A 72089-nucleotide genomic window follows, 5' to 3' on the forward strand; every position below is an offset into this window, starting at 1 on the left:
ATCAAGAGGCTAACTTGCATTACACAGAGAAATCCCTTTTCAGTGAATTACTCATGTATATGTAATATGATGGGCCAGTTTCACCTTTCTGGCAAGAAAGATGCAGCTGGCCAGCAATAAATAAGCACTTAGAAACACCAAGAGCCACTTGCTCTGCTTTTGACAGGCTAGCCACCATTGTGACTGTTGTACATGTTTCTTTGTTTGTGCATTAACTACATCTTGTGTATTGCAGACAAAAATATCTGCCAAAGAATCTCATGTCTAAATGGTGCTACTTGCATTACCTTGGGAAATGGTTTTTCCTGCGTATGCCAGAGAGGGTACAGTGGACGGCTTTGTGAAGTTGGTGTGTTATTTTCTTTCTCCCTTTGTCGTTTTGATTCTTCTCTCCTTCTTTATAACAATGCAAATGAATTAATGATCCTTACTTCAATGCTAGGCAAACACATGCCCTAAGGGCTTACGTCAATCCTGTGACTAAGAATACCGTATATAAACAGAGATGGGACAATCCCATAACAATAATTGGGAATGTGTAAGCCAAAAGGCATTTGTAACTAAGGTCGGTTAGCTTAGTTAATGCATGGGCTCCGCATCCCCAGCCTAGGTCTGGCTTAGTCCTAGCTAATATCGAATTAACCCTTACATTACCTCTAGTAAGCACTTACTGAAACTTTCTGGTAGAGTGAAGTGTTCATTTGTTAGAGTCCATGCTGCCCTGTATCCTAACAAAATGTGCAGGTCCTCCGGCATAAAAACAGCCCCAAAACATTAAAGAGCCACCACTATATTTAAGCAGGAGCATGAGCACCTTTCCATATGGCTACCTCTCTGTGTGGGCTAAACCCACCTCTGATGTTTATTACCAAAAAGCTCTGACCATAGAACCCAATCCCATTTGAAGTCCCAGCAGTGTCTGGCAAACTGAAGATTATTAAATTTTTTCAGATGAGAGTAGAGGCTTTTTTTTTTAAACCTTTCTGTGTTGATTAAGGTGTCGTCGGATTGTAGTTTGCGAAACTGATTACTTTTTTTGCTTTTATCATCGTGCTTTTATTTATGAATAGCTTCCCAAGAAGCATTCCTAATTTATTTTCTTGTGATTGTGATAGTGCTGGCAGAATAGTAGGATTGGTGAACCTATCCTAAGCCATCAACTATTATTCTTAAGTCTTCAAAGTAGATTTATTCCAGCAACTCAGCTTTATTTAATTGCTAACGTTCTTTGCTTTATTGGCCATATTATATGCTGCATGTTTCTTTTTCTTTTCTTAGATATCGATGACTGTGCTTGTAGTCCCTGTAAGAATGGAGGAATCTGCATTGATAACGTCAATAGCTTTTCCTGTCGATGTCAGAAGGGCTGGCATGGAACCAATTGTTCTGAGGGTAAGGATTATTTAACAGTGTTCAGTTATGAACATGTTAACTACTGAATAATTAATAGCTAGAAAGTGAAAAAACATTATCGGAGTAACTGTTTAACACTAAAGCAACAGATTTATCAGCATATGCTGTTATACCAAATCTTCATAGTACAAAGGACTTTTAAATGTGCAATATTGGCCAGGTATCCTAAGGTCTTGCTGTGAAGCTTTCAGTTATGTAATATATAAATCAAGGAAGCCTGACACATTTGCTGCCATCGAAGACTGCAGTCGAACAATGCTGCTTTAAACCATTGGGGCACATCTACATGTGAAATCTCAACAACTGCAGTTTTACAGATATCCCTCCATATGTTTAGTATGATAGCAAAAACTACTATGTTAAAATATTTGAATGTATAACACAACAGTTGAGTGGCAGGAGACCTCTTGTTACTGGTGGAGTACCTCAATGATGTGTATTGGGACACATACATTTTAATATTTTTATTAGCTATGTTACAAAAGACTTTAATGGCAAGGTATGCATTTTTTGCAGATACAAAATCTGCAACCGGGTACACATTCCTGGTGGAACAAGCCAAATGGAAAGTGATTTAAGTAAATTAGAAGAATGGTCGAGATTGTGGCAGCTGCAGTTTAAAGTTGAAAAATGTAAAACAATGCATTTGGGATGTAAAACTCCAAAGGCAGAATGCAACGATGAGGGCACTGTTCTGTCAGTGAGATGGACTTAGGAGTATTTATTTCTGAGATAAGCAGACAATGCAATAAATCATCACAAAAAGCAAGTAGGTTGCTGGGTTGTATAGCTAGAGGCATTAGTAGCAGGAATGGGGGGGGGTTCTGCCACTACACAGATCTCTGTCTGGTCAGACCTCACCTACAGTATTGACTACAGCTCTAGAGACCCACCTCTAGAAGCATATTGAGATTTTGAAGAAAGTTCAGAAGAGTGCTACCAAAATGGTTTGCAGGTTAAAAACGAATTATTTCCTATTTACCTATTGGGAATAAGATGGTACTATACTGTATAAATCAATAATCATAATAACCTGCATGTTTCTTTCTTTCTTCATTCCCTCTTTCTTTTTCTTTCTTTCTTTCTTTCTTTCTTTCTTTCTTTCTTTCTTTCTTTCTTTCTTTCTTTCTTTCTTTCTTTCTTTCTGTTTTATTTCTTATAGTGTTTTACATTGGCTGCATTAAAACATTTTAGTCTTTTATCCAGTTTAATTACTTATTAGTATCAGTTGTCATCTGTTTTTTTTCCTAGATGTGGATGAATGTTCCCAAAGTCGCACTAACTGTGACCCACATGCTGTATGTTTGAATACAATGGGTTCCTATAAATGCAGCTGTATGGAAGGTTATAAAGGAGATGGGTTTACTTGCAAAGGTAATAGTACAGTCACTAGACATAGGATTCATTTTTCAACTCATTACTGCAATAAGTTCAAAACTTAACCAGTATAATCAAACTGCATGCACTGTATTGTTGTCAGTTTACATATTGCTTTGTATTTACGTTTCAACATTTAAGTAAATGAACAAATTATTTTTGTAATTTTGAATTTGACTTCTATCCACTTAGAAATCCGTCTGTTCAATTATGGACCAGTGGCTGGAGACTTAAGAGCAACAAAGAGATCCAGAGATTTTGCTTCACCACTAATTAATATACCTATGGGATTCCCATTTGATTCTGTATTCTACAACAACCTCTATGTAAGTATGTGAATTAGGCTTTGTTTGTACATTAATTTAAAGGGATATCAATGGGAAAGAAAAAGTAATGTAAGGATTTTGTTAATGTTTAGTTTTATTTTTATGGTTGAAACTGTCTGGTGAGACATTAACAAATTAGAATATAATTTCCCAAACGTTAGTATATGAACACATAGCAGATTCTAAAAACAGATAAGTTAGTGCTCCATTTCAACCATTAGTGAACCTTAAACTTATGTTGGTTGTTATATTTTTTGTACAATTTAGAAATCACCATTAACATATTTTCATATATATATATATATATATATATATATATATATATATATATATATATATATATATATATATATATATATATATATATATATATATATATATATATATATATATATATATATATATATTAAGAACAGAGTGCTTTATCAAATTGAATATGATTTTAAAAATATTAAATTGAGAAACCGCCATTGCGGTAATCTGTTGTTAGTAGATATTTTGCACCTTTTATTTACTAGAACAGTATCCTTCCTATCTTCTATCCTCATCCACATGTCTGTGGACATAACCTGGCGGGAACTTAAGCCAAAATGACAGTGCTTCTGGTGACATCCTCTCCCCAATCTTCCCTTCCGGAGAGGGGACATCATGTTGCCTTAAGTTGAACGCGGGTATGGCGGCACTTCCAGTAAAGTTGTCTCCCTGGTCCTCCAATCGGGGAGAGAACGTCGGCGGAAGCGATGTCATATTGCCAGAGTTGAACTCTGCCCTCTCCCTCTGGGTTATGTCCACAGAGATGTGGACAAAGATAGAAGATTAAAGATAGCAGATTCATAAATAGATAGAAGAGAAGGGAGAAGATAAAAACTGGGGATGAAGAAGAAGATGCGGTAGCGGTCAGCGGAAGCGGTCACCAGAAGCGCAAGTGGTTGGCAAAGAAGGTAGGGAAACATCTAGGGAATGTGAGAAAGAGAGTGAATTAGAATGAGAGTGTGTGAGAGAGTGAGTGAGAGTGAATGTGGGAACCGGGTAATGAATTTTGAGTAACGAATGCCCCCAAATTTTTGGCCGAACGGAATGGGCAGGAAACATAATTTGTTGCCTGAAAATGTATGGGTCAAATTTGGCCCATTTGCCTGCGTCAGTTTTAAGGGACCACTACAGTCACCATGATCTCATTAGCAAGTTCAAACTAAAGAGTTTGCTAAGTTGCATTATAGATGATGATGTTTGTGTCTTTATTAATTAATTGACTGTATGACTGAAAAACTCATTTCTTTTCACTCTCTAGTTCACAGATAATGGTGTAATCATATTCCAGCGCAATTCATACGATCCAATCTATGTCCTTAGCTATCCATACAAAACATTCCAGAGTAATGACTCTGTCACACCACCGGTGATTGCACCTTTCTGGGCTGATGTGGACTTATCAGGAGATGTCGGAGAGTTATATTACCAGGTAACATCAGATACAAAATGTGAGGAAAATTCTGTTGTAACTTAAAAGTATTAGAGACATTCACTCTTTGCAAGGGTTAGTAACGTTAGGGAAATCTGTCACCAGACAGTGGGCATCCCCTCCTAACTCCTCTCCTATATCCAAGTAATGGTATAATTTGTATGATTAAGCAGAAATAAAATGAAAGTTTTGGTCACATTTGAATTATGTTTTTTTTTTTATTTTTTACATCCATAGGCTACATATTTCAATGTAACTAGCTGAATTCCATTTTGTTTCGTTAGGTTTATGATTTCCAGAGAACTGTATCAGACAAGGCATTTAAGGAGTCATTGGAGAAAGCCATTAACACCTATTTCAGTTCTTCTCTTGAACAACAATTTTCCGCTACCTGGGCTGTGAAGATAACATGGGATAATGTCCTCCCATTCAGTTTGTATAATGCAAATGCCAATAAGAGAACATACAGTAACTATGTAAGTAACTAGGATTAAAGCTGCTGTTTCACTCTCTATCATATTAAGCAAATAATACTCAGTAGATCTGTAATTGTATTCCCTCCTCTAATAGTGTACAACATTTTAATATTTGGTATGTATGTAAAAGGATTGATAATGAAAGTGTTGGAACGTTTCACAAGATAATCTGTATACAACTATTCCTATTTTGCTTATTTTGTACTATAAATATTAAATATTTTTTTAAAAAAGGTTAACGCATCCTTATTAAATATTAAATATAATGTTTCTGATTTCATGTTTAAACGTGCAAGGCCAGGTTAGAGCCCTTACTCACTTACGAAAACCAACCTTTTTTCATGTGCCCAATTACTTTTCCACATCAACACAAATATAACATAATAATAATAATAATAATAATAATAATAATAATAAAAATAATAATAATAATAACACCAGCACTATGGGGCCTGTGACCATACACATGTTCTAAGTAATATGAAGGAAAAAGGAAAGGGAGGGAGGTGAAACAAGGGAAGAACAAAGACTCTGAATAGCCAATCAGAGCACATTCTACCTGGGTGCAGATGGAAACTGGGTGAGAGGAGCTGGTTCTTCATTGGATTAATCAGGTAGTACACATACCTTCTCTAGAGCTGGTTCCTCTCTGCTAGTGTCTGAGGATATATGTATCTCAATATCTCAACAATATGCAAAACAAGCCTCACAGAGTGCTCAGACAAGAGTAGCTAACCTAAAAGCAAACATAGAATTGATCGTCACAAGAACATTGACACCCCTGAAGAATTGAGGCTGAATTCAAATCCGTATAAAAACAATTATAGTAAATTTATTGTCGTCCATTACAAAAACATAATAAAGAGAATCACGGAGGTAAGTCAATGTATATCTGTGCAGGCAAATCTTTATTTCTTTAGGAGTGTTCTTGTCATAGTTTCATTGAATATTGTGATCTCCATTGGTCAATCTTAGCTGAGAAATGTACTTTACATAAGTAAACAATAGCTACAAATCTTTCAAATTCTCCCAAACTTGTCTCCTAGACAAACACTTTTCAAGCAGTCCTGGCTACAAATGGTGTTTCCTCATTCTCCCTAACTCTGTTTGAAGATGGTGGAATGAGATGGAGACACAATGCTCTGCCATCACAGCATCAACCAAAAATGGGCTATTTCAGGTAGAGTCCCCCCTTCTTCCTACAGGGTTATGAAACAGAGTGAGTATGCAAGATGATAGTGGTGATTATGTGCAGGGAAACAGGAAGTAGATTGCATGGTGTTTGGAGGAAAATAAATGCTCTTCTGAGGCAGTCTGGCGGGGGGAGGGTTCTTCAAACAAGATCAATCTGACAGTCCACTTGCGGAGATGGGATCATAGTGGACGTGATGGGAATGAGTTGTTATGTTAGTGTGATGTGTGATAGGTGTGAGCAAGTGAGGTGTTAAGTCTGATTTGTGTGATGGTAGTTATGTGTGATGGGAATGATGTGTAATGTTATAGATGTGAGGGAGTGAGGTGTGTGTGATAGGTATGATGTGTGATAGTTGTGAGGGAATGAGGTGTTATGTGTGAGAGGTGTTATGAAAATGAAATCTGATGATAAAGTAAGGATGTTTTAGTGAGCGTCTTATAGTAAGTGTGTGTTTTAGTGTGTTTGTTAGGCAAGGTGCTGGGACCTTTATGTGCCCCAGGACCATAAGGTACCAACCCTTCCCTTGGTATGTTGAGCATGTGTAATTTATCAAACTTGTCTTTCTAGTGGTATTTCCTCACCAAGCAATACAAAAAACTTCCCAGCTTTTAATGATCCACAGACAGATCCAACTAGAAGCAAAGAGGAAATATATACTCCAGACCAATCTATAGGCTATAATACAGGTACGATATTGACACAGCAAAGTAGTACTACTGTTTTACTGCACATTTACTGCACTTTTTTTTTATATTGCAAACCTACAGTTGTACTTCAATGTACTGTAGCTTTATTGCATTTGTACTTCCGTACAAAAATAACTGCAGTAAAACTGCAGTACAGTGAAGTACAAATGCAGTAAAACTGCAGTAAATGTGCAGTAATTACCTCAGAAAAACTGCGGTAATTTTTTCGTAAGGGGTAGTCATCTACTCTCATCATTTGAAGTATAAACGTGTTTTATTGTTAAGTCATAAAATATGAGGTCATACCACCTTTTTTTAAATCTTGTAAAAGTTTTTCCCTTTCCATTAGGGAAGAAGGGTCGGTGGGCTTATCGTCTGGATAGTAATACCAAAGGAACTGTAAACTTTCGACTACAGTGTTTAAACTGGTATTATGAAGAACTTGGTCCAAGTTCACAATTACATACTCCTCCATGCCCATGCACATATAGACAGGCGACATTCGACTCATCCTTCACCAATGGACTAAACCTTTGGTATTATGACTTCGATTTAAAAAGTCTTTCAGGTAACATTTAATGGAAGAAGGTAATATATGTTATTATATCATTATATGTATATATTATTATACATATTGAAGAAAAAATAACCTTTTGATCTGTCTGGTCTGTTTGTCAAGTATTGTGAAGTATTAAATTGTTATTTATATTGGGCTGATGTATAACTTTCATTGGAGTTTTATATTTGTTTTTTCACTGGTAATCTTTTGTAGAACAGTACATGACTATGCAAAACATGTTCCCTACTGAAAATGGAGCTGGCACCAGGTGCTACTACAGCAGGTCTGGAGCACTGATCTATGGAGAGAAGGAACAGTACTTTCCAACACCATGGACATATTTTGACTTCTGGGGTTATATGTCAAATCCAAAGGCTTATGTTAATTATTTCTGGAATATGGTCCTTCCAACCCAAAGAAAAATTTACAGAGGTATTGTTTATGTCATCACAATACAAAGCTGGATACAGTATAGAATGAAAAAACCTGAAAATTATGCTTGGATAGTACTAGTCTTGTCATGATAGACATTAAGGGACATGAAGCTAGTATCCAATGCATGCTATCTCTGTAATATTTTTATAGTTAAGACTTTTTCGCATTAATTCCTAATAGTGTGATTTACTAATGTTTTAATGCCAACATAAACTTTATTTTGTTCTTGTACTTTGTTTACTATTTGTAGCTAAAGAAGTCGATCCCTACAATGCATGTTGTAGATATTCCGGATCCAATTATCTGTGTGGCCTCTACAGGGAGAAAAGGCCACTAGATCGCTGTGAACAATATGTCCCCCCTCAAATTGGTAAGGACACTCGGGACAACATGCTCCAATTAACAACTTAAGAATATTAGTGAGGTTAGATAGACTTCAGTAATTGGTATCACAATGTGTGGCATACTTAAAGCAATATTTTAAATTACAAAACAAATCCTTATAGGTGAAAATGTCACCATTATGTACTTAATTTAAGTATTTAGATCTGAAACAAAATACTAACTAATTAATACAGGTCGCAATATGCATGATCATTGATATCCATGGGTAGGGGAGTACATAAATAGAAATAAATAAATAAACATATGCTCTTTTATTTACATACAGGGTTTCTCTTTGGAGATCCTCACATCAGTACACTGGATGGTGTGACATACACTTTTAATGGTCTGGGTGAGTTCACCTTAGCCAATATCAAAGATGAGAACAATACTGTTGTCTTCAAACTCCAGGGACGCACTGCTATTGCTGGCAATGGAACAAGCAATGCTACTATCTTTGTGGGTTTGGCAGCCTATACTTCTGCTGGTGACCAGGTACTATAGAAAAGTTGACAAGTAGATTCAATTCTGCTTTTTGCTTGTCAAGGTTGGTTTAGATCAAATGCCCATGGCAAATAGCACAATCTATGCACCATTACTACCTTTACTTGGGTCACGTAAGATCTTAAGCATACCACTACATACATCAGGACGAAAAGAGCCCATAGCCCTAAACAATAACCCATTGACTTACCTATTAATATTTTGGACACTGCCAGTCTGCCACAAAAACCAGCCTTACTGCTTGTGTTACACTGACACTGTGTCCCATTCTTACAGGTTCAATGGACTCTACTAAATGATAACTCAACTCTTTTAAGTTACAATGGGACCACAGTTCCTCTCACAGGTATGACGCAATCTTAATTGGGTGCATGAAGAAGTTTAAATGGGGCATTGCAAAGATTGTTTGTCAATCTGCAATATGCATGGTTATTCAAGTTTGAATTAAATATGGATTTGGAACTCAAACCATCATATTGTCATGGTTAGTCTTGGGATATCATGCTCTTTTATGTACATTTATTATTAGTACTTCTAAGGGATACAAAGAAAAACAATATTTGAAACATTTAAGATTTTAAAGTGGCCATGGAAAAACATGAATGTTTGTTTGGAGGGTTGCCACTCTAAAACAATAATTGAGAGAAATTCTGAATACTGAATAATTCAGAGGGGTTTCATGATCACAGTATGAAGAAAAAATGAATGGCAAAATAATGCTATAAATAATGCTTTATAATATTATAATATTTTGAAACATAAAATGAATTTATTTACTTTCTCTTTATAGCAGTGCAGCTCTTTTGTGTGTTGCTATATGTATCCCAATACTTTTATATGTATACAAAAAAGACGTATGAATATTGATTCGTTTTTATTTGTTTTAGAAAATGTTACGTACATTGAGCACATGGCACTGGAGAGGACAGCAAAAGGTGAAGCCAAAGCTGCTTTTGACAGCGGGATTTCTGTCTCGGTTACCGCCAATATGGGCATATTGAATTTTGTAGTGACTTTGAATCCAAAATACCAAAACAGGACTGAGGGACTTCTTGGTAGGTGGACAAATACATTTAATTGCACAATCATGTTAAACTATGTTTCTTCCATTGAGCCATGTCTGTTAAATCAGTAGTATTTCATTCAGAAATTGTGTTAGGTTGCATGTTAACAATGCATTTCACTTTACATTGTTTTCCCTTTGTAATAATAAAGATTTTAAAGATGATCTTTTTCCCCCCCTTTATTTTAGGACTGTACAATGGAAATCCTTATGATGACTTTCTTTCTGCTGATGGAAATATATTACCATACAGTGGGCTTAAGAAGCTAAAAGAATCTGAGATCTTCACATTTGGCATGACATGTAAACACATTTTTTTTTCAAATACGCACAAACTAATTAAAAAAATAGCAATAACTGCAAGCTTTTAGAAGGACATGGGATTTATCCACAAAAGAGGGAGTCAGCAGGAGTGTTTCCAGGACAGTTGCCATTTCATTTCACTGATCTAAATTTAAATTATTAAGTGCCAAAACCAGTGAGCCTCTGCCTGAGGAATAACCATGTATAAGTCCCTGAAAATTACCTAATTGATTGAACTATGCATTATGCAGGGCCAGCTCAGCTATTCTTCTGGAGAAAATTATCAGGAATAGCCCTGTATACTTTACAATGAATGAATTAAAAAAGGCAAAACTGTCCTACCAATTTTTGCTTTAGTGAATAAACATCATGTTAAGTTGCTTATGGGAGAATAAGCCCTATAGTCATCCATTGAGCTTCATACAACACACTTTCCTGTTTCAGCTGCTGGTCCGCAGTGGCGTCACCAGGGTTGGTGTCACCCGGTGCGATGACACATGGTGTCACTGACGTTGATGGGCGGTCCCGCTGACATCGGGGGAGTTCCCGCTGATGTTGGTGGGCGGTCCCGCTGACGTCGGGGGAGTTCCCACTGACATCGGGGGCATTCCCGGTGACAGCAGCGGGAAACACCCCCATTTGAAGGGAAAAATGGGCGGGGAGCGGGACGTGTCAAGACCCCGCTCCCATGACCCGAAGGATTCGGGTCTAGACCCGGAGAACCGGAGGAGCAGCGTATGATGGTATGATGGTATTGTGATCCCAGGTTGATTACACTCTCATAGAGTTTCCTGCATGGTGTGGTGTCACCCCCTGTAAGGTGTCACCCGGGTGCGATCCGCACCCCCCGCACCCGGGTTGTGATGCCACTGCTGGTCCGTCTTTTCCATTTAAAGTTGAAGCAGAACTTTTCCTTCAATTGTTAGAAATCTGATCATAATTTAGTTACATAATAGCTTGTGTATCAGTTTCAAATTTTTTTTATTGTGATGGCTCCCAAGGTTAATCTTGTCCAACTGTATTTTTAATAGGGAAAACTACACCTGAAAATAGTGTCTTTACCTATAACGCAAGCAATGGAGAGACTTGGTTCACTTACAACAACAATACCTTTATACCAGTTTTCTTTGACGAACTGTTGTCAGCTAGTGACCCTGATATGTTACAGAAAGCTAATAACACATGTGCAGGAAACTCAAACTGTGTCTTCGACATTTTGAGTACTGGGAACTTTCCCTTGGGTATAAAAACAAAGGAACTTGATATTGCTTTCACAAGTCAAAGAATCATCATGGGTGAGTTGATTTTATATATACAGCCTATGTATATAAAACCTTGTGTTACATATATGAGAATAATGTATCAACAAGTTCCCAACTGTAATTGTTTGTAAATCAAATGTGAGTGTTGTATGTGTAAACAAATGTTTAGCATTGAACCACAACATGATATTAATTATGCCAATATTTTACAGGTCAATATAATCTATAACCTGTGTCAATGGGCGTTTGGAGGGGAAGGGGACACTTGCCATCTCCTGGAAATTCAAAGAGGTCTACTTGAGCAGTAGCAGGGGAGGGCAAAATAGTAGGCTGTTTATAGTAGGTTAACTAGGAAAATGAAAGCTTGTAGTCAGGGATGTGCAGCAAGAAAGCTTTTGTTTAATTCTGTACACCCATGCTGTCAAAGTGGTTTGGACTGAGCTTTTCCTCTCCCTCTACCTGGTCTCCTCCCCTTCACTTTGGCAGCTGCTCCTTCACAGGCACGGAGTCCCTTCCTGGGCAGAGACACAGTTTGCATACTGCTGAAACAAGGTTGTTTATTTCAAACATGTATTCTACCTGGAGTTAGTTAATACTCCAGCTGTTGAGACTATATTCCCTATGACTCTCAGCCAGTCTGTTATGTTAAGCATCATGGGAAAGTTAGTACTCAACAACTGGTGTGCCAAAGGTTAGCCTTATATCATTATGGTTGGTACTGCAGCCAGTGGTGTAACTACAGGGGTCTCATCTGTAGCTTTAGGGGGCCTTGACAACCCCTGGTTCCTGGCTCTTTGTACGGTTTAAAATTGTTTAGAAAGGGCCCTTCTTAACTGGACAAAATATATATTTAGGCAGCCATATTGCTAGCTAAATTTCATGGGAATTGTAGTTATAGACTGGGCTTGTGGTGGCCTATCGTACACATGACTTTTTTGTTGTTTACTGCCACTCCCTTGATATATAGTCAGCCATTACTGGCTGAACACCATAGGAATTGTAGACCGGGTTAATCTTTACTACCACAGCTATTGTAAACTAAAGTTCTCAAGCACAGGTACATTCCGTAGGAAGAAGATATCTCTTTTTTTAAAGGACATGGCATGGTCTGAAGTGCCAAAAGGATTGACCTTCAGTTCAGTGGCTGCTGGTGCAAATTTACTTTGTGTATATTTTATGAAATGCCAGATGTGGCTCAATTGTTTTAACCAAAGAGAATTATTGTGACATTTGAACATATACAATTATCATTCTGTATTTAAACAAACTAAGTAAACAGTGAGTAGACCAGAATGTGGCTCTAGAAATCATTGGTTAGTGCTTGAGATATACCCCTCTCTTCTATGATGCTTTGTTCTTTACTCGGTGTGAAGTCCAGAGGCCATACAAGCAGCCGTTCACAGGGTTGTTTCCATGGTTCCCTGAAATATTGGCAATTTGTTATTTTTAGTAGGCCTATATTCATAGAGCAAGGTATTAGATAATACGTTTTAAGACTTCTTTAGATGAAATGGGAGGTGAAATTGAGGTGAAATGTGATTTAAATACTGTTTTTTTTAGAGAAGTAAAACAGCCGAATAGAGTCACAGTCTCCTTCTCTTCTGGCATTATCTATTTTAAACATTAAATGCTTTTGTGGGTGTTGAAACACAACATGATATTAATTCTGCCAGCGTATTTAAAAGTAAATACAATCTATGACCTATATACGCACGCTTTTTTTTCCTTTGTCCATAGAGAGTTTTCCACCAAACATCTCTGGTCCTTCTACCATAATGACATCTCTGAGAGCCCAAGTTATGGTGGATTACACTGTTTCATTTGGTCAACTCAACCTAGAAACAACTTCCAGTGATCTAGTAATAACAGGTAGGCAAAAAAGTAATGAATACCTTTGGCACCAAAGTCTAAAGGACTGAGGGATATATTTTTAAAAACAAGATGAATGTCTGGCTTGTTACTGGTGTTTAAGGCATCATTTGATATATCATACTTGACATTATGCATGTTTATCGATGCAGGAAATGGAACTCTGATCTGGCTGCCCAAATCTTCAGCACCGGTGTTTGCAGTGATTCGAGCCAATAACTCAGTTGCTACTGCAGAGTTAGGACTTACACTGATTCTCTGTAACTGTAGCAATGATGGGGTTTGTGACTACAATAATGCCATCCTGAGAAGCCAGAAAGATAATTCCAAGTTTATGGTAATGGTAAAACCACTGCTTTCTATACATCTTTCACTTCTCTGCTCCCCTCTTGGTTTACTCTCACTGATTTAACTGTGGAGTGTTCATTCACGGACCAACGTAGAAAACAAAATAATAAAGAATCCATGGCATTTTTGTTATTCCACAGAAGACCATCACAAACAAAGGCTCTTAAGCACATCTAACTCATAGGTTAGATTTAAATCCCTTGCCACCTAGTTACACTACTGAACATAGACCCCATTGGGATGGACACAGCTCTCCATAACATAATTATTCACAAGTGTTCCGTTTGGCTTAATGTTTAAAGAACTTTCTGGGCGCTTACTGCAGGATCCTGTAAAGTTGCATTACATAGCCCCGTTTAGCTGCCGTCTAGACAAGAGGGCCAGTCCTAGTCCGGGAGACAATTGAGACATTGAATTTTAATTTATGTGTGTATAGATACACTGAAATAGTAACCTTCTCATATATTCAAAGTTAGCTGTCCAGATAAAACCAAGCAAACAATGTTGCTTTCGTGAGAGGCTTTTTAAAGGGACTTGATTCTTTTTAGGAAAATATATAGAGTGGTCTCTAAGTATTCAACACACTTTTCACGGAGGTGTGTAAGCTATTACTATATTCAGTTTTAACATTTTTTTCAGTTAGTTATATAATGTGCAATGGTCACTCATGTAGATTACTTTCAATAGTTTTTTATTCAATATTACAAATGGGTCACGACAGGGGTGCCCTCTTTCCCCTTTAATTTATATCTTATCCATGGAGCCACTGGCTCAGGCCCTTCGACTAGATGACAGAATTTCTGGGTTGAGTATTAATGGTAGAGATCATCTCATCTCTCTATATGCGGATGATGTCATCCTTTCCCTCACCCTGCCAGAAACATCTTTACCTGCAGTTATGGAAAACATCAACACATACGGTCAGCTGTCATATTATCATTTAAATAACTCTAAAACACAGGCTCTCCCTCTGAACCTTCCCCCTCAGCAATTAACATCCTTGAAGTCCCAATACCGGTTTGACTGGCAGGTAGCTAGTCTAAAATACTTGGGAGTAGAATTGTCATACCCCTTCTCTTCCCTATTCACTAACAACTACATCCCCCTCCTTGCAACTATTGAGTCAGACTCTGCGGAATATGCTAAGCATGAAGTCTCGTGGTTGGGCAGAATAGCTACTTTAAAAATGTTCACTCATGTAGATTAAACATTGATCCAAGGAGAAATCCGATTGCCTCTTGGAGTCAAGAAGGAATTTTTTTCCCCTGATGGCAGAATTCGAAGTAGCTTAATTAGGTTTTTTTTTTGCCTTCTTTTGGATCAAGAATAGAAAGGTTAGGTAGAAGGGTTGAACTTGAAGGACTTAGGTATTTTTTCAACCTTATGAACTATGTAACTATGTATAACATGATGTGAATTACACCTTGACGCCAATCATGGGAGGTTATCAAACATATTCTTTGAATGTATGCCTTTTCAACTTGTCTTTCACAAAATGTTATATAGACCATGCTGGCTGATAACAGAATTAATGTATAAAAAGTATATTTGGTGCAAAATCTTCTCACCATATGAACTAACAGTATAACTAATGTGTTCTATCATTTCACATCAGGTAAGTTCTTGTGGTTTTGAATACAATTACAAACATTCCTAAATAAACTGGTCAGACAAACTAGTAACAAATATTGACATTTTTCAATATTTTTCCATCTCTAACATTTTTATTTCAGACCGCTGTCTGCAAGTGTTCAGATGCATGGGAAGGTGAATTCTGCACTGAAGATTTCAATGCTTGCTTGCAAAACATTTGTTTTAATACATCTTCTTGTGTAGATAACCTGGCTCCATTAGAAGGTTGTCAGTGTTCACCCTGTCCCAAAGGGTTGATTGGAGATGGCGTTAAGTGCTCCGGTGAGTAAACTTTTAAGATTTTTGAATGGATGACAGTAATGTAAATGTTTTACTGGTGACGTTGCAGTATTTCATTCTGTGATCCCCTTTTCTCAACAGATATTGATGAGTGTTATGAAAACACATCAGACTGCAATCAGATTTGCATCAATACATTTGCAGGATACGAGTGCTCCTGTAACGCAGGCTACAGATCTTCCCAACAAAATTCCTCACACTGTGACGGTAAGGAATCTGAAAAGAATGTATGTCAATTACCATAAATATTTTACACATATTGTGTATCGTTATATCTAGAATAAGCTGAGGAATACATATATAGCATATATATTTTGTATAGTTTGTGTATAGTATATTCATTAAATTACCGTATTTGCTCGATTATAAGGCAAGGGTTTTTTTTTCAGAGAAAATGCTCTGAAAAATAATTATCATCTTATATTCAAGGTCATCTTCTAATCAGACCTCAAATAGAGGTCTGACTACAAGACTAAGATCCAGGTCCCCCGCAGCGCTGCAGGAAACCTGGATCCTCCTCTCCGGTAGCCGGTGGAGGTCTGTATTCATAGATGCCCTGGCGGAAGTGCCGGCACCAGCAGCGGAGGTTGTCTGCGCGCATTACTCAGACCTTCACCGGCTGCCACCACTACACACTAAAGAATCTAAAGCATGAGAAGTCTAGGGAAGCACTGGTAAGTAGGGGGAGGATAAGAGTGGCATATGGGGGTGTAAGGGCTTTCTGGAGGCAGAGTGGCACATAGGGGGTTAAAAAAATATCAAGGAGGCAGAGTGGCATATAGGGGATTAAAAGGAATATCAGGGAGGCAGAGTGGCCTATAGGGGGTTAAAAGGAATATCAGGGAGGCAGAGTGGCATATAGGGGGTTAAAAGGAATATGAGGGAGGCAGAGTGGCATATATGGGGGGGGTAAAAGGAATACCAGGGAGGTAGAGTGGCATATAGGGGGTTAAAAGGAATATGAGGGTGGCAGAGTGGAATATAGGGGTATAAGGCATATCTGGCGGCAGAGTGGCATATCTGGGGGGCAGATGTGCATAACTGGGGGCAGGTTGGCAAATAAAAGACAAAAACTGCATTTTTCATTTTTATTAAATATGAAAAAATAGTTCACATGTGAATTAATATTTACTAGTAAAAAATAAAATTCTTATAGGTTAGTCTTATATTCAGGCTTTTTCTTTTTTTCCTAAATTAATATCCAAATTTTGGGGGGTCATCTTATAATCAGGGTCATCTTATAATCAAGCAAATAAGATATATGTTTATTTTCTTTATTATCACTATTTCACTTTTTTATGTTTTTCAAGACATTGATGAATGTGTAGGATCCTCTCCATGTGGGGAAAATGCTATGTGTTCCAACTTACCTGGAAACTTTTCCTGTGTGTGTATGAATGGCTATCATGGTGATCCTTATCTTCTCTGTACAGGTATGTACAAAACAAAAAATAAGTAAGGCTGAAACTGTCACCTTGTGTCATCTCTCATGCAAGTCCTCCAATTGATTACTATAAATGCATACACAGAAACATTAAGTTGAATATATAGATACTGTGAATATGAAGCAGACAGGTGGAACAGCCGCCTAGCAGAAATGGTACAGTGAATAAGTTAAATGAATCTCAGACTGATTAAGATTTAAATAAAATACTGTATAGGTGAGAGGCATTACTTCAACAAACTCTCTCTCTCTATATATATATAAATTGTTTATATCTGCTGTCTAATTCTATATGTCTGCATGCTCCTATTGAGTAGATTATTCAATTTTACAGAGAAAGTCTTTTTTAATAATAATAGTATAGATGATGCTATGTGTTTGCCTTTAAAATGTGTAATACAAAGGGTGTATGTTAAATATTTGTGAGAATTATTACAGTCTATGTGTTATTTTCCTTAGATATCAATGAATGCGCCAGTGGATCTTCCAGTTTGTGTTCGGACACCTCTGTCTGCATTAACACATTAAATGGTTCATATTACTGTGACTGCCTCCCAGGATACACTGGTGTTAACTGCTCTGGTTAGTAGACTATATGCATTTATATTGATTATTCTTCACTCATATCTACTTGGCTAACAAACCTATTCTTAATGCATAGACTGGTCACGGTATACTAATATGATAAATAATAATCAAATAACTTAATGCATGAAATCCCATGCATTTTTCATGCAAGTTAAGGGGACATAAAAATCATAGAGTCTATCCAGTTGGACATCAATGGCATATTTATGGTCACACAGTATAAAGCTCATATTTGTAAAGATTGGCTCTTGGCAATCAATCCATTAAAAAAAATCAATCCATAGCTCCAGAAGGTAGAACTGTACAATATCAATACTATATTTTTCTCATATTTCTACTAGATTTTTCACCAACAACCACACGTCTGGGTCTAAGCACTTGGATAATTAATTCAACAATAAAAACTATACAAATGTCATATCCAAGCACAACTGAAGCCACTGAGAAATCAAGCCCCCATTATTCAACCTTCAAGTTAATTTCTACTAATGGTACAAAAGGTACAAACACTAAAAATGAATTAAAAATAAACAGTTGCTTGTTATAACTAAATACAAGACAAAACCAATGGATACTGTTGTTGTCACCAACACCGCTAAGTACCACATAGTTGGTTATCAGTACCATTGCTATTTAAATACCAACCGTGGCCACAACGATTATGACATTATACATAAACAAATTCAACAGGGTTATTTATTGTATTATACCCAAAGCGCCGTTGTTAGCATGAGCTTGTAACCTTATTCTGTTGGAATAGCTTGTCTTCAACTCTACTTTAACAGCATTCCCATCAGGCCACAGCTGATACTTCAACTAGAAGCTCCACATGATCATCATAGTTTGTAAAGCAGGCCCTGAATTATCTGAAAATTTAATTAGCACAGTCATATTTCAACAATATTTATTATAAAAAATGACAGTAGGAATGGCTGATGCACGAACACATTTTTCATTAAAAACTCTTCTGTAATAACAACTAAAAAATTTACGTCTCCAATTACATTTTCTGTTTCCACAACAGGTCCAACATCCACAACTTTGACTCATATAACATATTCACAATTGGCTACGGAAAAACAAACTTTACCAACGATTACTAGAACTTCACAAACCTCAGCAGCAATGATGCCATCAAGTCGAATGACCACAAAGTCATCTGTATCTGTTTCACTGAACATTTCCACTGCCACTGCCAATTCTACATGGTACAGACCATCCACATTATCCTCATCTACGTTTTCAAGTAAGACAAGCGTTTATAAAATGCCCTTTGTTTTTTCTCAGATTTAGATGCCATGTCATTTTATTTCTTCATTCAGACAAAAGGCACAGCTGAGCATGATTAACCATTGTTGTTTACAGGACAGCTACAAACAAACATCACATCCACAGCTTCAGCCTGCAGCTTGGTGTCTTGCCCCACAGCATACTGTAGCAATGGGGGAGTATGCAGCATTAATATGGCGACTTGTATCCTGAGCTGTAAATGTCCTGTCCCATATACAGACAATAGATGCATTTTGGCTGGGAATGACTTTATGCCAGAACCATCCAAAGGTAAGTAGGACAGCAAAATGTTAAATAACAAGAATATCTGATTTAGGAGGCATAAGTTGAGCTAGGACATCTAAAACACTAAATATTGTAGTGTTCGGGGAAATTAGCCAAATGGGCCAACATGGATTCAGGTTTCTGCTTGCTTTGTGTCACTTGTATATTTGTCTATACAGCAGACCCACAGTACATGTTGTGCTGGACCCCATATTGGAGAGTATTTGGTCCATGCAGGCCTTTCCTAAAACAGAGGTATTTGTAGGGACACAGACAGGCTCCATTTCTAGAGTGTGATCAGTGATGGCATGGGGGCAGCTTCTAATGTCATATCATGTGCTGTCATGTGACAAAGTCATCCAGCTTTTTTGTAGTCACATGTCACAGTCAGTAAGAATGAAAACTGGATGGCTTTGAGAATTAATATGCCAGCAGTTACGGGAGCAGATCAGGTAGGAGCTTGGATCCATTAGTATGGTCAGTGTGTATGCATGTGGAGAACTCTTGGTATAAATGTGGTTGTGCCTCTTTAATTACTGCATATCTGTGAATGTCTGTATAATCCCTGTGGGTCTGTCTCTCTCTCTCTCTTTCTCTCTCTAGATACATAGATAGATACATAGACTAATACACAGATAGATACATAGAGAGATAGTATATGACCGACCTTATGTGGACACCCCTTCTACTTATTCAGTTTAGGTGTTTCACTCATTGCTAACAGGTATATAAATTCAAGCACATAGGCAGCAATCTGGCAGTAGAATGGATTGAACTGAAGAACTTAGTGACACCCTCACATGATGCTACATTTGCCACAATTCAGTTATATTGATATTTCTACACTGATAGACCTGCCCTGTTCCCCGTAAGTGCTATTATTGTTAAGTGAGTAAAAGCATCTAGGAGTAACAACAGTTCAGCCATGAAATAATAGTCCACGAGCATCACAGAGTGGGACTGCCAGGTGCTGAAGCGTGTAGCACATAAAAATCACCTTCTGTAGCATCACTCACTACAGCGCTATAAACTGAATCTGGAAGCAAAATGGTTTTCTTTGTTCTCTAGAGTGATGCAATTCATTATTTGGATTAAAATAGTTGTAAACCAATAATAGTAGTGAGAAATGAATGCATTCATATCCTGTATTGTTCTTGCAGGTATCCCCAAGAGAATAGTGGAAATACACCTCTGGTTAAAAGGAGAGGATGGCTCTGTTCTTAGTGATACATCCGCTGAAGAATACATGCTTCTTTATCAGTCTGTGAACAACACGGTAACTAGCAGGGGAGATAGCTGCATTGCATATTAACGAGGGGCACTTTAAAACACAGACACAATTAACTTTTAACAACTTAGTAAAACAGACAAACCTAAAATTGTATTTGGTGTAAATTTAGTTCGCTTTATTGAAATGTAGTTTCCTTGCTGATTTGTTGTATGTGAATAAAATTCAACTATCTGTGTCCCTACAATTCATGAGTTAAAAATAAGACATAATCGAACCAAAACCATATATTACAAATAGTTTTACAAGCTATCCATCTCTAAAAAAAGAGTGGATAAAGGAGTTTACTGTTTAGTAAAGTGCAATATATTGAAAGATGTCAACAAGATACTATGCAATTAAGTCTGTTGACTTCACTCATATAAGGATGAGTACTTGTAATCAGTTATAAGTAATGTGGTTTTCTTTTACAGGCAACGTTATACCTGAAATCTGTGTTGGCTTTTAACAGGAACAGCAAAGTACAACTGAAGTGCGTATTGAAATATAATTGCTTTGTGTGCAATGGACAGATTAAACTGTTTGTACTTAAGCAACATTAAGATGATGCACTTATTTAAGATTGTCTTTTCACACTGCTAATAAACCAATGTAAAAAGGGAATTGGGTTATTCCTGATGCTCACGATAGTTTCCAAATATCAAACCGCAGCTCATTGTGTGACAAGGATTGTTTTCGCCAAAAATGCTTTAACAGAAACATTAGGCCCGATTCAGTGCCCTCTCCATATTCATGGAGATGCCAGCATTGCAAGTATGATTTTTTAATCTGCAATTTTGTGTGAATATAATATGTGAATAAAAGGAGCAGTAAAGGTCAAACCTTCGTATCATCAGGTACTATAGAAACATTAAACTTGTGGACTATATTATTATATGTGACCACATTATACCAACCATTTTTTGAGGGACCCAAATCCAATCTACCTCTCTTTTCCATAAGCTTCTTGGGGGCAAAGACACTGAAGCTGTTAGGGGAAAAAGTGGCAGGCACACTTGTGACTTGTGCTCTGATTTCCTTTCCCTTTCATCGAATGTTTGATAAGAATAAGTGTATTGCAATGTAATAGTTGCTATAACTATTTTCCTCTTCCCCAGCTATGTGAATGGCAAAGCACAGGCTCGTATCACATCGGAATTCACATACATCAACAACAGAACTGTTATCACATACTTAAATGAACATCTCATACCCTCTATAGTCCATGAATTCAACAAGTACCTGATTGAAAATTGGAGAAGGAGGCAGATCAACCTAGTTTCCTTTGAGAAGATGTTTGCAGAGAACATTACCAGCATTGAAATATGTACGTTTTTTTTTTTAATCATTATCTAAGGTCTCGGGTAAGTGCCATTTTTGATGACAGTCTAGGTAAATTAAACGTTGTCCTTTCATAAAGTATAATTATTGTATATTGCCGTTGTGTGTGTACAAATTACATATGTAAAATTCAGGAAATGAGGAATCTGTGCATTTGAAAACAAAACTGTATTTTCCAACCAGGAATGTGGCCAGTCTTTAACCCCTTAATGACAAAGCCCGTATATGTACGGGCTCAAAATGCATTGTTTTCAATGGGTTTAGGGACCGCCCGTTGTCCTTAAGGGGATAAACATATAAATACAACAAGGTTCTGGCACAAGTTGTAAACACACTTTTTCATTGCATAGACTTAAAAGGTTAAAAAACGGCATTTTAATTATAAATGTGTCTTATTTTTGGAGGTAACGTGAGAGGTTAATTGTTGCATATGTAATTTTGATTATGGGATGAAACAGGTTTTGTTCTGCAGGCTCAAGTCAAGTGAATTTGAATGTGTCTGTGTTTTGCTCTTAGTGACTATACGTGAGTTGGAGCAGTACTTCCCCTGCAACAGCTCAAGAGTTCTTGGATATAGTTTGGTGTATTTGGAGAATGGATTCACCTGTATATCTCCCTGCACTCAAAATTACTGTCAAAACAATGCTGAGTGTCAGCACAGAGTAGAGGGTCCAACCTGCAGGTAATATAAAGCTGAGACCTATATAATAACATATTGGACATGTTGTCACTTCTGCTTGATTCCTTAAGATCTCATTCTTTGCTTTTAATAGGTGCATCCCATTCTCCATTTATTCTCCATTTGGTGACCACTGTGAAAACCTTGCAATTAATCTAAGGGCTTTCTTCGGTATATTGTTTGGTTCTCTGGCATTGGTTGTGGTGATCATAGCCATAACCATTCTAATCATTTACTGCTGCAGAAGGAGAAAGCGTTCCACGAACAGGTATATCTGATCTATTGAATTCGTTTTCATTATCATACTCTCTTTCAGTTTCGAAACATTTCTGACATTTAATTATACACTGACCTGCCTTTTTATTGCAGCCACTGGGCCAGGGGCATAACTAGAAACCACAGAGCCCTGGTGCAAAAAATTCCTCGCTCCCACACCTACCTCAACAAACATAAGCAACATGTTCCACAGTGCCACCTTTGCCCTAACAGCTTGAGTGTCTTTGCTCCCAAGAAGCTTATCAGTGCCATCCTAATCCCCAAACAGCCTCTCTTCTCCATCTTTGCCCTAATCTAGTTAGAACTAGACTTGGGCACCAGGGGGCTCTTCGTGTTCGTCTTCGTGCTCGTCTTCGGGGAAAAAAAATCTTCGTATTCCGCGAATATTCGCCCGTTCCTGTCTTCTCTTCGGGCGAATATTCGTTTTTTCTTCGTTTTTTCCGGTTAAGGGGTTAATACGGGGTTAACGCGGCTCTGGCGCCAGTACTTTAAATGTGTCTATCAGCAACTCCATTGGTCGCCAGCAGGGGGCCTCCTGCTGTCGACCAATGATCACAGTACCATATATAGCTAATATATTCTCGGGCAGAATATTCTGCTACTCAATGTAAAACCAACAGAGGGCAGCATTCTGTCCGATGATATATTAGCCATATGTGGCAGTGTGTTAATTTTCATTTATTAATTATTTAAATAAAATATATTTCCATGATCCGCTGGTCTCCCCACTGCAACAGTTAAATGTCCGCACTCGCGGACATTAATTTTGTCGAACTTCCAAACTCTTTTTTTCTATTTATTTTGGGTTTTTTTGTATTAAACTGTTAGACGAAAGGATCATGGGAATAAATGCAAATGAGCACACGGCCCCATATGGCTTATATATCTTTGGACAGAATGCTGCCCTCTGTTGGTTTTACATTAAGTAGCATATGTTTGAAATCCAAAGTTATTCTGCTACTCGACGTAAAACCAACAGAGGGCAGCATTCTGTCCAAAGATATATAAGCCATATGGGGCCGTGTGCTCATTTGCATTTATTCCCATGATCCTTTCGTCTAACAGTTTAATACAAAAAAACCCCAAAATAAATAGAAAAAAAGAGTTTGGAAGTTCGACAAAATTAATGTCCGCGAGTGCGGACATTTAACTGTTGCAGCGGGGAGACCAGCGGATCATGGAAATATATTTTATTTAAATAATTAATAAATGAAAATTAACACACTGCCACATATGGCTAATATATCTTCGGACAGAATGCTGCCCTCTGTTGGTTTTACGTTGAGTAGCAGAATAACTTTGGATTTCAAACATATGCTACTTAATGAAAAACCAACAGAGGGCAGCATTCTGTCCGAAGTTATAGTAAGCTATTTATACTAAGTTAAATGTCCGTACCGGCGACTTTGTTGGTCGCTGGCACTGACATTTAACTGACACAGTGGGGAGACCACTGGTGTCCCTGCTGTGTCAGTTAAATGTCCGTACCAGTGACTTTGTTGGTCACTGGCACGGACTTTTAAGTTAACTGGTGCAGCAGGGTCCCAGGTTGCTTTTTTTTTTTTCTGCCTAGCAACTAGTGGTAAGGGGCCGTGCGAGTGAGCCTATTGGTCGCTTGCACAGCCCTTTACCCTACAGATTTCTGCTCCCGTTATCCAACGCAGCATTGCAGGGGTTAACGAGAGCGGAAATCAGGAATTAAAAAGGCTGTGCAAGTGAGCCTATTGGTCACCTGCAGGGTCTTCCTCTGGCATCAACCAATTGTTTGATGCCAGAGGAAGACCCTGCAGGTGACCAATAGGCTCACTCACACTGCCCTGTAACCCCTGACGACGAACCTTCTGATTTCCACTTCAGTCAACTCCCGCGATGCTGTGAAGATAAGGTAAGTTAGATGGGGGAGGGACCGGGTAGATTAGTAGACGAAGGCGAAGATTCTTCGTGTGTCAGTCTTCGTCTTCGCCTACGTTTTACCTGCACTGTCTTCTCTTCTTCATGTCTTCGGAACGAACACGAAAACGCACTCTTCGTGTTCGTTTTCATGTTCGCCCGAAGACGAATGCACAAGTCTAGTTAGAACACCCAAAGAATGTATCATGCCCCCCATTCCAACATACACTCACACAAATGTAAACACACTATTACAACACAAATGACACATGTGTACTCACTACACATACATACATATACAAAACCCCACCTGCCCCGACTTACCTCTCACCACAGTAGTTTAGAAAGGACCAGAGGATACAGGAACAAGGGTTCGCATGGGTTGCCCTGGGCCTCCAGGCACAGTGCTTCAACCCCTGTAGTTATGATAAATGTTCTGCTTTGATCACAGACATGCTATATTGGCTGTATAGAAACTTTATTGCTGTCAGTATGTACCATGATGTTTTTGTACTGGACGTCTTTTATAATGTGCCTTTCATGAAAATAATACTGTTGTAGGGCCCATAATTGCAAGCATATGTATAGATGAAAATTTCTATTAACCAAATAAGTATGTAACTCTGTGTTTGCATATACAAACAGTAAGCATTATGCAGAGTACTTCAATAACTGCTGTGGGAAGATTGAAGAGTACGTTTCGGGATATTTGTTTATGATGTAAAAGCCTGGAGCAATTTTTACAATTGATTTTTTTTTTATTTCCTGTAGAAATATAACCTTTTACTGGGGATCCAAATCTATCACCCGTAAGTTAATAACGTGTTTGGAATTATACTTACAATTACAGTCTATATGTCACGCAATATCTAAAGAAATATCCCGAGATATCCTAATAATCTCCATTTTACAAAACAGATACCACTAATTGGCAGTGATAAATGGAATATTTTGTTGATAACAGAACTAATCTCTGAATGTAGATCTTGTAGCGTGAGCTGTTTCTGTACTAATCTCTGAATGTAGATCTTGTAGCGTGAGCTGTTTCCACTGAAATTATCTGCACAAAATATTGGAAAGAGGCATATTAGTCAATGATCCGCTATAATATCTGCCCCTACATTTTCTTAGCATCTTTCATTAAAATGTATATTGCAAATACATGAATGGTACATCTCTCAACTACCATTGTAAAAAATATACAGATGTCAATGTAATTATTTAACACTATATTTTTATGCATTATAATGGTTAAACAGTATACCGATTCCTGCATTTTCAAACAAAAATGAAGAAGAAGCTGTTTGGAATATACAGTTCATACAGAGTTCAGTTATTGGGTAGTTACTGAGTAGTCAATAGGTTCTACCGTAAATGGATTAAAATAGCATGATAGTTCTTCCAATCACTATTAACAAAATATTGGCTTTTAAAGATTTTAAGAGTCTTTACTAATTTATGCTTGCAGAATATTTTATTTATTATTAATATATATATATATATATATATATATATATATATATATATATATATATTTAATTTTTTTTCATGCAGCTTTTAACAAACTTCAAGAAACCAATTTGCCCAGTAACCCTCAACTGAAGAGCTGGACACCGCACCTTGAAAATGTACCAGTTGGACCACCGGTATATAATTAAGAAGGTTTTTCTTTACTATAAGGCATAATTATATATGCAGAGATTAAAGTATTAATTATATATACATTACATACACTATGTACATAATTGCTAGCTAAAATGGTGACTTGGTTTGATTTTCCAGTTGTTTTAAGCTCCATCGTGCTCTAGGCATGGATAAGTATGTTTTCAACCATTACTTGGAATAGTTAAGCTGTCCAACTGTAAAAATTACAAATTTAACAAATACAATGAAAGTGCCTTTTCCAACTACTAAATTATGTTAACTTTTTTTTTTTAGCTGAAAATTAAAAGACCAACACTACAGGAAAATTATAATGTGTGTCTGGAAACTACTAATGTTGAATCCCCATGCCCACTGTAGCGCTTCACAGTTTCAAATCTCAGGGTAGACAGTGAATCACAAAAGAATATATATATATATATGCGGCAAGAGTGCGTGATATGAAGATTTTTTACATTGATGTGAATATATTATAGCACTTTGTGGTGTATGCATGCGCAATTAAATATACTTATTTAAAGACAATATTTGTTTCAACTGTTTATTTTTTAGTCTATTGCGTTTATATGTCTTACCATCACAAAGCATTGTGCCAAAAATTCTGTACTGGTAATTTAGGTTTTTTTTTTACTTAAACTTTAAACATTTCTCCTAGCACCTACTGAATTGAAGACGCTGCTTAACTGGATAAACCCATTAAGCTCATTGAAAGACATTTCAATCTGCCTCTAAAACCCAACAATCCAGAGAACAGAATGCTAGAGAAAAGGAAAGATCATGACTAGTGCAGTATTAAGTCTCTCTCATAGCAAATTATTACATCTGAAATAAGAACTTCACCCAGCACTCTAACAATCAAACATAAATGCATTTCTAGTGAATAGTACAAACATTTGAGACCTCTGAGGATATGTTTTAGACTGCATCCACTGTCCGTAACACTGACAAAGTAGGGCATATACCACACAGGATACACACACTGACACACACTCATTGTAGCACACACTCACCCATTCTAACATACTCACTCTATACACTCACCCTAACACACACACTTTGACAGCAGCCTGTCTTTCTTATTACTGTAGTGCACATAAGGTTATGCCACATGACCCAAATGACCACAATGTAAGCAAACTAGCCTTGGGCCAAGCCCTGCTTAGAGAATTATGAACATCATGGGGGCAACTGTGCCCCACTCCCCTCAGGCCAACCTGTCCCTGGAAGTTTGAGCTCCACTTATTACTCAATTACATCAGCAGCAAAGTAAATGAAATAAAGACTTATTTTGATAAAATATATTCTTTTACTAAAATTGCCATTAATATAAATATGAAAATATATTTCACCAGTAGATTGTATTTTTTTCTTCTTCCAGATTTTTAACATTTTATAAATGAATAATCCTTTAAAAATTCAAGTTAGAGAACCTTGGATGAACCAGCTAGTTGTGTCTGGTCTGCGTCATCCTTCCCAGCTCTGTCATACTTATCACAAAAATAGAACTTTGATTTCAACCCAAGTATGGGTCAAGCTGTTTATGATCACTTATGGCAATTCACATTGTCTCTCAACTTTAATTTCATTTTTATATGGTACACAAGTAATATGACCACTTTGGCAATAGCCTCACTAATAAATAAAGTATTATTGTAAGGGCGCAGTCTTTTACATATTTAAGGCCATGCGCATATTTAAATGATTTACAAAGATATAAGTCAACAACTTCCAACATTCACAACCATTTGGAAATCCTGTTGGGCATTTAAATTCTCAGTTTAAGAATAACAGCTCAAACTTCATTGAATAATTTTGGTCTTTGTTTCTTTCAGTTTTTAAAATCTGGCCTTTTTATCTTCACCTAAAAAAGAAACAGACAATAGATTAATATCATTACAGTCAACACTCAATATTACATCGACATTTAGAATGCAAAAGTGCATAGTGGAAAGAACATGCTTGCTGCAATACATGGAGGGATTAGTGTATGGCAGATAGGAGGGCTACTAAAATTTGAAATGGTTTGCCATATAAAGATGATCCGAAAAGACTAAAGGATCTCAATATATATATATAGAGAGAGAGGGGAGATCACAGAAAAGAGTGAGCGTTGAATTCATAGTGGGAATGAGGTGTCAGTACATGTGCTATTATGAATCATAGATTGTAAGTTTGCAAGAGAATGGCCCTCTTCTTCTTTACCAGTATGTCTTAACATGTGTTAATCGTATTGTCAATGCGTATGTTGTTTGTTTTTATGTTTTTGTTAAGTTTCATTGGACCCCTATAGTAATAGTTTACAGAATTTGATATAATGTAACAAGGGATCATAGTCTCCTTACATATGGAGGGCTAGTACTCACACACAGTATATTGCAGCATATTAATGTACTGCTAGATACAACTGCATTATAAACTTTGTTTTCTGGGTATTGGTACAGTATATTAATACAGTATATAGTACCATGCAGCATTTCCATATTTTTATTTAAGGTAAATTATATCCTATAACACCTATAACTGATAGTTAAGGATTTGGTATTATTTTTTACTTATTAACAAAATGGTATAAACACATCCTTCATACATAATAGATAATCAGTGCACTGGTAAATAAATCGTACCTCTGCGAAACTATCGACTGACATCAGACGGGGAGCCCAGCTGACTAATTGTGGTGCTTTATCATCTTCATTTAATGTTGGTATTGAAGTTTCTTTGAGTTTGGTAAAGGCTGGAAAATGTAAAGTAAAGTGTAACATAAATATAGCACTTATTCTTTTTTAATGTAAAATTATTCAATCCCCCCATTAAACTACCATCCAGTTTTCCTTCTCCCCCTGGCAGCGAAACTGCTGGAATGATTAACTTATAACTAACTCACTTTCTTTTTTTACTATAATCTGGTTTCCATCTCTACTCTTCTCCATCTACACCCCTTCCCTTGGACACTTGGTATCTTCATTTGGCTTCCAGTATCACCTATACGTGGATGACACCCAAATCTCCTGACCTTTCAACCTCTAACTTGCCTCATAAACTGTCTTTCTAGAATTCCATCCTAGATGGCGTCCCCATTACCTGAATATCAATATTTCCATGATGGAGTTTATGGTTATTATGCTATCTCATCTGTGCACAATTCCTGGCATATCTATCACTGTTGACAACTTTACTATCTACTCAACAGACCAACTTCGTTGCCTTGGTGTCACACATGACTCTCCTTCATCCCGCACATTCAGTCACTCAAAAAAATCTTGCTTCCTTCACCTTAAACACATTTCCATAATCCGTCCATTCCTCACACAAGAAACAACCACAATATTAATCCACTCCACTGTGATATCCTGTCTGGATTATTGAAACTCCCTACTAACTGGTCTCCCACTGGTCACCACTCCAATCCATTCTGAATACTGCGACTAGACTAATCTTCCTTTGTCACCGTACTTCATCTGCTGCACACTGTGCCAATCTCCCCACTGGCTCCCCATACCCTCCAGAATCAAATTCAAACTTCTGACCTACAGAGCCCTTAACAACTTTACATCCCCATACAGCTCTACTTTCTTACCAAATACACACCTAACTGCCTTCCTCCCATGACTTGAGACTTTCTCCTACCATCGTTACCCACTTTCTTATTCAATATTTCACACATGCTTCTCTGCACTTCCCTACCCAGTTCTTTCCATCTTGCTCAAATTTCAAAAGCTCTCTAAAAAACATGTTTTCTGAGAAGTATACACCCTTTTCTCCTACCACTGCCAGCCAGCATCCTAATCAAGCCACCTGAACAACCTATACATATCATCCTGACCAAATAGTAAGCTCACAAGAGCAGGGCCCTCTTCTCCTTCTGTACCACTATGTGTTAATGTGTGATATTTAACATTTATTTTGACTACCTCCTATTGTAACAGCGCTACAGAATCTGACAATGTTATATAAATAAATGTAATGTACTACTTACTGGATATTGGGAATTTCTTGCACTTAAACTCCGTGTTAGGAACACTGAAACAAATGGAATATTATATATTAAGAGCATTAACAGAATAATTGCTTCACCTGCACCTCACTTGCATTTTAATAATTATAGAATATTCCAAATGAGTAGTTCTACACATAACTCACCTCTCAGTATCCACAGAATCCTCTTTCCTCTTGCAATAACAGTAGGTGCCAATCCCAATGCCCAACAGAAGAAGGAAGAGGAAAGCCAGAGCACCAAACAATATCCCAAAGAAAGCATTCAGGTTCATGGTGAGTGTTTCACACTTCGGCCCAGATGTTGTGTATATACTAAAGGGCTGACACCTAAGTAAGAACAAAAACAGCTGGAGTGAGGCTAAACGGAGTGGCATAGGTACAACGTGCTCACATTTCTACTTGGAGACCACACATCTACTCAGGCAATGATCAGTCTAGATAGACTGCCGTAGAAGCATTTAAAGTGATCATGTGGATAAGGCAGAATTTATTTATGATGATAGTAACCTGCTAGATAGATATGAGAACGTCCAATTGGAAGTATGCTAAAATACATCACCCATTACTGTAGCAAAATCATTCCTTTGGTTACCATGATGATTAATTTTGGCTCTAAATTTCCCTGGTTTTGCCATGGGTACAACACTTTTTAGTCTGGTATATCAATCTTCGCTTACGTTCAGAAACAAATGCAAGAATTTATGATTTTTTTTTTACATAATTATTCTCCACAAAATGAAAGGAAATGTATGTGCCACCCACTCACCGGCAGATAGTTTCGTTCTGGTACTGTTCGCATTTGGCATCATTCTTACAGTAATCGCCGCATTGTAATACACATTGAAAACTGTCTAGATCCAATGTGTATCCAGTGTAGTCAAATAAATAACAATTAAAATACTTGCTCAGATCCGCCTTACTTACTGTAAAAAAAATGTAATTAAGATCAGTATTTATAATCCATCTCACATGTAAAAGGAGGAGTCTATTATAAGCATTTTATTGTGATGTCAGTGGTAATAGGTTACAGCCAATAATGGAGAAACTACCAGGGCACTATTATATCAACGGTACTTTTTACATATTTCCAATCACACCGCAAAGATAAGGGAATAAAGGTGTCCTTAGCATTTAAATATGTGGATTTCTTTTACTAGGGGAAAATGTGTCTGTGTGCTGCATATTCCGCACCACATAAGTACTATACACCTAATAATAAAGACACTTACATTTAAAATCATCTTCAACATTTGTCACATTCAAGTCTGAAATTGAGCGTTGTTTCTGAGCAATCAGAGACTGGGCTCTTCGCAGTAACTGGTTATTCAGGAAATCAATCTCTGTTACATTTGCCACATATGTAAAATCAGCAGTAAGGTTTGTAGCGAAAATATTAAACTCATTTCTAGAAAAAAAGAAAGAGAAAATATGTCTGGATTAAAGTTGCTGAATCTTGTCCCCCACTCCTCCTAAGAATTCTTTATTCTTTTTTTATATATTGAATATGGCATTGTGTTAATATAGAACTAGTGTAGAGATTATAAATAGACATAATCAACCCATATTCTAACAATAATTTATACAAACATGACACAAAATAATAACAGTGGATACAGAATACATGTTTCCCCAGTTATTTCATTCTGCACAAGAAAATACAAACTCATTCACGTTAAGGTCCTGTGTAGATTGAGGAAAAATTAATTTGCTGATTTCTGAATTGTCCGTGAGACCCCATATGCCAATTAAATACTACCAAGCAGAACTAGTCATTTGCATATGGCGCCATATGGTGATTCCATTAAAAAAGGAAACAAGATTATAAATCCAAGATTCTTTGCTGCGATTTAAATGTCTCCTAGCAATTCTTTCAGTAAAATGTATGTTTTCTGTCCTCTACAGCAACTATGTAATGATTGTCAACTTTCAATTTTAAAGTTCAAGTAAATGCTCTGAAGGGGCTGGTTGTCCACCAACACCACCACCTGGTTCTTCGCTGTTGGCCAGGGAAAGTACAGTGTCAATTCCCTTGATTGCAAAATGAAGAAGGATGATGAAATAGACATTATATTTATTAGTCGTAAAACATGGTACTTACATTGGATTATTGAAGTTGCTTATGTTACTGAATAGTGTTGTGAAGCTCATAAAATATTTAACCTGTAAAGATAAATTATATGCATGTTTGGTAACTCAGGTGTTAATTATTGACAGCATAGTCAAAAAGAAAAGAAAGTGTTCTCTGCACACATACACGCAAAGGTACTTTAATAAACCAGAAACATACAAACCTTATTATATGCATCACTGAAATTAAAATTCAATCCTGATTTAAGTGTTAGACGTAAGGATCTCTTTCTTGTACCTACAGACAAAATGTTACAATGTATTTAGTCACAAGAAAAAAACCTGTTGATTTAGTTGCATAACAGTAGCTAGAAATTGATGAACTCAATCTAAAATCCTACAGTATACATTTTTTAAGTGTTTAATATAAATATATTACTATGTGCCATTGGTATGTTTTTGTTTGCTTTGAAGTAAGGTGTAAGAAACAGACAGCGATCATCAGACTGGTAATTTAAGATATTTTGCTGTATATTAGATATTTGGTTGATATTTTGGTGGATCTGCATCACGTTGAACAAGGCCCCAATTGATCACTAAAGATGCTTACACTGACATCAAATATTGTTTGAATTTTTGATTTACTTATATTGGAAAAGTCGAGATGAACACTTTCTAAATATGTAGTAAAGTTTTGTCTTCTGAAAGAAATTGGGATCAGAATACACTCATTGCCTCCAGATTACATTTCTTTGTTAAACAAAATATCCATAAAAAAGAAAAGTGTCCAAGAAACATAAGGGTTCCATAACGTTTGTATGAGAAAATGATACAATGCGATACAACAATGGAGACTCGCCTGGTGTCAGGTTTGCTGGGAAACTGTTACCAGCAAATAAGCAGCGTCTTCCCGGGAGGAATGCAGGATGGCATAAGCATTGTGGCGTGCACGATGATCCATTTTTGAAGCAGGTTCCACCATTGTAGCAGTAATTTTCTCCACATGGCCCACAACTACACAGAAATCCATCCCCTGCAAGCATGGAAAGGTGCAATGAATTCATGAACTCTGAAGCTTAAACAACATTAATATCACAGTCACCCCTTTCTCTTGGTGCTCTCGTTGTGTTCACCTCAATGCTACCTTTAAAATGATACCACCATGGGAATTTCAACCAGTTTTGAATCGACATCACTTCATTGAAGTAGCTCCTGGTTATAAATGATTGAGCCTACTTCCTGTGAGTACTGTAAACTATATATATATATATATATATATATATATATATATATCATATCCTTGCTATTCGCACGTTCTATATTCTCACAGGAGGTACAGTGTAACCAATATTTTGAAATTCATGTGCATCCCACGGGTATTCACAGGCATGTGTAGTGAGATACCTATTGTGCAGAATAGAAGATGGGGTCAGCGTTGCACATGGGAGAAAGGGGTCCAAGCATAGTGCATGTGTGTTGGCAAGTGTATCTACAAGCAAGAAGACTATGATGATCCTCAGCGATAAATGCTTTCAATGTTTTCCAGGGATTCTGTAATAATGGATTTGTGTGTGCTTGCGTGTGAATGAGTAGTGACAGTGTAAGTGAATGGGTGAGTTTTGGTATACCAAAAGATTGTACATACTATACTATGACAAACACAACAGTGTATAAAATACATTTATAAAATGCATTGTATAGTAAGTAAGCTGTATGTGTATGGTGACCAGGTTCCCATAGGATCAATGGTTCAGCGTTCACGTGGGGTCTTCAAGGAACCTAACCACCACAAATTATGAGGATTGCGTGTAATTACAAATAACAGGTAGTGTTCCAGCTCCTCTGCATTTCCCAGTATTCTAAAGGAAAAAATCTGTTATAAACTAATCTGACCCTTCTTCTTGTATCAAAATTTCCAAGTAAAGGTAAGATGGTTTGAATAATTCATAGTCTAGTGACCAACTGTGATTTGATTAATACAGCAGGAACATGGTCTATTTTTAATATTAATAAATAAATAGCTGGTTGAGGATTAAATAGACTTGAGTCCTAGCTCAATTCATAACAGATATCATTTAAATCAACACTGATTAGCATCCTAGTAGACTGGGATAAATAAATCTTGCTTAAAAAGGTACTCCGCAATTAGCTTTTTAGTCGCAAGATCTGCCTCCATGACATATTGTTTTATGAGTGTGAAGGTATTTATGGCAATACCTGTGAATCCATCTTTACAGGTACATGTGAAGCTTCCAACACTATTAGTGCAGATGGCATCGGATGAGCAGGGACTTTGTAGACATTCATTGATATCAACACAAGAGGTTCCATTGCCTATTTAAAAGACAAGTAACATTTCAGACAGCAAAATAAACTTAGCAACCTATTTAAATATAACAAGAGTATCACATAGAGCTATTTTATAGTTATTTACAACTCTTTTACGATGTCAGTATTGAAAGGCTTTTTTTTTTAAACGCTTTGGGCCAGGGGAGGGCTTGTACCTTCTGGCTCAGGAGCCATGTAGAGCTAAGTGACCCCCTGGCCTACCCACCATAACTAACAAACACAAATACCCACATATGCTCAGGATAACACACACACACATACTCCAATACACACATACACTTACTCAGCAGCTTGCACACAATGCAATGTTACACAGCCCTGCAATAGCACCACTAAGGGACACCATTAAGTCCCACCTGACCCATGACAACTGAATCTTCCAAATTAGCGAAAGCCCTTTTTTACTTTATATGGATATATTGTAATGAGTTGCTGAAAAAAAAAAACTTCCAATAAATCAGTTCCTCTTTTTAATGTATAAAAGGGTCCTTAGACTTGCTTAGACAAGTGTTGATTTTAAATTAAACACAGCTGCTAGGGGCGTAACTAGAAACCACATGTCCTACTGGGACCAACTTCACCAAGCTACATGTCCTGCAGTGCCACCTTTGTTCCCAAGCAGCTTGTCAGTGCCATCCTAACCCCTAAACAGCCTGTCTGTGCCATCTTTGCCCCAGCCTGTCATTGCTGATATGCTCCTGTCTCCCAGTGCCGGTTCAAACAAAGCTTAGAAAGGGCCCTTCCAACCAGAAGCTCTGCAGTCCAGGTCGGAAGGGCTCTTTCTAAACAATTAAACTTCGCTGCCCCCCCCCGGCGTCGGCGGGGGGGGCGGCGTTTTAAACTTCGCCCCAGGCGGCGTTAAGTCTTCGGCCGGCCCTGAATTTAACTATGCATTATGCAGGGTCAGCTCAGAACTTCTTGCTGGAGACGGTAATTGTGGTTGGTGCAGCTTAAGTAATAAATGTATAACATACTTTCTTTAAAAGTCACAATAAATCCTTTCTTTCAGTGGTTTACCTGTGTATCCTTTGTTACAGGTACACGTGTAGTTCCCCTCAGTGTTATTACAGAAGGCATTAGGTGAGCAGGGACTCTTTAGACACTCATTGATATCAACACAATAAGTTCCATTATCTAATGAAACAAAAATATATATATAAAATTAATTAAAAATAGAATAAAATTTGAAAAAAACAGGATACAGAACATAAACATTTGTAAAGAAATACAGCAAGTAAAAAAAATCCAATTACATTTGTTCAAAAATTCAATTACATTGGACTACAAAGAGGTATGTTATATTGACAACATCAATAATAGTCACTGTTTTTTAACTGGAATATATTTAGTTACCTTGGAACCCTGTTTGGCAGTTACATGTGTAGTTTCCTTCAGTGTTAGTGCAGACTGCATTATGCGAACACGGATTTGCCAAACACTCATTGATGTCAGTACAATTGGCGCCATTACCTAATTACACAAAACAAAGTACACATTTGTCACACAAATCCAGAATGATTTACTGAATATAGGTTAGTGGTAAATAATGTTTAAAGTTATACAAATATCTAATCTGGAGTTATAGGAACACATTATATAGAAAGTTACTTTAGATATCCGCATTACAATAAATCCTTTCTTTCAGTGGTTTACCTGTGTATCCTTTGTTACAGGTACAGGTGTAGTTCCCCTCAGTGTTATTACAGAAGGCATTAGGTGAGCAGGGACTCGTTAGACACTCATTGATATCAACACAATAAGTTCCATTATCTAATGAAACAAAAATATATAAAAAAAAATTAAAAATGAAATAAAATTTGGAAAAAAAACAGGATACAGAACATAAGCATATGTACAGACATACAGCAAGTAAAAAAAATCAGATTACATCTGTTCAAAAATCCAATTACATTGGACAACAAAGTAGTATGTTATATTGACAACATCAATAATAGTCACTGTTTTTTTAACTGGACTATATTTAGTTACCTTGGAACCCTCTTTGGCAGTTACATGTGTAGTTTCCTTCAGTGTTAGTGCAGACTGCATTGTGCGAACACGGATTTGCCAAACACTCATTGATGTCAGTACAATTGGCGCCATTACCTAATTAAACAAAACAAAGTACAAATTTGTCACGCAAAGACAGAATGGTTTAATGAATAAGGATTAGTGCTAACCAGTGTTTACAGTTATACAAATATCTAATCTGGAGGAACACGTTATATAGAAAGTTACTTTAGATATCCTCAATTATCTAGTTGTATAGGTTGTCTATGGTATAACCAATCTAAACACACCATTAAAATAGTAGACATATACTTTGTTTTCTCATTCTTTTGTAGGAATAAAATAAAAAAAATATTATTTCACTAGTGGCATAATGGTGGCATTGGAGTGCCATCTTCCAACATAACTACAATGTGTTACTCACCACTATAGCCTTTTCTGCAGGTGCAGGTGTAGCTCTGTAGGGAGTTTGTGCAAACAGCAAGTGGGGGGCATGTGCTATTTTGAGTACATTCATCTATATCTGTTGAAACAGTAAACCATCACTTTATTCACAAACAGTCATTAGATTAGTAGACACTAGCTCTGATGCAGCATACTGCTCGAACCTGCCCATAGGATTATGAAAGACTTTGAACCTCACGTGATCTACTAAGTTAGTACTAACGTAGAACTTTTATTACCAATGCATACACATACTAATACGTTGAACTCCTACAACAATTTCTAATTCAACTTTGTAGATACTCTAATTTGCATCTACACCTGTAGTTATGACCAAAGTACCTAGGTAATAAGATGTTTAAATGCAGTCTCTATTATAATGCTATTAAAAATCTTCTAGCCCTGGCAGCTAGCTGCATGTGTCCTGAGGGGAAAAAAAGAGACCTAAGATTATAAAGCCATCTGATCTCCAATTAGTTCTTGATTACTAATAAAGTTTACTGATTTTCATATGGGTTACCTGTGCAGTGAACCCCATTTCCAGTGAGCCCAACAGGACAGGCACCACATCCAGTTTTGTTGTCACAAGCTACTCCAGGGAAGCATCCTTGGAGACAGGGATCTGGAGCAGTCTTGCAGAAAGGTCCCGAGTAACTTTCAGAACAATTACAGCTTGCTACCTGTTTAACAAAAGTAAGAAAAATACCCATCAAACTACTAACATTTGAAAAGTTGAAAGGTGAACAGTGAGCTACTTGGCATGAATATGAAAACTATTTTTCTTAACCCCTTTCACTTTCATGAATAAAGGCTTCTTTCACAATATTTTGGAAACATGATTTGAATTAATATATGGAGAAACTAGTGTTAAAAGTGCCTGAGAAACAATTAGAGTTGAGAACATCGTAACTGTTAGTTGTAAATTAGCTTCCATAAACTCACATAAGCTGAAGTTTCATTGATTCTGGTCAACTTGGTATAGTCGCATTCACTACGCAGTCGACAATCACATATGATAAACTGAAGTTCCAAAGACGAGGAGAGGTTCTGGGAATCTGTGGCAATAAGCCGAAGGGTGAAGCCTTCTGTAGTTAATGGAATCCAGCGTAAAAGGCCATCAGCTACCCAGAAAGAAAAAAATGGAATACAAATTAAACTTTTTTGTTACATACCAAAAGCAAAACAATTTATTGTGGTTCTCAGACATCTGTGAGACAGCTCTGTTCCCATTGTGAAAATGGCATACAAAGATGTAATGTAAAAGGTATCAAGCCATGGGAGAAAGGGTAATATCTAAAAATCATAAAAGGTTGAAGTGATAATATGAAATACTTACCAGTGACATCAACGTCCTTGTAAGACACATCAGATCTGAAGGTTACTCCAGTTTGATTGGTACTGAATTGTGATTGGACTTTCTCTCCTATGTAAGACTGAATGGTCTTACTGCCATTAATAAATGGAGGGATGGAATCTAAAAAAAGGGTTTGTGTTAAATCTCACTAAATAAATTGGACTATTGACAATTAAGTATTATTTCACAGGACTGCTGGCTGTAGCTAACAGTAATAGGACAAATTTTTGCAACTTCACATAGAGTACAGCATAAACGAAGAGAGAAACTTGATAGTCAATGAAAGGCCGGGTAAAAGGCTGCTATAGCATAAAAAGTAGGATCCATAGCTAAGTCCATCAGTTAGCAAGAGAGGAATAATCTATTATAGACAAACAGATATGAGCCAATTTCTGTGTAAAGTACTCTGTGCACTTACTTAAAGTGATGTTGATTTGCTGGAAAGTCTGAGACAGAACTTTTGTTGACAGCCCTATGTTACTGTTGTTGGTAACTAGAGCATCATAGACACATTCGATACTGTTTTTGCACAAGACTAAAATATCATTATACTTTGCAGAATCCTGAGATTTCAGATCGCTGAGGAACACAGGTGTAAAAGTGCTACTGCTTCTAGCTGTTGTCATCTTCTTGGAAAACAGACTCTTTTCAAAACCGACTTGCCCTATTTAAAAGAAGGCAATGGTCAAAAAAAGTTTTTTCCATATACCTTTGATTGTATCTGCAGCTAAATAGATGTACATTAAAGATGAAACCAAAATACTCAAACACAAAAGAGAATTTTTACGACAAAAATGTTTTTACAAACGTAAAAAAGACCCCAGCATGCAAACACCAACAGGTCCAAAATATGCAGAGTAAGAAGAAAAATATGCAACACTAAGTTATTTCTCTAATACCTAAACTTGGAATGGAAGACTACCCATGTTTTAGTGTATGTGCTATTTGTTTAAGTAATGAGCAAAGCAGCAAAAAGGAAAAACAAGTACCGTGTTGTAGAATTGAGACCTGATAAGTGAGTACAGACAGGGCCGGCCCTACAATGGAGCCGACTGGGGCAATTGCCCCAGGCAGCACTTTAGAAGGGGCGGCACTTTGCCGCCCCAAGCGTTTTTTTTTGTTGCTCGTTTTGAAGCGGAGGAGAGAGAGAGGGGCGCCGAGTGGTTTTCGCTTACCCGCTCGGCGCCCCTCTCTCTCCTCTGCGGCGAGTCTCCCTGTTCGGTCTCGGTGCCGGCTTGTAATGCTGGGCGCCGGAAGTGGTGTCAATTTCCAAAGCTCAGCATTACAAGCCGGCACCGTGGCAGAGCAGGGAGACTCGCCGCAGGACTCTTTAAAGGTAAGTACCGGGGGAGGGGGGGTGTAAATAATGGCGTCGGCGGCATTTTAAACTTCGCCCCAGGCGGCGTTAAGTCTTCGGCCGGCCCTGAGTACAGATATCACATTTGTGGCCAAGAACACAAAATATCAATAATACTTGAAACCTTTTATGAAACTGGGTCAGTTTTCCTAATCTAGATACAGAGGCTTCAGAATAATTATAGCAACCGTACTGGGCCACCACAAGAGAGCATATTACAATTGTAAAGGACAGCTCTCAAACACTTCAGGATATAGCTATATAAAATCAAACAGAGGGGCCAGTTGCGACCCTACACATGTACTCCATGGAAACCATGAAAAATAAATTTTTAACCTAAAAAGAGATCCAAATCTTACATGTCATCCCATATTTAAATATATCTTCTTCTGTGCTTAGTGTGGGAATGATTGTGCCATCTGGTTTAAGAAAATCATCATTTGTGTCATAGTTCCAAGTACCTAAAAAAAAGAGAAGAAAAAGAGATGAAATTGTAAATTTAGCAGTGGCGGAACTACCGGGGTCGCAGGGGTCGCGACTGCAACCGGGCCCTGGAGTTCTGCCAGTTGCTGAAAACGACCGCTCGGCAACTCTTGGGACCCCCTGACTGAAATCCAGGACTCCACTGCTCCCCGCCGATGCCGCCGCCGCCTGCCTCAGCGCTTCCCAGAGTGCAGTGTTGGGAGCGTGAGGTGTTTGTCTCGGGTGCCGGCGCTTCACGCTTAGCGCCGGCATATGACGTCATATGCTGGCGCTTAGCAGTGAAGCGCCGGCACCCGAGACAAGCGCCTCACGCTCCCAACACAGGAGTTGACGGTAAGTGACCTACAAAGGGAGGTAGGGAGGGAGTGGATAGATCGTGAGAAGGGGGGGTAGGGAGATAGAGGGGAGATCGTGAGAAGGGGGGGAGGGAGTGGATAGATTGTGAGAAGGGGGGTGGGAAGGGAGAGGGTAGATAGTGAGAACGGCGGTTAGGGAGGGAGAGGGGAGATCGTGAAAAGGGGGGGTAGGGAGGGAGAGGTAGATTGTGAGAAGGGGGTAGGGAGGGAGAGGGTAGATTGTGAGAAGGGGGGTTAGGGAGGGAGAGGGTAGATCGTGAGAAGGGGAGTTAGGGAGGGAGAGGGGAGATCGTGAGAAGGGGGGGTAGGGAGGGAGAGGGGAGATCGTGAGAAAGGGATAGATGGGTTGGGGGTGGGTGGGTGAGGGCCCTCTCGCACCGGGGCCCTGAGGTTTCTAGTTACGCCCCTGAAATTTAGTAAACTGGTTCAGAGCTTCAATGTTCAGATGATGCAAGCATCATTATGACTAGTACCTACCCATCAAGCCTTTGGTTTTGTTGATGAATTGGTTTGGAAGGCCAGTTATGGCATTCAAGATCCCCAAGCTTGCTGACACTGACACAGAGAAATGGCCTCCAAAAATTGCCGTCACTCCGTTATTCTTAAGTAGGAAGACAGCTGAGTTGGAATTATTAATGTGTGTGTCCATATCTAGAAATGAAAAACAGTCAGGACTTTAGCACTAAAGCCCAGTCATTAAATACATTCACTAAATACGTAAAAGCACACTTCTACTGTAAAAACTGCAAAAACTGGAAAACAAACACAGACAGCGAAACTTATCGGTATAAATTATTTTTAAAAAACATTTTAAAACTCTAGACACATAAAAAAACAATTGTGAAATATTATTCCTGCAGACAATGTTTTTACTTTCATTAGTGTCCAGGGGTATCTGAACTAAATGGTTCCTTGCAAGTGGTCTCAACAAATAATTGTACACTGGAAGTTTGTAAATGCAATTCCAATAATAATATGTATTATGGCATAATATTCATTTGTTGTTTAAAAAAAGGAGATCTCAAAAAACAAAAATAGGTGTTTCCGTCCACCTCTTCACCTCCACTCACAACTGTGATGTGACTCAGGGTAGGGTAGGATTGGTGGACAAACCATGATTTGTACAAATACATCACCTACCGTTAGAATATGTAAAGGAAGTAACCTGGCCATTCACATAAATCGTCATGGTGTCATTGTCCGAGAGATACCACTCCACCTGCAAAGTTACAAAAAGAGGAACTTCATAGTTAATTGCTGTCCCCACATAATTAGCAAGCACAGACATAGTCATCTGTCACTGCTTTTTAATTATGTATTATACTGTGTTTTTTATTCCTATTTTAATTATTCCCATTTTTTTACCTTTTTTCTGTCACTATAGCTAAGTGTGAACCAACAGAATGGAAAAAAAAAGTTTTTCTTTAATCAAAATTATAGAAAACTTCAGCCATTTTTAGGAACACATACTCACTTTAACACTTGCATTGCTGGAAATGTACTGCGCAACAAACGCATCAAAGTTAGTGGCACTTGCATTCCCTGTCTGTACCGTCCGTCCTTGTAGAATGAGGGAGATGCCTGAGTCTGATGCGTTAAGGAGGAGAAACTCTCCAAGCCCATTAAAGGTATAACTGAATCCATCCAGAGTGGTAATGTGCGGGTCACCGAACATCCAACCTATTGAGGAAGACAAAAAGAAGTCATTATACAGACTTGTGGATGCTGCTGTTCATGGATACATTGTTATACACTGCACCATAGTGAGATTATTAAAGGGACGCTCCAATCGTTAATGGAAATGATGGTTGCATGGCCCCTGTAACATTTCCATGTTATCTGTTTTGCAAATGTATGGGGGATTCTGCAGAATCCTCCATTTATATTTGCCCCTTTCCACACACCCCAGGTAAATGCCATGCAGGAATTGCGTTCAGACAAACACATCTCCCTGCATTTGTTGATATCTTCATTACCATGGCTACATGGTAATGTCCCGATTTAGCCACTCTACCCAAATTGTCCCGCTTTTGGAAGTGAGGAATAGCTAGGCAGTACAGTGATATTTGGGGAATGTCTGCAGTTTTCATATATTAGTAAATGTATAAGTAAAAATTAATTTTAATGGATCTAGTCTTGTAGATGGTTATAAAAGATCATTGGACTCCTGTGAGCGCCACCACTATGGATGTCTACAGGATCTTTATCAGGGGCAAAATAATCTCCCCACCCCTCTTTGACCTCAATACCTCCTTACCACCTCCATGTTGCCTATCTTTGTTGGCTCAAGAGAGGGGCTTGGGAGTTAGTTACCCATTATTAGGAAACATTACTTAAATTGGTGAGGGTTGGCATCTTAGCAACATGTGCCCCTAGGACTTAGCACAAGTCTTTATTTTTGAAGGATTTCTAATTTCTGTTGCATTTGTGCTCCATGGATTTCTTATACTGTGTGTTACACATTTTGCAATATTTGACCTGGACGGAGTGTTTTAGTTCACTAAAGCAAAGACAGAACTGTAACTCAACGTCATCAGTGTTATGGTCATTGATTACAATATACATTATTTATGAAACTGGCACAAAAACCAAGGCAAAATTGCTATAGCTCGAGTAGATACATTATTTTGCAGCAAAATGTCTTCCAAAAAAAAACCTGACAACATAACTGCCGCATAAGAAGTGGCAATGCATCCACAACAGGTGTACATATAAAGGCTAATATTTTTTAGTTAGACATAGTATGTTGCTAGCACAATGTTTGGCATCACCGCTATCTTGTACTTACAATACCTTTACAAATACACGCTAAGCTACTTCATGTAAATAGCAACTTACCGGGGGTCAAAGGTCTGTAGGTTCTACAGCTGATTGAGGGTCTCTTTTGTGTGTACATTAAACAGAACCGGGGGTCCTCCGCTTTATTGCAGCACACATCATAATAATCAGTTTCCGTATCTTAAAATACATGGAATACGTTCAGTATTTAAAGGCCAGAAAATGCAAAACTACCACTGTACATACTAAAATCACTGAAAATAAACCAGTGTGTAAGTTTTTTTATGTGGGATAAGTTACAGAGAACCTGATTGCAGTTGTTATAGGGAAGAAGGAAGAAAGAAGAAGCAAGAAAGAAGAACATTGTAAATCCTACATTTCAAAATCATGCAAGTGAATATCTCCTTGAGTAAAAGGAAATACTTCACATAACTAGATTACCTATATTGTATGGTATGCAGTAAATAATGCTTAGAATACACAACTTTATGGAAGCAGATACCAATTAGGTTATTAGATTTAGTATAGTTGTTATTGCATAACTGCTGAAATGCTGGAGGTGGTTCATAAGGCAGAATGACTTACCAGAGTCAGAAAATATCCAGGACCTCTCCTGATAACCTTCCAGATACGTATTCCCATTGAGATACACACACCGCACTCCGGCATTAAGCTGATTGGGAAATGTGCTACGAAGCATCTTCTTGCTATTAGACTGACCTGTAAATCACGTGCAACAGTGTAAACAACAAGAAGCACAGAGGTATTTGTATTTAAATTACACTGCTTTTTATTTATAGACTACCAGAAGGCTCCAGAGCGCTATTGCAATTTGGTGCAGTAAAAATTAATAATACCGTTAGCATTGATAATATACAGTACAAATTGGACAATACCGGTACTGGCTTTCAGTTTTGAAACCCCCTGGTGATATGCTAAACTAGTGTTGGCATATACTTTCATAGAGTCTAAAACAATACATTTTGTTCCTCAGATGCAGGTGTAATAACAACAATCTAGTCCTCAAAGTTGCAACTTTATCTGGAGCATGCATTGTTTAAGTAATGAAGATAGAAAACTAGCTTTGTAACTTATTTTCCTTCTCCTTATGCTGCCTCCACTGAAACCAAGAGGGGTTAGTAAGTAAACCTCTTGCATGTGCACAGTAGCACTCCCGTTAAACCATTGAAGTCACTGAAGCAGCAGCTAATAACATGAATTTCAGTAGAGGCAGCTGGTGGAAGAGTTAAATGAGACAGTAGCTTCTAAAAAATCCTCCAACAATTGGAAATGGAAAGAAATATTTGTGCTTGGACAGGGTGCTGGTTGAAAGGATGGTTGAAAATGGTACTGGAAGCAATGTCTCAATTTTTGCAAATGACACAAAATAATGTAAGGTAATAAAAGTTTGAGCAAGATGTCATTTCTTTGCAAATGGATTTAGAGTAAATGGGCAGTTAATTGGCAGATGTTTTTCAATTTAGATAAAATTATCTGAATTTGGTTGTGTGTTGGTCAAAGTGGTTGTGTGTTGGGTAAATCCTCTATGGAAAAGGATTTGGGTTTTAATTTTGACAAAAGAGAGTTGTTCATAGAATCATTAGAATCATTATAATTGTACCTTCGAGACAACATGCGGGCATACCTTAAGATTGGAAGAAAGGAGCTTTCGCCATAGAGAAGATTTCTTTACTGTTTGGAATAAACTGCTATCTAAAGTTATTTTGGCCAATTCAATCAATAGATCTTTTTCTATATATGAAATCCATTCAGGTTTATCACAAGTAAAAGTCGATAGGGTAATGTTGTTCCAGGGTGAGTCCGACTGCCTTGGAGTCAAGAAGATTTTTTGCCCTTTAAGATACCATAACTCACAAAAAGTGTGTTTTTTGCCTTCTTCTTGAAGAACATGGGTTTTTGGAATGGATCAACTTGACAGATTATACAGTATGTCATTGTTAACCTAACTAACTATGTAACAATGCATGCAGTAAAATGCACCAAAGTACATGAAAAATGCAAGGTAAATATGCAAGGTAAAATGGCCTGAAGTGCAACGTATAGTTTTTCTTTTTGTTTGTGAAATAATTTGCCTCTGACCAAGGTTTATTTGAAAAAAGGAGTTAGAAAGTATGTGTACACTTTTAATAGAAGCTTAATGATCACTTTATTTTTGACTCACAGATCTTGTTTTTGAAATTAATATTTCCTTCTTTGTAGTGTGTGTGTGTGTGTGTGTGAAATTATGACAGAATGCTCTTCATACCTGCTTTGGTTGTTCTGTAGCGGAAATCAGATAGACCCTGCTGGTATAAACAGGGACAGGACAGTAGGCCAGAGTTCCAACCTGTTGGTTCGGGTTCAGAAATATACCAGCTAAGGCACCTCATACGATTATTTTGCAGAGCTTCACTGTTCAACGTGTACATCCAAACACCTCGTAAGGCTGCATAAAAAAAAGGAAAAGCAACTGAGGCTAAGAAAAAAAAAACAATGTATTCTATAGAAAACTACAGGAGATATGAGAAGTGATTGTGAAATTAGAACTACCAGTTATTTGACATCTTAGAGCTTTCTGTTGGTTATAGCAAATACAAATATACACTTTAAATCAACTTATATTAAATTGACTTCATGTGTAAAGCTGCATTTTTTTTTAAATCTATATTACATGCAAACAAATATGACAAATTATAATAAGTACAACTAACTACAATACCATGGTTTTTTGCAGAACAGTCCTGTTTTTCTGGGACTGTCCTGCTGTGCCAGGTAACTGCCCTTTCATCTATAATATTTGACAAAAAAACATTTCTTTTCAGATTTTTCTGAATACCTGCATCGATGCCCACGTAATTTGATGGACGATATTTCTCGGCAGCTGCTTTTTTCATTAGCTCATCATTTTTGTAAAATCCATCACCATTCCCACTATATAAATTAAAAAGCATATATACTATTTCCAAGACAACACAATACATTTAAATGACGCACTGGATGTGAGGACCAACAACTCTGTTTGCCAATTCACTATCTAATATTAATAAATAAGTTATAATTGTCATTTCCTCTCTTTAAGCAGAAAAAAACAAAAAAAAAACAAAAAAAGCTATACAACTTTACCTGCTATAGCCAATGACAAGGTTAGAAATGTGATTGGATACATCCCAGTTCATTCCGCCATCTTTATACATCATCAGGACATATGAAATATAACCATCCGTGGTCAGAATAGCCTGGTATGTGTTAGTCTAAATACAAAATTCAAATTGTTACTGAATTATTATTAACTCATAAATAAGAATATAGTCTCTGGAGAGTTTGGTTTCTCTCAGTTAAATAAATGTCCTTTGCTTACCTTGTTATTATCCTTAGCTGGATAGGAAGGCGCATTCTCCCAAGTTATTTTCAAGGACCACTGAGCTGTGTATGTGCTATTTGCGTACTTCTGGATCATTGATTCCACTCTCTGAATCACAGTAGCACTGTTCCCTGAATATTCCTTTTGTTATCAAATTACAAAATAATGATTACAAGTTTAATTGAATAGGGTAGTAAGATATAACAAAGACAACCCCATCTTACAAAAATAAGAAATATTCTCAACATTCCAAAGTAACAGATATACAAACCTGATAGTACGTAGTTCCTGTGTTTCTGGAAAAATCAGTATCGTCCCAAAAGACAGCGATCATGGCCACGTCGAAATCATTAGTAAATCCACTGGCTGGTGGGTTGGTGTATGAGAAGACATTGTTTTTAGATACAGGGAAGATAATCTGCCCATTGTCTGTGTACTATAAAAGAAGATACAAAAAAAATATTAATTCTATCCTGCACCAAGGACCATGCATTGGAGAGAACAGAGGATATGCAGCGCTGGAATCTATACTCACATATATAAAATTCCTGAGTCTGTTACCAAATGGAAATCCTATAATTGGCTGGAACACTGGAGATGCAAAGTCAGTTGTTCTCTGTACAAACTTGGTATCTCCAAAACTAGCACCGTAATCAAAAAGGGTTACAGCTAGACAACACACAAAGAATTATTTGAAATATTAGTGGCATGTTGATAATTTACAAATAAGTTATCATACTTCAGAAAACATAATGTAAATAGAAGAATGTCCATATTATGCACTCTAAATATATATATATATATATATATATTTTGGCTGTTTTATTTTTTATGAACACATTTATTATAGTCTTTATTCTATTCTATTCATGAGCACATGCCATTCATATCATTCATATAGGTATTTAAACTCATGTTCATATTGAATGATCCAATAGTTTTGTGAAATCAATTTTGATTTTTAGCTAAGCTTGCCCTTTGAAATAATATAACACACTCTGACATACCTTGTATCCAAGTTACAGTTGTTGCAGTAGTAGGGGTAATGGTACTACTTGTTGGCCTTGTAGATGTAGATGAAGAAGTCACAGTTGTTAATGTAGTTGATGATAACGTTGATGAAGCAGTACTAGCTGTACTTCTCGTTGAGGTGAGAAAAGATGTGGTGTTTGTCATTTGTGGCTTATTCGATGATACAGGGGTAGCAGTACTTGCTGTGCTAGTATGTGATGCAGATGTAGAATTAACTAATGTTGTGGTTGTAGATGCTGTTACAGATGTAGCATTTGTTATTGGTGTTGTAGATGATGATGCAGAAGTAGTAGTTCTTGCTGTCCTCGCTGTTATAGACGCTACAGATGTTGGTACAGATGGTATTGCAGATGTAGCATTCGTTGTTGCAGCGGAGGCTGGGGGCACAGAAGTGGCAGTGCTTGTTGTGCTTATGGCTACAGATGATGCTGAAGTGCTTAATGTTGCTGGTGTGGATGCTGTTATGGATGTAGCATTTGTTAGTGGCGATGTGGGTGGTGATACAGTGGTGGTACTTGATGTTATTGACGTTGTGGATGACACAAGTGTTGAAGTATTCATTGTCAACATAGAGCTTGTTACAGACATAACATTTGTTTGCAGTTTAGTTGATAATGGAGTGGTAGTTGTAGATGATGTAAATGCTGCATTGGTTGATGTTAAATTTGGTGTTTGTGTAGGTGAAACTGAATATTCAGAAGCAGTTACACCTATTGTATTTGTAGATAATACAGTTTCTGATGCTGTAGTTGGTGTAGTTGGTTTAGATGCTGATGTTTTTAATGCTGTAGTTGCTGTTACAGTTGAATCATTTGCTGTGGTTGGTGGTGTAGCTGAATATTTAGAGGCTACAGTATTCATTGTGGTTGTAGTCATAGAAGATAAAACATTTGAAGTACTTGCTGCTGAAGTAGATGCTGGATTTGAATTTGTTTCTGCTCTTGGTGCAGATGATGTTACTGTCATAGTATTCGTTATCATTCTTTGTGATGTAGTTAATGACTTAGAGGCTGCAGTACTTACTGTGATTGTAGTGGTAGGTGATGGAGACTCTGAAGTATTTTTTCTTGGTGTAGACAGTGTAATAGAATTAGAGTTTGCCATCATTGTGTGTGGGTCAGCTGATAATTCATATGTAGAAGTATTTGGTGTTATAGATGTAGCATTTATAAGTTGTGATGTAGTAGTACCTACTGTGCTTGGAGATGAAGACGATACCATTTTTGAAATAGTTTCTGTTGACGGTATTGTAGATGTAGTATTTGCCATTGTGGTTGGTGGTGTAGCTGATTCAGAGACAGCAGTACTTACTGTACCTGTAGTTGTGGATGATAGCGAATTTGAAGTAGTTGCTGTTGGTGTAAATGGCGTTGTTAAAGTATTTGCTGTTGTTGGAAATACAGATGTAGCATTAGTTATTAGAGGTGTCTTTACTGTTGCAATGGTAGCAATACTTCCTCTGCTTGTACTTGTAGATGGTACAGAAGGTGGAACATTTCCAGCTGGTGTAGATGATGTAACATTTGGTGTGTTTTTTTCAGTAGCTGAAGTTAACGATGCTACATTTGTTGTTGGTTCTTCTCTATCTGAAGGTACAAATGTCAGATCTGTTCCTGTTTCTTGCCTTAATGTTGATGCTGATAAAGCATTTGCTGTATTTTGTTCTGTTGTTGATGTTACTGATGTCACATTAGTTAAACCTTTTTTTGTAGAGGCAGATTCAGTATGATTTGTGGTGTCTTCTGCAGCTGATGTTACAGATGTAGCATATGTGGTTGCTTTCTGTGTAGATATTGACACAGCTGCAAAGGTAGGTGTGGTTTCCTCTCTAGCTGTTACTACAGATACCTGATTTGTTGTGATGTTTTGTGTAGCTGTCAATACAGATGCAACATTTGTTGAGGATTTGTGTCTGTCCGAAGTTACGTATGGTGCATCTGTTTTTTGGGTATCTGTTGATGCTGATGCCACATGTGTTGTGTTTTCTTCTTTTGTTGATGTTTCTGATATAACATTAGTTGGACTTTCTTCTGTAGACGTTGAGAAAGATGTAGTCTTATTTGTGGTGTTGTCTGTAGTTAATGTTACAGACATAGTGTTTGTTCTTGTTTCCGGTATAGATGTTGACACTGCTGCAAAGTCAGTTGTAATTTCCTCTCTAGTTGTTTTTGAGGATGTCGCATTTGTTGTGGTTTGATTTATAGCTGTTGATACAGATGCAGCATGTGTTGAAGTCTCTTGTGTTGGTGACATTGTCAGTACTTCATTTGTTACGGTCTCTTTTGTAGGTATCGATGATGATGCAGTGTTTGTTGCTGTTCCTTGTGCAACTGATGTTACTAAGCCAGCTGTGGTTCCTTCTGTAGTGGATGTCACAGATGCCATATTTGTCCCTGTTTGTTGTGAAAATGTTAATACCGGCACATCAATTGTTGTGGTTTTGTATGTAGCTTGTGATATAGTTGCAGCATTTCCAGTGAACTCTTTTGGAGCTGATGTTACAGATGCCATATTTGTCACATTTTGTGTAGATGTCAGTATATTTGTTGTGGTTTCTTCTTTACTTGAAGAAGGGGGTGCTGTGTTTGATGCTGTTTCTTGGGTAGATTTTGATACAGGTATAACATGTGTTGTGCTTCCTTCAGTAGCTGACGTTAATGGTGCCACATTTGTTGTGGATTCTTCTGTTGTTAAAATTACTGATGTCACATTAGTGAATGTTTCTTCTGTAGATGCAGTATTTGTAGTGTTGTCTGTAGTTGGTGTTACCAACATAACGTTTGTTCCTGTTTCTTGTGTAGATGTTGACACTGCTGCAAAATGAGTTGTGTTTTCGTCTCTATCTGTTTTTGCAGTTGCCACATTGGTTGTGGTTTGATGTATAGCTGTTGATACAGATGCAACATCTGTTGAGTTAACTTCTGTTGCTGATGTTATCAATGCTTCATTTGTTCCCATTTCTTCTGTAGGTGTAGATGTTGATGCAGTGTTTGTTGCTGTTTCTTGTGCATCTGATGTTCCTAACGTAACATTTGTTGTGATCACTTTGGTTGCTGAAGTTACTGACGCTACATTTGTTGAGGATTTGTGTCTGTCTGAAGTTACATATGGTGCATCTGTCTCTTGTGTATCTGTTGATGCTGATGCCACATTTGTTGTGTTTTCTTCTTTTGTTGATGTTTCTGATATAACATTAGTTGGACTTTCTTCTGTAGACATTGAGAAAGATGTAGTCTTATTTGTGGTGTTGTCTGTAGTTAATGTTACAGACATAGTGTTTGTTCTTGTTTCCGGTATAGATGTTGACACTGCTGCAAAGTCAGTTGTAATTTCCTCTCTAGTTGTTTTTGAGGATGTCGCATTTGTTGTGGTTTGATTTATAGCTGTTGATACAGATGCAGCATGTGTTGAAGTCTCTTGTGTTGGTGACATTGTCAGTACTTCATTTGTTACGGTCTCTTTTGTAGGTATCGATGATGATGCAGTGTTTGTTGCTGTTCCTTGTGCAACTGATGTTACTAAGCCAGCTGTGGTTCCTTCTGTAGTGGATGTCACAGTGGATGCCATATTTGTCCCTGTTTGTTGTGAAAATGTTAATACCGGCACATCAATTGTTGTGGTTTTGTATGTAGCTTGTGATATAGTTGCAGCATTTCCAGTGAACTCTTTTGGAGCTGATGTTACAGATGCCATATTTGTCACATTTTGTGTAGATGTCAGTATATTTGTTGTGGTTTCTTCTTTACTTGAAGATGGGGGTGCTGTGTTTGATGCTGTTTCTTGGGTAGATTTTGATACAGGTATAACATGTGTTGTGCTTCCTTCAGTAGCTGACGTTAATGGTGCCACATTTGTTGTGGATTCTTCTGTTGTTAAAATTACTGATGTCACATTAGTGAATGTTTCTTCTGTAGATGCAGTATTTGTAGTGTTGTCTGTAGTTGGTGTTACCAACATAACGTTTGTTCCTGTTTCTTGTGTAGATGTTGACACTGCTGCAAAATGAGTTGTGTTTTCGTCTCTATCTGTTTTTGCAGTTGCCACATTGGTTGTGGTTTGATGTATAGCTGTTGATACAGATGCAACATCTGTTGAGTTAACTTCTGTTGCTGATGTTATCAATGCTTCATTTGTTCCCATTTCTTCTGTAGGTGTAGATGTTGATGCAGTGTTTGTTGCTGTTTCTTGTGCATCTGATGTTCCTAACGTAACATTTGTTGTGATCACTTTGGTTGCTGAAGTTACTGACGCTACATTTGTTGAGGATTTGTGTCTGTCTGAAGTTACATATGGTGCATCTGTCTCTTGTGTATCTGTTGATGCTGATGCCACATTTGTTGTGTTTTCTTCTTTTGTTGATGTTTCTGATATAACATTAGTTGGACTTTCTTCTGTAGACGTTGAGAAAGATGTAGTCTTATTTGTGGTGTTGTCTGTAGTTAATGTTACAGACATAGTGTTTGTTCTTGTTTCCGGTATAGATGTTGACACTGCTGCAAAGTCAGTTGTAATTTCCTCTCTAGTTGTTTTTGAGGATGTCGCATTTGTTGTGGTTTGATTTATAGCTGTTGATACAGATGCAGCATGTGTTGAAGTCTCTTGTGTTGGTGACACTGTCAGCCCTTCATTTGTTACGGTTTCTTCCGTAGGTATAGATGATGATGCAGTGTTTGTTGCTGTTCCTTGTGCAACTGATGTTACTAAGCCAGCGTTTGCTGTAGTTCCTTCTGTAGTGGATGTTACAGATGCCATATTTGTCCCTGTTTGTTGTGAAAATGTTAATACAGGCACATCAATTGTTGTGGTTTTGTATGTAGCTTGTGATATAGTTGCAGCATTCGCAGTGAATTCCTGTGGGGTTGATGTTACAGATGCCATATTTGACACATTTTGTGTAGACGTCAATATATTTGTTGTGGTTTCTTCTTTACTTGAAGAAGGGGGTGCTGTGTTTGATGCTGTTTCTTGGGTAGATTTTGATACAGGTATAACATGTGTTGTGCTTCCTTCAGTAGCTGACGTTAATGGTGCCACATTTGTTGTGGATTCTTCTGTTGTTAAAATTACTGATGTCACATTAGTGAATGTTTCTTCTGTAGATGCAGTATTTGTAGTGTTGTCTGTAGTTGATGTTACCAACATAATATCTGTTCCTGCTTCTTGTGTAGATGTTGACACTGCTGCAAAATGAGTTGTGTTTTCGTCTCTATCTGTTTTTGCAGTTGCCACATTGGTTGTGGTTTGATGTATAGCTGTTGATACAGATGCAACATCTGTTGAGTTAACTTCTGTTGCTGATGTTATCAATGCTTCATTTGTTCCCATTTCTTCTGTAGGTGTAGATGTCGATGCAGTGTTTGTTGCTGTTTCTTGTGCATCTGATGTTCCTAACGTAACATTTGTTGTGATCACTTTGGTTGCTGAAGTTACTGACGCTACATTTGTTGAGGATTTGTGTCTGTCTGAAGTTACATATGGTGCATCTGTCTCTTGTGTATCTGTTGATGCTGATGCCACATTTGTTGGGTTTTCTCCTTTTGTTGATGTTTCTGATATAACATTAGTTGGACTTTCTTCTGTAGACGTTGAGAAAGATGTAGTCTTATTTGTGGTGTTGTCTGTAGTTAATGTTACAGACATAGTGTTTGTTCTTGTTTCCGGTATAGATGTTGACACTGCTGCAAAGTCAGTTGTAATTTCTTCTCTAGTTGTTTTTGCAGTTGCCACATTTGTTGTGGTTTGATGTATAGCTGTTGATACAGATGCAGCATGTGTTGAAGTCTCTTGTGTTGGTGACATTGTCAGCCCTTCATTTGTTACGGTTTCTTCCGTAGGTATAGATGATGATGCAGTGTTTGTTGCTGTTCCTTGTGCAACTAATGTTACTAAGCCAGCATTTGCTGTAGTTCCTTCTGTAGTGGATGTTACAGATGCCATATTTGTCCCTGTTTGTTGTGAAAATGTTAATACAGGCACATCAGTTGTTGTGGTTTTGTATGTAGCTTGTGATATAGTTGCAGCATTCGCAGTGAATTCCTGTGGGGCTGGTGTTACAGATGCCATATTTGTCACATTTTGTGTAGATGTCAGTATATTTGTTGTGGTTTCTTCTTTACTTGAAGATGGAGGTGCTGTGTTTGATGCTGTTTCTTGGGTAGATTTTGATACAGGTATAACATTTGTTGTGCTTCCTTCAGTAGCTGACGTTAATGGTGCCACATTTGTTGTGGATTCTTCTGTTGTTGAGATTACTGATGTCACATTAGTGAATGTTTCTTCTGTAGATGCAGTATTTGTAGTGTTGTCTGTAGTTGATGTTACCAACATAATGTTTGTTCCTGTTTCTTGTGTAGATGTTGACACTGCTGCAAAATGAGTTGTGTTTTCTTCTCTATCTGTTTTTGCAGTTGCCACATTGGTTGTGGTTTGATGTATAGCCGTTGATACAGATGCAACATCTGTTGAGTTAACTTCTGTTGCTGATGTTATCAATGCTTCATTTGTTCCCATTTCTTCTGTAGGTGTAGATGTCGATGCAGTGTTTGTTGCTGTTTCTTGTGCATCTGATGTTCCTAAAGTAACATTTGTTGTGATCACTTTAGTTGCTGAAGTTACTGACGCTACATTTGTTGAGGATTTGTGTCTGTCCGAAGTTACATATGGTGCATCTGTCTCTTGTGTATCTGTTGATGCTGATGCCACATTTGTTGTGTTTTCTTCTTTTGTTGATGTTTTTGCTATAACATTAGTTGGACTTTCTTCTGTAGACGTTGAGAAAGATGTAGTCTTATTTGTGGTGTTGTCTGTAGTTAATGTTACAGACATAGTGTTTGTTCTTGTTTCCGGTATAGATGTTGACACTGCTGCAAAGTTAGTTGTAATTTCTCCTCTAGTTGTTTTTGAGGGTGTCACATTTGTTGTGGTTTGATCTATAGCTGTTGATACAGATGCAGTATGTGTTGACGTCTCTTGTGTTGGTGACATTGTCAGCCCTTCATTTGTTACGGTTTCTTCTGTATGTATAGATGATGATGCAGTGTTTGTTGCTGTTCCTTGTGCAACTGATGTTACTAAGCCAGCATTTGCTGTAGTTCCTTCTGTAGTGGATGTTACAGATGCCATATTTGTCCCTGTTTGTTGTGAAAATGTTAATACAGGCACATCAATTGTTGTGGTTTTGTATGTAGCTTGTGATATAGTTGCAGCATTTCCAGTGAACTCTTTTGGAGCTGATGTTACAGATGCCATATTTGTCACATTTTGTGTAGATGTCAGTATATTTGTTGTGGTTTCTTCTTTACTTGAAGATGGAGGTGCTGTGTTTGATGCTGTTTCTTGGGTAGATTTTGATACAGGTATAACATTTGTTGTGCTTCCTTCAGTAGCTGATGTTAATGGTGCCGCATTTGTTGTGGATTCTTCTGTATTGGAAGTTACATATGGCACATACGTTGCTGTCTCTTGTGTATACATTGATGATGATGCAGCATTTGTTGTACTTTCATCTGTTGTTGAGATTACTGATGTCACATTAGTGAATATTTCTTCTGTAGGTGCAGTATTTGTAGTGTTGTTTGTAGTTGGTGTTACCAACATAATGTTTGTTCCTGTTTCCTGTGTAGACGTTGACACTGCTGTAAAATGAGTTGTGTTTTCTTCTCTATCTGTTTTTGCAGTTGCCACATTGGTTGTGGTTTGATGTATAGCTGTTGATACAGGTGCAACATCTGTTGAGTTAACTTCTGTTGCTGATGTTATCAATGCTTCATTTGTTCCCATTTCTTCTGTAGGTGTAGATGTTGATGCAGTGTTTGTTGCTGTTTCTTGTGCATCTGATGTTCCTAACGTAATATTTGTTGTGATCACTTTAGTTGCTGAAGTTACTGACGCTACATTTGTTGTGGATTTGTGTCTGTCTGAAGTTACATATGGTGCATCTGTCTCTTGTGTATCTGTTGATGCTGATGCCACATTTGTTGTGTTTTCTTCTTTTGTTGATGTTTCTGATATAACATTAGTTGGACTTTCTTCTGTAGACGTTGAGAAAGATGTAGTCTTATTTGTGGTGTTGTCTGTAGTTAATGTTACAGACATAGTGCTTGTTCTTGTTTCCAGTATAGATGTTGACACTGCTGCAAAGTCAGTTGTAATTTCTTCTCTAGTTGTTTTTGAGGGTGCCACATTTGTTGTGGTTTGATGTATAGCTGTTGATACAGATGCAGCATGTGTTGAAGTCTCTTGTGTTGGTGACATTGTCAGCCCTTCATTTGTTACGGTTTCTTCCGTAGGTATAGATGATGATGCAGTGTTTGTTGCTGTTACTTGTGCAACTGATGTTACTAAGCCAGCATTTGCTGTAGTTCCTTCTGTAGTGGATGTTACAGATGCCATATTTGTCCCTGTTTGTTGTGAAAATGTTAATACAGGCACATCAATTGTTGTGGTTTTGTATGTAGCTTGTGATACAGTTGCAGCATTTCCAGTGAGCTCCTGTGGGGCTGGTGTTACAGATGCCATATTTGTCACATTTTGTGTAGATGTCAGTATATTTGTTGTGGTTTCTTCTTTACTTGAAGATGGAGGTGCTGTGTTTGATACTGTTTCTTGGGTAGATTTTGATACAGGTATAACATTTGTTGTGCTTCCTTCAGTAGCTGATGTTAATGGTGCCGCATTTGTTGTGGATTCTTCAGTACTGGAAGTTACATATGGCACATGCGTTGCTGTCTCTTGTGTATACATTGATGATGATGCAGCATTTGTTGTACTTTCATCTGTTGTTGAGATTACTGATGTCACATTTGTGAATGTTTCTTCTGTAGATGCAGTATTTGTAGTGTTGTCTGTAGTTGATGTTACCAACATAATGTTTGTTCGTGTTTCTTGTGTAGATGTTGACACTGCTGCAAAATGAGTTGTGTTTTCTTCTCTATCTGTTTTTGCAGTTGCCACATTGGTTGTGGTTTGACGTATAGCTGTTGATACAGGTGCAACATCTGTTGAGTTAACTTCTGTTGCTGATGTTATCAATGCTTTATTTGTTACCGTTTGTTCTGTAGGTGTAGACGTTGATGCAGTGTTGTTTCCTGGTTCTTGTGCGACTGATGTTACTAACGTATTTGTGACATTTTGTGTAGATGTCAGTATATTTGTTGTGTTTTCTTCTCTATCTGTTTTTGCAGTTGCCACATTGGTTGTGGTTTGATGTATAGCTGTTGATACAGGTGCAACATCTGTTGAGTTAACTTCTGCTGCTGATGTTATCAATGCTTCATTTGTTACCGTTTCTTCTGTAGGTGTAGATATTGATGCAGTGCTATTTCCTGGTTCTTGTGCGACTGATGTTCCTAACGTAACATTTGTTGTGATCACTTTAGTTGCTGAAGTTACTGACGCTACATTTGTTGTGGATTTGTGTCTGTCCGAAGTTACGTATGGTGCATCTGTCGATGCTGATGCCACATTTGTTGGGTTTTCTCCTTTTGTTGATGTTTCTGATATAACATTAGTTGGACTTTCTTCTGTAGACGTTGAGAAAGATGTAGTGTTATTTGTGGTGTTGTCTGTAGTTACTGTTCCAGACATAGTGTTTGTTCTTGTTTCCGGTATAGATGTTGAAACTGCTGAAAAGTTAGTTGTAATTTCTCCTCTAGCTGTTTTTGAGGGTGCCACATTGGTTGTGGTTTGATGTATAGCTGTTGATACAGATGCAGCATGTGTTGACGTCTCTTGTGTTGGTGACATTGTCAGCCCTTCATTTGTTACGGTCTCCTTCGTAGGTATAGATGATGATATAGTGTTTGTTGCTGTTACTTGTGCAACTGATGTTACTAAGCCAGCATTTGCTGTAGTTCCTTCTGTAGTGGATGTTACAGATGACATATTTGTCCCTGTTTGTTGTGAAAATGTTAATACAGGCACATCCATTGTTGTGGTTTTGTATGTAGTTTGTGATAAAGTTGTAGCATTCCCAGTGAGCTCCTGTGGGGCTGATGTTACAGATGTCATATTTGTCACATTTTGTGTAGATGTCAGTATATTTGTTGTGGTTTCTTCTTTACTTGAAGATGGAGGTGCTGTGTTTGATGCTGTTTCTTGGGTAGATTTTGATACAGGTATAACATGTGTTGTGCTTCCTTCAGTAGCTGATGCTAATGGTGCCACATTTGTTGTGGATTCTTCTGTTGTTGAGATTACTGATGTCACATTAGTGAATGTTTCTTCTGTAGATGCAGTATTTGTAGTGTTGTCTGTAGTTGATGTTACCAATGTAATGTTTGTTCCTGTTTCCTGTGTAGATGTTGACACTGCTGCAAAATGAGTTGTGTTTTCTTCTCTATCTGTTTTTGCAGTTGCCACATTGGTTGTGGTTTGATGTATAGCTGTTGATACAGGTGCAACATCTGTTGAGTTAACTTCAGTTGCTGATGTTATCAGTGCTTCATTTGTTCCCATTTCTTTTATTGATGCAGTGTTTGTTGCTGTTTCTTGTGCAACTGATGTTCCTAACCTAACATTTGTTGTGATCACTTCAGTTGCTGAAGTTAATGATGCTACATTTGTTGTGGATTTGTGTCTGTTGGAAGTTACATATGGTGCATCTGTCTCTTGGGTATCTGTTGATGCTGATGCCGCATTTATTGTAGGTGTAGGTGCTGTGCTTGAAGTACTTGAGCCTGTGGAAGTATTAATTCTATCGCCAGTAATTGGTAGCACACTGGCCGTGCTGTTGTCATTCTGAGGGGGTGAGCTGTCATTTGTTGTTTGATGGAATATTGTACGTAGAGTGTTTAATAGTGCTGAAGTTATAATGCTGGCATATGTAACTGGTTCTTGACTAGTCTTTGTTACTGGTGTTACCGTTGAAGTGAATTCTGATTCTGAAACAGAAAAAAATGCAAACGCATGTATGAATATAGTAACAAATGTATATAGGAATGGCAGTTTTATAGCACTATTTTTCAGATACCAGTAAACGAGTTTGCATTTATCTTGTAGCTTCCATTACATGCAGGGCCATATTTCAGGACAGGAAAGAAAGTTGACCAGAAGTAAGCGGCAAAAATAGGTAGGGAGAGTTAGTGTGCTCCTCGGCTTTATCGCCCATTACTGAACAGAACAAAAGTTCAAACTACAGTAGAAGGTCAGAGGCTTAGATGTAATTGATTTTTTTTTACTTAGGGTAGATAAGTTGAACAGCCAAACTGGTAGAGGTTAACGCAGTAAGGGGATTTAAACATGCACATGATATATCCTGATTAATGATTAATGTTTGAGTCTATGCAGCTGGAAAAACAGACATACAAAATGTTGTTAAATTCTATAATTAATCTGCCCTGATTACAATTATTCTAAGAGTTTCTCCATGCTGCTAACCATCTCATCTCAACAATCTGGCATGTCTTAATTTAGCATTTTCTGTTCTCTATATTGCTAGTGGTATTAAAATCATACATTGAAAGAAGAGTAAATAACTGTATTTTTTCCTTCTGTAATCAATGTCGTCATAAACATTCTGCCTTCTGCATTGTCTACTGATTTGCTGAAAACCCGAGCATATTTTCTAGCTCTGAAAATGTATGATAACATATTTACTGACGCAAAATAAAATAACTTATTGAACATGGGACAAAAACATGCAATTAACAAGATTTTAGGTATTCAGAAAAACTATTTTATCGGTTAGTAGCATCTGTAAAAAAACAATGGCACATACCTATGCAGGAGCCATTTATAAGTTCATAACCTTGCTTGCATTGGCATTCAAAGCTGCCTTCGGTGTTAAGACAATCTGAGTTTATACCACATATGCTGGTATTGAGCTGGCACTCATTGATGTCTGTAACATAAAATAATATGTGATTACCTAATACAATACCTCCCTCGCTTTTGTAGCTAGAACTTTACATCAATAGGGTATCCATCATCCAGTTTCACTTATCTAATAAGTATGGCAGTATTTGACTACTTGTGACGCCTAGTACCTTAATAGAAAGTTATGTTTAACAAAGACATGAATTTCATTGTGTAAGTATACCCTACATCATATTTGCATTTTAATATGCAGTAGCAGAACATCATTGTTCAGTGTGCTGTATATTAAATACTAAACTATACATGCATTATACTTCATAATATATACCACACAATACCAAGCAGCATATTGCATAGTAAACACTACAGTGTGCTGTACAATACAGTACAACAATGTATAATAAGTGTAACAAAACACCTTGTTCTATACTGCACAGTATACACTATAAAATATTATGAACACCATATCACCATCACACTTGGAGCTGTTCAGTTTATTAACTTTGTAGCCTTTTTGACAGCTGCAGATGTGTCCACCCAGAAAATGTGTCAAGGTACAATGTGTGGTGAGATGGGCAAAATTTTAGTATACCCTCCACTTTGATTTGTAAAAGCATGCAACGTGTACAAAAAGCATAAAATACAAAACAAAAAATAGTGAACATAACAGCTAAACATTTAGTAATTAACAGTTTTACATTCATAATAGGAATGCTTGTTTAGCCTAAATGTAACACATACATATAACATAACGTTATGTATTCTATGTTCCTTACCAGTGCAGTTGATTCCATCTCCAGTGTAATTTATGAAACACTGACAGTGAAAGGATCCAGCTACATTAGAGCAGACTGCATTACTGGAGCAGTTGTTAGTACTGGGAGAGGCACACTCATCAATATCTGTCAAAATAGCACATTTACATTTATTAGCATAAACAAAAAAATATCTAATCAAGGACAGAAGTGACATTGGGGTTATTTCACTACCTTCCACCCCACAGCACATCGGGAGTGCACAGGAGTGGGGCAATCAGCTGCCCCCCGTGGTTAACAGGAGACCCTACTCCCTATAACATATACTGAGGCCTTGATTTACATGATGAAGAGTGATGAATACATTGATGCAATGGAGTGCTTTTGTATTCTATTTACTCTGTGAAGCCTCTCATCAGGTGGAAAACTATGCAGTATTTTACTTACATGAATACAAAACAGGTAAACAGCAGAGCACAAACATCCAGGACACGTTACAAACAAAATATATCATAATGTATATAAACGGTTGATCTGTTAGCGTCACCTGTTGGACCGTTATACATACCTACACAGATGTTGTTCACGAGTTTATATCCTTGTTTGCACTGGCACTCATAGCTGCCATCGGTGTTAATGCAAACAGAGTTTATGTCACATATCCTGGCGGCGAGGTTGCATTCATTAATATCTGCAAAATATCACATCTTGCAATTATTATCCTTTCGCGTCTGTGCCTCAGTTAAATATAAAATGAAGTTACTTGCTTCACCTTACAGCACGTACGTTAGATAGGGTTTAGATTTTGCATATTGGTTCCTTTGTGAGAAAGGGCAAACGATCTGTTGCAAACGTGTTTAGTCTACATTAAACAATTCAGAAATCTTCTAGACCAGGATTCAAGCATGTGTGCAGATTATTGAGATAATTGTTTTAAGTGGACACAACCTCTATTTGTGTCATATGAAGAATCATGATACATACCTATGCAGAAGGTATTTACAAGCTCATATCCTTGCTTGCACGGGCACTCGTAGCTGCCATTGGTGTTAAAGCAATCTGAGTTGATTTTGCATGCACCGGCATAAAGTTGGCATTCGTTAATATCTACAAAACAGAGGTATTTTCAATAAGATGGTCGTGCATTGGTCTTTTACCTCAACAAAATGTTTAACGTAAAAGCAAAACCTAGAAAGAAGTGTAATTTTTGTTATGGTTCTTTTGCATGTGGCATGGGTCAGAGAGCACTGGCCTTTTCCCATTATCCACTGCTTTCCTAAGCATGAAGTCTGTTGGTATAAGACATTTTAACTCTATTGTTATCCAGTGGAGTTTGTGCGCAGACCCCTAATACTACCCCAGGGGTCTCCAAGTGACTCTTAAGCAACCAGAACTCTCTCGGCTCATTTCACTGACCTAAAGGCATTGATTTGTGATAAAACAACAACAACAAAAATAAAATAAGCAGGGTGTGTGCAAGCTGGATGCAAGTGTAACTGTGTATTCAGCAGGTAGCCAAATGTTTTACAGATTACACCAGCCATCTGGCGTATAAATGATATACTGTACCACTAAATTAAGAAAATAAGAGAGTTATTTATTAGCACCCCACATTCACAGTCACTTCCATAGGTATAGTTTTTTATCCAACCATATATTTTAACATTTGTCCCAATATTTCACATATTTGTTTTGTTTTTTTAAAGTTAGTATGATTCATATACCAACAAGAAAGAACAAGAAATAACACAACAACACAACACAACAAGAAAGAACACAACGTGTAATTACTTATGTTTAGAAATGTAAGTAAAAGTTCAGTTTTAAGTAAACATTAAAATGGGGCATACTTTGTAGAAATTTCAAGCTTAACATTTGCCTTCTAAACTCATTCACTCTAGAGAGATAGATAGATAGATAGATAGATAGATAGATAGATAGATAGATAGATAGATAGATAGATAGATAGATAGATAGATAGATAGATCAATAAATCAATGTAGTCACATCTTACCTTTACATTGTATACCATCACCAGAGTATCCCCTCCTGCACACACAGATATAGGAGCCATCAGTGTTGGTACACTCAGCCCATAAACTACAGTTGTTTTTGTTTCTGGCACACTCATCAATGTCTGCGCAATTTGTACCCTCATAGCCAGCAATACAGTTACACTGATAGGAACCAAGCGTGTTGGTGCATTCAGAATGCACAGGACAGATGGTGGAGTTATCCAGACATTCATCAACATCTGAAATTGTACAAAAGGCAGGTTATATGTCTAAAAAAAATATATAACAACAAGGCAAAGAGTGGAACATGTTCAATTATATATATATATATATATCAATTTATATTGTCAATGTATATTCTGAGAAGTGTTTCATTAAACTCACCAACACATAATGTGTACGGGTCTCCTTTGTACCCAGCCTTGCACCGACATGTGTAGTTTCCAACTAGATTGGTACAGTCAGCATTATGACCGCACGGAGAGGTGCCATTTGCACATTCATCAATATCTGATTGGAAGAAGCCAGAATGCCGATTTTAAGCATAGTTCTCTGATTATCAAAATAACATACCAAACAAGATACAGTATATATACAACATAAATCACACTGCATGTTACTATTAGAACTTTAGCACACTGTGCAATAAGCATCACATCAAACTCTACATTTAACGGTATAAACCATTGAAACTTGTCATTTACTTGCAGTATACTATATAATAAACATTGGTTTACCGTCACATTTAGAGTTGTTCAGGTTATTCACTTCATAGCCTCTCTCACAACTGCAGACGTGTCCACCGAGATAACTTGAACAAATTTGTTCACAATTTGATATGTCGAGGTCGCATTCGTTAATAGCTGGAAGACATTTATTTCATCAACATTACAACATTACAGCAGAAAAATTGCCACTCTGTGATGTCCATTGATTAATCATAGCAAGAACTTGAAGAAAAACACACATTTTATTGAAACTGATGGTTAGTTATTGTTTTGCTGTTTGACAATATTTTCTAAATTGAATCTGTCATCATGGGCACAGGAAACTGGGTGACTGAGGGAATCGATTTAAAAAGATTTTGATACCATGCTTCTTGAGGGTGTCTACCATTAAATGCTCACATATCTGCTCCCTTATAGGTATCATCAATGGCCTATGACTTGTTGGAAGGGGGCTCATATTATTTACCAATAGCGTTAAGAGGGGGGATTGCTGGGAAGTGGGAGTTAAGTACTGTATCATTCATTTTATATATATTTATTATTATTCTATTATGGTGTTATAGTAGTAATGGAGTACTATGAGTACTATGGAAGAGAATAGTAAAAGAGGCCTTATAGCTCCAGAAGGTGACTACGGGGTAAGGAATGGTATGGCTGGTGTTGGTTAATATGGCAAGACAGGTAGGATTGTTGCTAGGAAGTACCCCAGGATATTTTTTTTCCACCAACACCCATGGCTGTAAGTACGTCAACCGGTTTTGCAGTTCACAATTTCAGACTCTTGACCTAGTTAAACACATATGCATGCCCACAGATTACAAAACATTATCTCTATTCCTTACCATTACAAATCACACCATCTCCAGTGAAATTTGTTAAGCATTGGCAGTGAAATGACCCAGCCACATTGGAGCATAACGCATTACTTGAGCAATTGTTGGTGTCCTGAGAGGCACACTCATCAATATCTGAGAAAAGGATAAGTCAGGTAATTATACATAAAGATAACATAGAAGCATATTATGAGAGCTTATTTATAATGTACACCTTATAATGAAAAGATTAAGAACTAGCTCTTTGTTACACTCTATTGCTTTACAGATAGGGCTTCTGAAAACTTTTACAAACCAGATCTATTTCTATTGAAAAAACTGACAAATGATTTAGAGAGAATGACATGAAGTACCATCTGCTGCAGCACCAACTTTGCCCTAAACAACTTGTGACTGCCACCTTTTCCCCAAACAGTTTATGTGCCTTTGAAACCAAGCAGTTTATTAGTGCCATCCTAACCCCCAAACAGCCTGTATGTGCCACCTTTGCCCTAACAGCTGGTATGTGCCATCATTGGCCTCAAACAACTTGGCTATGCCTTCTCTGCCCCCTTGCCCCCTATTCCATGTCTTCCCATGCTGTAGCAGTCCAGGTCGGAAAAGTCGGAAATGCTGTAGAGGCATGGGCCCCATGGCACTTGAGACCGCTGTAGTTATGCCACAGTGTCAAAATCTAAAAATTACAATATCGACACTTACCTATACATCTGCCATTGTCTTTTGTGTAACCTGGGTTGCAGTCACATACAAAACTGCCCTCAGTGTTCTGACAGATTTGCTGTGAACCTGCGCAATATGTTAGGTAGCTGCATTCATTAATATCTGTGAACAAAAACATTATATATAAATTACCAATGCGTTCAACAGTAAAAAAAATGAAGTAGATCAAATCTGTATTTTGAGGTAAAATTAATTTATCCTATTGCCAGGAAAATACATGCTGACAAGTGTTTATGTCTGCATGTGTGTGTTTTTAGATTTTTGTCTTAGATTTATGTTGATATTTTTCCATACTAAAGCTACTGTGATGTGGTAAAGCATGAAGCAAGTTTCCAACTGTTCCAGGGAATCAGGGACCCCAGACTGTTAATAAGTACAAGAGCACAAGAGCAAAGGGCAGACCCTGGCCAGATGGCCAGTCTGCCCTTACAAAAAAATTACTGCAGTTTTTCTGAAGTAATACTGCTATTTTCTGGACATGAAAAAACTGCAATACTGCACTTTTACTGCAGTATTACTGTACATTTACTGCAGTTTTACTGCATTTGTACTTCACTGTACTGCAGTTTTACTGCACATTTACCACACTTTTTTTTATGTTGCAAACCTACAGTTGTACTTCAATGTACTGCAGCTTTATTGCATTTGTACTTCCGTACAAAAATAACTGCAGTACAACTGCAGTACAGTGAAGTACAAATGCAGTAAAACTGCAGTAAATGTGCAGTAATACTGCAGTAAAAGTGCAGTATTGCAGTTTTTTCATGTCCAAAAAAGCAGTATTACTTCAGAAAAACTGCAGTAATTTTTTTGTAAGGGCAGACTGGCCATCTGGCACGCCAGGCAAATGCCGGGGGGGCTGCTCCATAATCTGTGATAATGCCTGGCCATACATTACGTGAACATAAAAAGTAAAGCGTGGCCTGTTTTACCAAGACATCAGCCATGCTTAGGCAGCCACAAGCTTTAAAGTGCCAGGTCTGCCTCATTATCCCCAGTCTGGCCTGGTAATGGTGGCTAGTACAGATAATAAGGAGAAGCCTATGAACCACTTCAAAATTAAATCACAACTGGAACATGGCTTTGACATTTATTGCAGGCTTGCAAATACCAGATGCTTAACTGGTAAAATAGGGGAATTGGAGCTGATAGCTGAAATCAAAAACTATGACTTATAAATATGGTGTAAAGTAAAGTAAATATGGTGGGATGACACGCATGAATGGTCAACTAATTTGGAGGGCTACATTTTGTTTAGAAAAGAGGGGTCTGTCTGTAAGTCAAACCAGCGTTATTGCCTCATTTGCGGGTAGATACTATACATATATTGAGACTGCTAACAAGTTATTAGTGGATATTTGTTACAAACCACCAAACATTGGTGATCTTGAAGAATTCTAACATACAGGATACTAACACGCAACTAAACTCACATTAACATATACTTTAATACTATGCACTCTCATTGTAACACCATTCCAGCCCTGGAACGGCCAGATGGCTGGATATCCCTGGCTGCACTCTACGTAAGGATAAAAACAAAAGGCCTGTCATATACTGGTGTCTCCCACTCCTATCTCATTAGACGGTGCTGGAATTAAAGTACCAAGGCTGCCTCATCATCCAGGTATAATTTACACGCAGAAACGTTATACATACCCACGCAGGAGCTGTTTACAAGTTCATATCCTTGCTTGCACTGGCACGTATAGCTACCGTTGGTATTAAGGCAATTGAAGTTTACATCACATAGGCTGGAATCTAACTGGCACTCATTGATATCTGTAAGACATTGCAATTTGAAGTGAAATCATTTATTCTACAGGATCTTAGCAGGTAAATATATTTTTTCTAATACTTTGTGCAATTGTATAATATTTTTTGGTATATTTACATATAAATTTCATAATGCAAAAAATAAATCTTACCTTCACAAAGAATGCCATCACCAGAGTATCCCCTCCTGCACACACAGATATAGGAGCCATCAGTGTTGGTACACTCAGCCCATAAACTACAGTTGTTTACGCCTCTGGCACACTCATCAATGTCTGTGCAATTTGTACCCTCATAGCCAACAATACAGTTACACTGATAGGAACCAAGCGTGTTGGTGCATTCAGAATGCACAGGACAGATGGTGGAGTTATCCAGACATTCATCAACATCTGAAATGATAATAAGGCAGCTTTTGTTAATAATGAATAAAGGAATATTAATTCTTACATTTACTGTAAGAATTGTAAATGTATTTCTAACTTAAATATTTCTGGATGCAGAAACGATTGATTTTTTTAATGAGTATACTATAATAAAATAGTCTAATTTTCATTACAATAAATATTCTTGGATCTTTATTTTGCCACCAGGTATATAATGGTTCCAACTTACCCATGCAGTTTTCCCCTCCATATCCTGGCAGACATTCACATGTAAATGACCCATTTGTGTTTATGCAGACAGCTTGAGTGGGGCATACTGTTGTGTTTTGAACAGCGCATTCATTGATATCTGCATAGAAAAAATAAGATAATTATGACTGTTAAGATTTCTAGCCAGTTTCGATTCAGCGAATACATCCCGTGTATATAAAAAAAATTATCTCTTGCACATATTTATGCAACAGAAACACCTTTATAGTGTGTGTACACACAGGCAAGCTTCACTATATAATTTGCACATGGTGATACATTTCCAACATAAAAAGGGACATGAACAGTGATAACATAATAATAATAATAATAATAATAATAAAGTTGATTCACTGAACTCACCGGTACACAGCAGGTATGGATCGCCTTCATATCCAGAACTACACTGGCATGTGTAGTTTCCAGGTATATTGGTGCATTCTGCGTTCTGACCACATGGAAAGGTACCATTGGCACATTCATCAACATCTGATGCAAAACGACCAGGATATTTTACTCGTTGTTCGTTAACATTCAATACCACATTAGTAAATAAGATTACATCCTATGTAGAAAGTGATTCAAAACTATGCAGAAGTCTAGACATTTTTTAGTTGTAACTTTAGCAATATAGAATATCCAGCATGCCAGAACATCTAGAACACTTAAACACTATATTACCGTCACACTTGGAGCTGTTCAGTTTGTTCACTTTGTAGCCATCCTGGCAGCTACAGTTGTATCCACCCAGAACATTAACGCAAATCTGTTCGCAGGTTGTCATGTTGAGCTGGCATTCATTAATATCTGCAATAAGTATATATAATGATAAAAATTACAATAAAATAAATACAACAGAAATTATAAAAAAAATTGTATGTAGTAATACCTGGTGTGTTTAATTTAAGACATTCAGTCAATACATTTTACATTGCTGTTTTAGTACTAAAGAGTACCTAGAGCAGTTTGAAAAAAAGATAACTTTTAGGGGACCAGTATTCACAAGAGTAAGAGTCAAGTCTTATTTCAAGACCTTGAATATTTACTTTAGTTTTACTCTTGGCCAAGCAAAGTATAGAAAACACCTAACACAGCTCTATCAGCATTTTGCAAATGATTTTTTTAAAATGCTTACTATATAGCAGAATATCAAAAAAATCCAAGAGTACTCACCAAAACATTCTATTCCATTTCCACTAAGTCCTGTAGGGCATGGCCCACACATGAATCCGTTTGAAGGAGCTTCCATATCCACACAGGTAGTATTATCATAGCATTTGTTTTCCAAACATTCATCCAGGTCTTGTTCACAGTACATGCCTGTCCATGCCTCTGAGCATTTGCAACCTGCAACCTGAAATGTATAGGATACAAGTAGTGACATTGTGATATTATTTTTGTTACTACCATCTAATAATGTTATATTGAGATGAGAATGAATGTACTTTGGATGCAGTAACGGATTTAGTATTATACAAATTACAAATACAGTACCAGTTCCCTTACTACAACATCATTTGCTACAACATCATTTGCATCCTGATCCCATTTACCTTACATTTAACAAATGATGTATGATATTCCTTGAGATCTGGAATCATTTTCTGAAGTATTACTATTTCTTGTGGAATTAACTCACTTATTCTTCCACTTACCATGAAGTTTGTGTTGTTTCCTATACTTGTTGGCTCATCAAAGATACAGCTACCATTGTTGGTACAGTTGCACAGAACCAAACTCAGCCCTAATTCAGTGGTAACCTTGGAGTCGTTTGCCTGGACAGTGGCATTTACGGGATATGAACTTGAGGGATTCCACACTAGGACTCCATTTGCTTTATAGCATAAGAGAAAGAAACACACATTTACAAATGAAGTATGTTATATGTCAAAACGGAGCAAAGAAGAGCACTGTAATAATGACTTGCTTTAAAAGGCAATCTTAAAGATGTCAAGCCCTAGGAAATGGATGTTCCCATGAGTAAAATACTACCTCTGATGAATATTTTTAAATGAACCTGTGACCTCATAACTTTTGTTGGCAATATTTGTTTTATGCAATATGTATAAAAATCTCTCGACCTAAATCATGAAGGTACTACTTTAACAGCTTGGAATCATACTGCTTAATGCTCTTACCATCCAACGTAATATCCCTGGAATCCGTCAGCAGGGAGAATGTCACGGTGTCATTATTTGGGTCGGAGGCTGTATAATATACAGTCACAGATTTATTCAGTTCTGTGCTTATTATGGATGGTCCAGTTATATTGGGTGGAAAGTTATCTGTAGAAAGAATCAAGATAAGTGGAATCATTTTATAAAAGTTTAGCTTTCAGTGAAGTAGGTAAGTGTTATTACAATGTAAAGAGAGCTTTTTAGTACAGTGTGTAAATTATTATTTGTGCTTTGCAAGCATTAAAAATAATAAATTCTAGTTTTGGAAATAGAAAAACACAGATCGTTATTGCTTATTATTTTGTATTTGGTATATCTAATATACAGTGTTGCCCCTTACCAATTTCTTCTATTGTTGCTTATTTGTCATATTTAAATACTGTATTTTAGATCATCTAACTAATGTTAATAAGACAGACATGCATGATTGTTCAACTTTTAAATGATCCTTTCATTTATTGAAGGTAAATTGTTACATAACCTATATCATCCATGTGAAAATGTAATTGCCCTCCTAAACCTAATAACTGGTTGTTTCAACCTTGATGGCAACAACTGCAATCAAACGTTTGCGATAACTAGCAATGAGTATTTTACATCGCTGTGGAGGTTTTTTGACTCTTCTTGGCATAATTCTTTTGATTCAGCCAACTGTGTTTTTAAGGTCATGCTACAGCATTTCGATCAGATTTAAGTCAGTACTTTGAGTAGGCCACGCCAAAACCTCCACTTTGTTTTTATGAGGTGGATTTGCTTGCGCGTTTCAGATTATTTTTCCTGATGCATAACCCGACTGTGCTTGAGCTTTAGGTCATGAACTGAAGGCTGGACATTCTCCTTCTTTCTGGTAGAGAGCTGATTCCATCAAGTATGGCAAGTTGCCCAGGTCCTAAAGCAGCAAAGCAGCCCCTGACCATCACACTACCACCACTGTCTTTTACTGTTCTTATTATGAAGTGCTTCGTAAGCTTTACATCAGATGTAACAGGATCCATGTCTTACAAAAAGTTCCACGTTTGTCTCACCAGTCCACTGAATATTATCCCAAAATTCTTGGGGTCCTCAAGATCTTTTTGGCAAATGTCAGACAAGCCTTTGTGTTACATTTGACAGCAGTGGTTTTTGCCTTGCAGCTCTGCCTTGGATGCCATTTTGCGCAGTCTCAATTTTATTGTGGAATCATGAACACTGATCGTAACTGAGGCAAATGAGGTGTACGTTAGTCTGGGTTCTTGAGGAATTTTGGAAGGCCAGCCATTCTTGGGAAGGTTTGCCACTGTTCCAAGTTTTCTCCGTTTGCAGATAATGGGGCTCACCATGGTTCGTTGGAGTTCCAGAACCCTAGAAATGGCTTTGCACCAGAACCCTAGAAATGGCTTTGTAACCTATCACATACTGATAGATGTCTATGACTTAGATTCAACAGAGCTGGTTGTAATCATGCCTGGGTGTGTCTAGTTAAATTGAACCCAATTATCAAGTACATTTGGTTAATTGGTTGATATAGTAACTAAGGGAGCACTTACATTTTCATAAGTTTAGATAGCTTTTTTTCTATACATGAAATCATTATTTAAAAATGGCAATTAGTTTGATGATTTGAAACATTTAAGTGTGACAAATATGCAAAAAATAGAAGAAATTGAGAATGACGAAAACTTCCCCAGAACTGTAACAATGTTCATTTCAGGCTTTCTTTTCACTTTAACTAGGGATATATTGATGTCCCCAAGAACTACCAGTATGTCAAATAAGTAGGTTTAAGGACATTTGAAACCATTAAACGTTAGGCTTACACGTGGCACTCTAGAGAGGTACTTAATCAGTCCATGCCTAAACTATGAGAAACACAAAGTAAGGCACACACTCACATTATCAAAATAACAAATACAGACAATATAAAACTGCCAAAAATGTCACACCATCACAGTAAGTACTTGAGACTTGTGTGGCAATACATTTTTAAGTTGTCTTACTCATAGCATTGTTCTGTTCTTGTACTGTGTTGAATGTCTCCAATGTTGCTTCTCCCACTGCAAAATCACCCGTACTCAAGATGTCAAAAATGCATTCATCATTTCCTTTGCAGGTCTCATTTGCTTTCTTGACAGTATCAGGATCACTGGTTAAAAGTAACTCATCGTAAAACAAGGGCACAAAGCTGTTGTTGTTGTAGGTGTACCAGGATTCACCATTTGTGGTGTTGTAGATAAAAATACTGTTAAGAGGGGTTGTTTTCCCTGTGAAAGAAAGCAATAATTTTTCAATAGTTTTCATCTTGAATCATCTTGAAGTATCTGATATAAAAGTAATGCTTGACTAATTTAAGTTACATAACTGCTTTAGCAGACATACCTTATGCCTCCAATTACCAAAGGAAATAAATTAACTTTATGCGGATTCAACTAATAACTAAAGTATCTTGGAATATAGGAACATAGGAATGGATTCATATCGTAGCTTTCACACCAGAAATTTTAAATATATGTCCATGTACAATGTAACTAACATTCAGAACACTTATAATGTATCAAAGACAATAAACGGGAGTGGGAAAAGGGGTCAATATGGTAATTGCATTGCTTTATTCTATTCAAATAAAGTTAGAAAAGTATTATTATGTATTGAAAAGTATAGCATTTTTTGTATGGGTTCAGGGTAGCTGACTGGATTACACAAGTACTTACAGGTCATTCCAAATTCAAAGATCAGGGACTCATCGGGAGGTTTCACTCCATTATATTCCAGAAGAGT

General features: G+C 37.4%; 2 protein-coding genes across 2 annotated transcripts; one reads left to right on the forward strand and one right to left on the reverse strand.

The window, feature by feature from the left end:
* Positions 1–3001: 3001 nt before the first annotated feature.
* On the forward strand, positions 3002–26687 carry LOC128484051 (mucin-4-like). Its single transcript, XM_053460369.1, has 28 exons — positions 3002–3116; positions 4408–4578; positions 4863–5054; positions 6101–6234; positions 6817–6935; positions 7708–7926; positions 8180–8299; positions 8600–8808; positions 9094–9163; positions 9705–9872; positions 10070–10183; positions 11215–11478; positions 13183–13314; positions 13467–13651; positions 15396–15576; positions 15676–15801; positions 16905–17027; positions 17498–17620; positions 18651–18872; positions 18992–19186; positions 20341–20456; positions 20882–20940; positions 21566–21774; positions 22305–22470; positions 22562–22735; positions 25405–25442; positions 26188–26279; positions 26572–26687. Exons 1-28 carry the CDS (start codon positions 3075–3077, stop codon positions 26653–26655), a joined length of 4047 nt encoding a protein of 1348 aa, XP_053316344.1. The 5' UTR covers positions 3002–3074; the 3' UTR covers positions 26656–26687.
* A 1272-nt stretch (positions 26688–27959) lies between these two features.
* MUC4 (mucin 4, cell surface associated) lies at positions 27960–48978 on the reverse strand. The gene is made up of 32 exons (XM_053460370.1): positions 47858–48978; positions 47386–47519; positions 47122–47286; positions 46848–46991; positions 46613–46740; positions 46326–46420; positions 45756–45935; positions 44075–44209; positions 43550–43669; positions 42186–42391; positions 41852–41930; positions 41189–41362; positions 40232–40333; positions 38934–39179; positions 38498–38635; positions 38104–38282; positions 37682–37841; positions 37142–37240; positions 36697–36813; positions 36361–36477; positions 36061–36177; positions 35725–35841; positions 34576–34692; positions 33218–33391; positions 32583–32656; positions 32390–32451; positions 31521–31696; positions 31058–31214; positions 30436–30618; positions 30272–30315; positions 28920–29029; positions 27960–28156 (listed from the first exon to the last, which is right to left on the reverse strand). Exons 1-32 carry the CDS (start codon positions 48861–48863, stop codon positions 28124–28126), a joined length of 5088 nt encoding a protein of 1695 aa, XP_053316345.1. The 5' UTR covers positions 48864–48978; the 3' UTR covers positions 27960–28123.
* Between the last annotated feature and the right edge of the window lie 23111 nt (positions 48979–72089).

Source organism: Spea bombifrons, chromosome 3, assembly GCF_027358695.1.
Source record: "Spea bombifrons isolate aSpeBom1 chromosome 3, aSpeBom1.2.pri, whole genome shotgun sequence".
Lineage (NCBI taxonomy): Eukaryota > Metazoa > Chordata > Amphibia > Anura > Pelobatidae > Spea > Spea bombifrons.

Bases quoted from the DNA above. Each gene is read 5' to 3' on its own strand.
- MUC4 (XM_053460370.1), bottom strand. From the start codon at position 48,863: ATGATAACGAATACTATGACAGTAACATCATCTGCACCAAGAGCAGAA. The intron at 41,363-41,851 runs GTAGGTGATGTA...TTTCATTTCTAG, and splicing joins TTCCTTTACATATTCTAACG to ATATGGACACACACATTAAT. The intron at 37,241-37,681 runs GTAACCCATATG...CTGTTTCAACAG, and splicing joins AAATGGGGTTCACTGCACAG to ATATAGATGAATGTACTCAA.
- LOC128484051 (XM_053460369.1), top strand. From the start codon at position 3,075: ATGGGATTCCCATTTGATTCTGTATTCTACAACAACCTCTAT. The intron at 5,055-6,100 runs GTAAGTAACTAG...CTTGTCTCCTAG, and splicing joins AGAGAACATACAGTAACTAT to ACAAACACTTTTCAAGCAGT. The intron at 9,164-9,704 runs GTATGACGCAAT...TATTTGTTTTAG, and splicing joins GACCACAGTTCCTCTCACAG to AAAATGTTACGTACATTGAG.